The sequence below is a fragment of the Neodiprion virginianus genome, chromosome 5 (assembly GCF_021901495.1).
Source record: "Neodiprion virginianus isolate iyNeoVirg1 chromosome 5, iyNeoVirg1.1, whole genome shotgun sequence".
NCBI lineage: Eukaryota > Metazoa > Arthropoda > Insecta > Hymenoptera > Diprionidae > Neodiprion > Neodiprion virginianus.
This window is the reverse complement of record NC_060881.1, coordinates 14,205,291-14,277,379: the sequence shown is the minus strand read 5'-3', so window position 1 is coordinate 14,277,379 and position 72,089 is coordinate 14,205,291. Positions and strand designations below refer to the sequence as shown.

The window sequence follows — 72,089 nt, the reverse complement described above, 5'->3', positions numbered from 1 at the left end:
ATTACTTGAGAGGTGTTAGCATATGCGCTCTTGCCTGAAATAAAATATATATTGCCTGAAAAGGGGGTCAAATAGAATATTAAATAAAAAGCACAAGTTTATTAATGATGATTTAAAAAATTAGTATTAAGAAATTTGTATCCCAACCAGAATAATGCAGGTCGTTGAATAGACGTAAAATAAACCAATTTTCCCACGAGGTACCGTATAATACGCGTCTATTCGACGATTACTGTACGAGCGAACGAATTCCCGCAAACAAGATAACAAAATGTCTCTTCTTAAAATTTCGATAGAAATTCCTATTTTCAGCATTGAGACGATGTATTTTTTATTCACCGATTGTTTTTTTCAACAATAATTTTGCAAATAAGGGTCGAGTATTTCGAACGCGCCAGGCACTACGCACACGCTAGAAAAAAAAGAAAAAAAATCTGTTCCAAACATGGTTTTCAACCAACTGTAATTCTAATCATTTCGGAAAACATACTATTTGTTTCCTGTTATTCCAAAAAAATTCATCGTCCATGTTAATATATCGCGGAATCGACATCAAGGCCGTTGAATAGACGTGAAATAAACCAATTTTCCCACGAGGTACCGTATAATACGCGTCTATTCGACGATTACTGTACGAGCGAACGAATTCCCGCAAACATGATAACAAAATGTCTCTTCTTAAAACTTCGATAGAAATTCCTATTTTCAGCATTGAGACGATGTATTTTTTATTCGCCGATTGTTTTTTTCAACAATAATTTTGCAAATAAGGGTCGAGTATTTCGAACGCGCCAGGCACTACGGACACGCTAGAAAAAAAAGAAAAAAAACTGTTCCAAACATGGTTTTCAACCAACTGTAATTCTAATCATTTCGGAAAACATACTATTTATTTCCTGTTATTCCAAAAAAATTCATCGTCCATGTTGATATATCGCGGAATCGACATCAAGGCCGTTGGATAGACGTGAAATAAACCAATTTTCCCACGAGGTACCGTATAATACGCGTCTATTCGACGATTACTGTACGAGCGAACGAATTCCCGCAAACAAGATAACAAAATGTCTCTTCTTAAAATTTCGATAGAAATTCCTATTTTCAGCATTCAGACGATGTATTTTTTATTTGCCGATTGTTTTTTTCAACAATAATTTTGCAAATAAGGGTCGAGTATTTCGAACGCGCCAGGCACTACGCACACGCTAGAAAAAAAAGAAAAAAAATCTGTTCTAAACATGGTTTTCAACCAACTGTAATTCTAATCATTTCGAAAAACATACTATTTGTTTCCTGTTATTCCAAAAAAATTCATCGTCCATGTTAATATATCGCGGAATCGACATCAAGGCCGTTGAATAGACGTGAAATAAACCATTTTTTCCACGAGGTACCGTTTAATACGCGTCTATTCGACGCATTACTGTAGAAACTAACGAATTCCCGTAAAAAAGAGAAAGCAAATGTCCCTTCTTGAAAGTTTGATAGAACTGCTCATTCTCTACGTCTCTATACTATGCGTCTTTTTTATTCGAGAGAATAAACTTTTGCTTCTCTCATTCAAGATAAAGCAATGCAACAGCAAGTTATATTTCCATAATTATCCTGAATAGAAAGAGCGTGATAAGAATAATAATAATTATAATGAAGCCACGTACTTACGGAGAAAAGGTTGGCAGAAATTGCTTTACAGAAATTGCTTTACCGCGACGCTCCAACGATGTGATACACTTCACAGGCGGAACTACACTGAGAGCACGTGGGGCAATCGCGTGCAGCGCCCCCCCTCCATCACGCCATGCACACTGGTGCGGCCCACCGTCAACGGCCTGTTGAGCCCAAAAGCGTTGCCGAATCTTCACGGACGTTCACGATCCGGATAGATTTTACTTATTTGATCATTATTCGCCCGTTCAACGACAGCAGCGCCATAGTCGGGAGCAGAATCGAAACCTAATACTCTAATCTGTGCAGTATCATCACGATTGTCGAAATTATTTGTACTGAAAACGGTTTTAAAATTTCTAATAATCAAGGGGATGACGTGTAGGATCAAATCATAAGATTTTGTAGCGAAAAAAATACACATCATTGTATAACAACTCAATGGACTGTTTGGTCCCAGGCCAGTGTCATAGCACTGTCTGGATTTTCAAACTGGAAGAGAATGTCGGCTCGGAAAACATCGTTCGATTCAATACACATAAGTATAATACATCGGTTTCCAACATTCTTCAATTTATTATCAGTGTACTATTGTAAGTCAAAAAAACAACTTTCGACGTATGTTTGTTCTTTTTTCTGAGATACGATAGCTCATATATTATGAAATTTTGAATGAAACTTATGTGATTCCTTTCTTTACATTACCCAGACAGCTCAAAGTTGTCTGAAAGATGTCTGAAAGATAACAAATTTCTCGACAAGTCGTCTTTTAGCGAAAGCGTTAAGTCACCTAAAAGATGACGAGGAGATGTCTTATGACCCACTTTTTAACGTCTTTCAGCCACCTAGAAGACATCTTGTAGCCAAATCTATAAAATGTTTTTTAGGCATGGCTAAAAGACGTTGTTTCATCGCCTTTTATGCAATTATGTGTTTTCGGTAAATGTGAAATAAGATGTCGTCAACCAAAATTAGTCAGATACAGATTTTACTATCCAGCATAGAACTTGGACGCATTCTATAATATTATTTAAAAGATTAAATTTGAGATATAAACTCAAAATGAACCTTATATCTAAATATGTATCACATCAAAACATCTCACCTTATAAACTCTAAATTAATTAACCTATCCAATTAATACATATCGCAGTAGAGATCGAAACAAAATATAAAATTATGTTGCACGTTCAGATTTCAGGTGATACCGATATCTGTTCCCTAGTCGGCAATATTCAATTCATTTCGGGTAATTGTATCTGAAAACTTTTTTCAACCGACATAATAGAAATGAGAAGAGGTTATGTGGATTTGATAGATCATACCCATGCATCAATTGATTATATGTAGCACTCGATAATCACATATCGGATATTGAATAATGATCAAAAGTTATTTAATCATATGTTTAACTAGTTTTGTAATAATCTAACCTACTTTTTCTCCAGCTCACGAAACCACGTGCACATCAATCACGCGCACTTCGTATAACGCGTTATCAAGCAGCCATCCTGCAATCTTTGTTTAATCACACACTGCAGTTGGCGCTAGCTGACTTATCTTCTGAAAGACGTCTTTCAGACAGCTTCTCGTCAAGTTGACAAAAGTCATCCCCGAATAGACATCTTTCAGTCGACTGTAATTATTATGTCAATTAGACATTTTGAAATAGACGTTGTTGAGTCAACTACGATTAGTCGTCTCTTGAAAGACATCTATTAAACATCATTTCGCTTTGCCGAAAAGACGACTTCGTCAGGATACCTTTTCGTCATCTTTAGGACCTATGTCCTATAAAAAAAGTGCCTAGATACAATGACGAAAAACGCAATCAAAATTTTTTCGCAAGTTTTTGACCAGAACGTATCTGAAGTATATAAATTAAAAACTTGAAAAAAAACCTCAACCTTTTAATATCCAAAAAAAAATAAGAAAAATCTTATAAAATATAAGAAAATTTAAAACACCTATTATAAGAGGATGGAGATTTCATAACTTTGAAAGATGAATAAGAAGAATGAAAAAAAATTATGAAAAAACCAGCTAGCATATAACTATGAATTTAATATAATACATTCACTCCTTTACATTCTCTGGAGTAGTTGGTTCTAAAAAAAAAAATATATAAAATGTAATAAAAAATTCAAAAAATTCGTGAAATAAACGGGTTTCGGGGAAAATTGGTAACTAAAAGTTGTTTGGCTAGCTGATAACGAACGTCAGGCTAGATTTGCAAAAAATGTAGTGGCAGATTCAGTATGGCGGAGGTCTAAAATCCAAAACTCCTCAGATTCTCATGGGATATGGTACCAAAGGGTTTTTAAGTTGCACTGATCACGGATTCGACGTTGGACTTCCCAAATTCAATTTGAATAATATGGAATATCCTCAGCGTGAGAGTGTGTGAAAGTCTGAAGTTCGAAGAACGTACTTATACGGTACAACAAGTAGTCCGCGAATTTCAGGCTTGTCTTTCAACGCTTACTCACCGTCTCAGGAACCACGGATTACAATCCGTTCAAGAGAACGCATTTTATACGTTTACCCGATACTCTAGAAAACCGTTTCTCATTCACGTTTCTATTCTCATGTTTAATTGGCATTCATCACGTTTCCTCTACCATCTATTAAACGCATCGAGTAAACGTATGCGACCGGTATAAAGTTTACTTTGTTTCAACGTGTACCAATTGTCACAGGAACCACGGATTACAATCCCAACAAGACAACGCATTTTATACGTTTACCCGATACTCTAGAAAACCGTTTCTCATTAACGTTTCTATTCTCATGTTTAATTGGCATTCATCACGTTTCCTCTACCATCTATTAAACGCATCGAGTAAACGTATGCGACCGGTATAGAGTTTACTTTCTTTCAACGTGTACCAATTGTCACAGGAACCACGGATTACAATCCCGACAAGACAACGCATTTTATACGTTTACCCGATACTCTAGAAAACCGTTTCTCATTAACGTTTCTATTCTCATGTTTAATTGGCTTTCATCACGTTTCCTCTACCATCTATTAAACGCATCGAATAAACGTTTGTGACCGGTATAAAGTTTACTTTCCTTCAACGTTTATCGATTGTCTCAGAAACCACGATTTATATTCCTCACACGGAAACGTAGTTTATTTGTTAACTTGATACAAGTAAAAGACGTTTGTCGACTTACGCTGACTATTTGTTTAAATCGGGTATTATCTACGTTGATAAGACGGAATTTAATTGTGATAAAATAAACATTTATTATACGAGTAATATTTGTTGAGCAAAAATACACCTACAATATACGTAGTCCTGGAACGTACATTATACTTTTGTTTATGAACCGTATATAAGAAACGACTATTTTTTATACCTATACCAAATATATACTGTTGAAACGGATTTTTAACGTTTGATTAACGGTCCTGTTCTTATTGGGTAAGTTGAATAATTTAATAAAATAAAAATTGACGTATTCAAATAAATAATTCTTCCTAAATTAGAAAATAATTAATTTTCAGAAATTAAATATACAAAATTGAATAAATAATAATTTATCGATCTGTATGATTTCTTTTAATTTCATAATAAGTTCCAATGCATTGTATGAATGTTCCAAAATACAACTCATGAAGTAAATCAAATGGCATTCTTCTAATGAATAATATTTTTATTTTAATTAATATGTGAGCAGATAATTGAAAAATTCATAGGATTTTTCTAATAATTATATATAATTTTGAAAAATTTAAATAATGTGAAAAAAATTTTTTTCCTCGAAATTTCACTTTTTTTAAAAGTAAATTAAAAATTATGATATATATATATTCACACACACACATATATATATATTTATATATATTTATATTATACATTAATATAATAGAATATAAATGGAGGTAATTAGGTTGAATGATTTAATAAAATAAGAAATGATTTATTTAAATGAATTATTTTCCTCAAAGTAGAGAATAATTAATTTCTAAAAATCAAAAATATGAAATTGAATAAATAATAATTTATCTATGTGTATGTTTTCTCTTAATTTTATAATTAGTTCTAATGCATTGTATGAATGTTCCAAATTTTAATTCATAAAGTAAATCAAGAGGCATTTTTCTAATGAATAATTTTTTCATTTTAATTAATATGTGAGCAGATAGTTAAAAAATATATAGGATTTTTCTAATAATCATATATAATTTCAAAAAATTTGAATCATGTGGAAAAAAATTTTTTTTTTAAATTTCTTTTTTTTTAAAAGTAAATGAAAAATTATAATATATATATACACACACACGCATATATATATATATATATATATATATATATATATATATATATATATATATATATATATATATATATATATATATATATATATATATATATATATATATATACAGGGTGTCCCTAAATTGAGGGACACGGACCAGCCAGCGTGATACCTGACTGAAATGCAACCGAGAATTTCTTTACCGGAAGGTCGTCCGACGCATAGTTTTTGAATTATAAGCGATAGCGTTAAGCCAATCAGAGTGCACCATTTCATCTGGATTTGCCGCCACGGAAATTGCTGTTTTGTTCGTCTGGGTGAATTATTATTATTCGGTTACAAAGTAAATATCGGCACCTCCCCTCACTCGCTGTTGTACCCCTTCTCGAGCGCTGACCTCGGTATTGTTGCCGCGGCACACGCTGCCGGCCGCACACCCACGGACGCACACTCGTGTGTGTGAAAATAAGCGAATGCCCAGCTACACAATACTACGAAACACACATCTACGAGTGAAAATAAAAATAAATCTCCAAATAAATCAGCGGATTTAAGATTTAATGTTATAAAACACTTCCAATCATCGATGTATGCATAAAACTAGAGATTTTAGATGATTGATATGCCGTTAGGGTTCATAATTAGTCATTCAATCAATCCGAATTATACTTTCCGAACATTTTCTGTGTCTTTGCAGCATAACTTTTCCACTAGTTTGCAATTCATCATTGACATACGATTCTTCAATAATGCGAGGAAACAACAACTCGCTGAATTGACGTGTCAATAGGTTTGTGAATCAATTACAATTCACCTGAGTTAACACAAAATAACTGAACAAATGAGAATTCACTGAATCACTAAAAATGATAACTGAAATCATGAGAATTATTTGAGATATAACTGAATTATGAAGAGTTGTGATAAGTCAAGTTACTTTGAATAACTTTATATTCGTGCCAAAATATTATGTTTGGAGAGAAAAATAATTAAATTGAAATAAAAAAGTAATTTTAAATCAAGAAGAAGAAAATTTCCAAATACCTGAATTCAAATGAAGCAATTTGAATTTAATAAATCTATCTGAATTTGAGAAAAAATAATAATTATTATTTGGACCTGAAAAATGAAGTCGAATTACATGAATGAATTCAATTAATTCAACTCAAAAAAATATGGTGTCATTCAAATTCCCAGTTATTTCCTCGTTGATTCAATGTGGGTCTGGAGTGGCAAGTAACGTTGAAATTGTTGAGATCAATGCTAGTGATGGCCACTTATCTGAGAATAATCGATGTATCGATTAATCAATTTCAACAAAATAATCGGACACGGCTCGATTGAATTGGTAAAAATTAATCGATTTGGTAAATTTCTGCGTGTAGTCTCAATATCAGAAGGGATATTTTGATAATTCATAGTCTTATTCAAAATATTTTGGTCCAAATAATAATTATTATTTTTTCTCAAATTCGGATAGATTCATTAAATTCAAATTGCTTCATTTGAATTCAGGTATTTGGAAATTTTCTTCTTCTTGATTTAAAATTACTTTTTTATTTGAATTTAATTATTTTTCTCTCCAAACATAAAATTTTGGCACGAATCTAATGTTTTTCAAAGTAACTTGACTCATTACAACTCTTCCCAATTCAGTTATATCTCAAATAATTCTCAGGATTTCAGTTATCATTTTTAGTGATTCAGTGAATTCTCATTTATTCAGTTATTTTGTGTCAACTCAGGTGAATTGTAATTGATTCACAAACCTATTGACACGTCAATTCAGCGAGTTGTTGTTTCCTCGCATTATTGAAGAATCGTATGTCAATGATGAATTGCAAACTAGTGGAAAAGTTATGCTGCAAAGACACAGAAAATGTTCGGAAAGTATAATTCGGATTGATTGAATGACTAATTATGAACCCTAACGGCATATCAATCATCTAAAATCTCTAGTTTTATGCATACATCGATGATTGGAAGTGTTTTATAACATTAAATCTTAAATCCGCTGATTTATTTGGAGATTTATTTTTATTTTCACTCGTAGATGTGTGTTTCGTAGTATTGTGTAGCTGGGCATTCGCTTATTTTCACACACACGAGTGTGCGTCCGTGGGTGTGCGGCCGGCAGCGTGTGCCGCGGCAACAATACCGAGGTCAGCGCTCGAGAAGGGGTACAACAGCGAGTGAGGGGAGGTGCCGATATTTACTTTGTAACCGAATAATAATAATTCACCCAGACGAACAAAACAGCAATTTCCGTGGCGGCAAATCGAGATGAAATGGTGCACTCTGATTGGCTTAACGCTATCGCTTATAATTCAAAAACTATGCGTCGGACGACCTTCCGGTAAAGAAATTCTCGGTTGCATTTCAGTCAGGTATCACGCTGGCTGGTCCGTGTCCCTCAATTTAGGGACACCCTGTATATATTTATATTACACATTAATATAATCGAATATAAATGGAGGTAATCAAGTTGAATAATTTAATAAAATAAAAAATGATTTATTTAAATAAATTATTTTTCTTATCGTAAAGAATAATTAATTTTTAAAACTTAAAAATATGAAATTATATAAATAATAATTTATCTATCTGAATGTTTTCTTTCAATTTCATAATTAGTTTTAATTCATTGTATAAATGTTCCAAATTTCAATTCATGAAGTAAATTAAATGGCATTCTTCTAAAGAATAATGTTTTTGTTCTAATTAATATGCGAGCAGATAATTAACAAATATATAGGACTTTTCTAATAATTATATATGATTTTAAAAAATTTGAATAACGTGAAAATATTTCTCTATTTTTAAGAGTGAATGAAAAATTATAATGTATATATATATATATATATATATATAGGTCAATCCCTTATCTTTCGTAGTTAAGGGCTATCTTGTTTTCAATAAAGTACTGCGGTTGATGCTGGTAATAACTGAAATATATTTACACTATTTACACATGTTCAAACGATTCAGATAATTACAATATGGAATTATGCCCAGGATTACCTGAATCAACAACTAGTACTTATAATTATTAACTTTGTTTGATTATAAACCTTAGCGCCAAGCGCTACGAGCCTTTTGCGTGTTTCTGTTTGAATTACGCAGTTTCGACTAATCAGCATGACGACCGCTGTCTCTGGCTTGGTAGGTGTGCCGAGCGGACGACCTCTGATAGTCGCGCTGTAGTTTGGATTAGTCTCAAACTTACATCCCCCCCTCCCCCCCCCCCTCCCAGACTTATGTTTCAGGAGTCAGGAGTCTGGAAATAGGGGATCATTTTATTTGCATGATAAACGTTTGACTCTGGTGTTTTAAATCCCGAGTCAATAATATACAGTAAGTCAGAGATTTTTTTCTTTATTCTAAACGGGCCCACTCTGACCGGATCAAGTTTTTTCCTATTTAAACGACTTCCGTTCTGAATATAAACAAGATCACCGACTTCGTATGTTATTTTTCGTTTATTTTTATCATAGTAAACTTTATTTTGATTATGTATTTTTTCTGCATTTAAAAATGCTATTTTTCTGTTTTTCTCTAAATTTTCTAAGTTGTTTTCGTTAAGTTCCGACGGGAGATAGGATTTATCAATTCCATTTAAAAGGTAATTCGGTGTAAACTTTGTTGTGCTGTGTATTGTGTTATTGTAGTTTTCTACACACTGTTCAGCTATGACTGACCACGGCCGGTCTTTTTTTTCAAATATTTTACACCTAATCGCATTAACTAATGTTTGATTTGTCCGTTCATTTTGCCCGTTTGAAAAGGGGCAGTCTACCGCGGTGAAAATGTTTGTTATGTTTTCTGCTTTTAGATAATTTTTAAATTCTTTTGAGTTTATTCCCGCGTATTGATCAGTTAGAAGTACTTTTATTTTTCCCTTTTTCTGAACTTTTTTTACTAGATTTATGAAATCTTTTGCTGTCTGTGTTTTTGCGGTTAATACAAAGGCGTACTTCGTGAAGTGGTCTACGATTAAATGCAAGTATTTTTTTGGTGATTTGTTTCCGCTGAACCCTCCTATTGTATCCAAGGATATTATTTGAAACGGCTCCAACGCTGGACCTAATTGTGAAAGGGGTTGAATAAAATTTCCGAACCTTGATTTATTTCTTACGCAAGTGTCGCATGCTCGACAAATAAGTTTTATATGTTTGTGCATGTTTTTAAAATAGTATTTTGGGGTTAAAGTCAGAGTTAACTGCTTTACTCCAATATGACTTTCGTTGTGTATATTTTTTATCATTTGAATACCTAACTTTTCCGTCACCCATATTTTTTCTTTGTTATTTAAGATTTTATAACAAATGTTATTTTTTTTTACTGTTTTATCCTCTTTTTTTATATGTAATTGTTTTTGGTCGTTCCTCAGTTCTTCCATCGATAAAAAATTTACTATTTTTATAGCCGTTTCACTGCTTGTGTTTTCATCTAGTACTGGGTTTCGAGAAAAGCTGTCTGCTTCTGCATTATTTTTGCCTGGGTTATACTTGATTTCAAAATCAAAGTTTGAGATGTAGTTTAATAATGCTAATAGTTCAGGATCTTTACTCTTTTTTACATTAAAGTTTTCAAGCGGTTTGTGGTCTGTGAAGATCGTGAATTTATTTCCTATAAGTTTATATTGCCAATATAAAATACACTCTTTTATCGCCAGGACTTCCAAGAATATAGCGCGTTTGTTTTCTTGCGGTTTTGTTAGTTTTTTTGAAAAAAAAAAGACTGGTTTTATAGAATTGTCTTTTTGAGGTTGTTTTAAAATTGCTGCTACTCCTTTTTTGGATGCATCTGTAAAAATGTATATAGGAAGTTTCGGGTCAAAAATTGCCAATATCGGCTCAGAGCTGAGATAGTTTTTAATTTTTTTAAAACTGTCTTCACATTTTTGTGTCCATTCGAATTTTACATTTTTTCTAAGTAAATTATGTAGTGGTTCTAATTCTATCGAAGCTTTCGGTATGTATTTTAAGTAGAAATTTATTTTTCCCAAGAGTTGCCTCACATTTTTTTGATTCTGCGGTTTCGGAAATTTTTTTATTGCTATTAAGTTATCATTTAGAGGTTTTATCTTATTTTCTTTTATTTCATGTCCCAAATAGATAACTGACTTTTTTGCAAATGTGCATTTTTTTTTGTTTAACTTAAAACCCGCTTTTTCTATGGCGATGAGAGTTTCGTTAATGTGACGTGAATGATCTGAAGAATTTTTTGAAAATATCAAAATATCATCGATATAATTTATCGCGAATTTCTCGAGATTGTTTTTCGCTAATACGTCACTCAGAATTCTCTGAAAAATTGCCGGAGACGATTTTAAGCCGAAAGGCAAACATTTCCATTGCCAATGCCCGTTTTGGGTTATAAACGCGGTTTTATATCTATCTTTTTCTCTAATCGGGATTGACCAGAAGGCCGAATTTATATCTAATTTTGTAAAAATTTTGCAATCCCGGACTTGCATTAGCAGATCGTCAATGATTGGGAATGGGTGGCATTCTGGTATAATTATTTTATTTAGTTCGCTATAGTCTACGCATAACCGTGACTTTCTCCCTTCTTCTTTCTTCAAAACAAGAGTTACCGGGGAAGCGAACGGACTAGTCGAGCGTTCAATTAAACCTACTTTCAGTAATGATTTTATTTGTGAATTTATTTCTTCGCTATCCGCTATAGAGCATTTGTACGGTTTTCGCGCAATATATTTATTTTTGGTAAGCTTTACTGGCGCCTCGTAGCCTGTTACTTTGCCTACTTTGAACTTGTCCTCTGTAAACAGCTGTTTGTGTTTATTCCACACGCGTTCCAAATAGATCTCACTGTTTACCGCTATGTTTGTTGACATAGATTCTGTTTTCCTATTCTCATGTAACTGACATTTCTTTGTATCATTTTGAAAAATTTTCAAATTTTCATTCTGACACAGTTTAAATTCTTTGATTGCATCTAAACCTAACAAAATGTCATCCTGAAAAGAGACACTTTTTACAATATAAAAACATATTGTTTTTGAAATATTAAAAATTTTTGTTCTTAGATTTATTGAGCCTAACGTATTCGTAGTGCCTGCAAATGTATTGAGTTTGTTTACCCCACTTATTTTTTTGTTTAATTTTAATTTTACCACTGTATCATAATTTATTATCGATACGTTTGCTCCCGAGTCATATACCGCAACGACTGGAGTATCCTCGATACCTATTGTTAATCTGATAAGTGGGGTCGCCATCCGTTTTTTGATTCGTCAGAAGACGCTACGCTCTCTTCAATGTTCGTGTTATTTATTATACGTATTTTATCATTTCTTGTTTTCTCTTTATCATAGAGTTTTAACCTGCACACATCTTCTGAGTGATACCTGTTTGGAAATCCTTTTTTATTGCAGTAGGAGCATGGTTTTTTTTCTGATTTATTTCCCTCTTCATCTAAGTATTGCCCTTCAAGTTCATCTACTAGCGAAATCCACACCTTCCGGAACTTTCCCCGTGTTTTAACACTCTTGACTATATTTTTCACGATCTTCGTTTCGAAGAGTTTTGGATGATTCTCTTTCGTTGAAAAGTGTTCCGGAAATTCATAAGTCGTGTCCTCTCCTTCTAATTGAATTGTGCGAACTCTCAAAATGGTGGTTCTAGCGTCTAATGCCTCGGAGACAAAGCAGAATTTTGCTCGAACCACAGCCATAGTTGTTGATTTATAGGTCAATCCCTTATCTTTCGTAGTTAAGGGCTATCTTGTTTTCAATAAAGTACTGCGGTTGATGCTGGTAATAACTGAAATATATTTACACTATTTACACATGTTCAAACGATTCAGATAATTACAATATGGAATTATGCCCAGGATTACCTGAATCAACAACTAGTACTTATAATTATTAACTTTGTTTGATTATAAACCTTAGCGCCAAGCGCTACGAGCCTTTTGCGTGTTTCTGTTTGAATTACGCAGTTTCGACTAATCAGCATGACGACCGCTGTCTCTGGCTTGGTAGGTGTGCCGAGCGGACGACCTCTGATAGTCGCGCTGTAGTTTGGATTAGTCTCAAACTTACATATATATATATATATTGTAACGTTTTAGGCGTTACGTTAATAAAATATGGATCCGCGAGTTTACTTATTAAGTCGAAGAAATCAAGAGCGTGAATAACAAGCCAAAATCAAAGGCGAAATTAAAATGTTGTGAAAAGCTTTTAATGCGTAATACGTGTTTCTTGTTTAAAGTCTGAAACAAGACTGTTTTTACAATAATATCGGTTGGCACAGCAACCTTATTCTTTTTAAAGACATAAGAGGTTTATAAACGTCTTTTATCTATGCTGACTACTAGATCATTAAAGAGGGGGCAAAACGGGTGATTTCACCCTTTGTAACACTACTCCCCCCCGAGGAAAAGAGTCGTCCCGACTCGGGAAAGATAAAACAATTACAAAAGTATTCTAGTAGTCAGTGCTCAAAGGTGAGTTGGAGCTGTGGCTCTAAAAATTTAAGAACTCCCTTTTTTACTATCTGGCATTTGCCCACAGTCTCAAGGTAAACCACAAAAAACCTTGAGCAGATAGTTGAGCATTAAATAATCTCAAAAATTTATGTGCCATGTTTTATAAAGGTTAGTGTTATTGAGTGTTATGTGGCTTCAGGAATTCAAAGTTATCCGCAACGGCCCAGATTGATGTCGGGAAGAAATTCAATCTTCTTCATGAAGGATCCCCTTGAAACAGGTTCGGATGAAAACATCGAACCGGGAACCGACAATTCCAGGACCAAATAAGACGAAAACAGACTTCTCTTCATATGAAATAAGGAAATCGTGGGGTGACTTCTTTAGGAATAGTTCACCCTAGAGTTTTGGAAGGACAAATGTGAGTGATGGTATAACAATTCAAATTCACTAAGTGAATTTGGGAGAATACTTGAATAAAAAAAATAAATTGAATATGTATTCAAAAGAAAAGAAACGATCTTATCTGAATTATTTCTGCGTCCTTCTTCAAAATAAAACCACCAGTCATCCTCAGAAATCGGGGAAAAATTGGATGGGAAAAGGCTGTGTCAAGTAACCTGAAAAAGTACTCACAAAAACTGACACTTAAGGTTAATAAAATATGAAAATCAAGCAATCGCTCATCGACCTCGAAAAATAATCGTGGCTCTTTTCACATTATTAAACCAAAGCCTATCCGACACAAAACTCGATTCTGAAGAAGAAATTTCTAGAAGGAAACAAAACCCTCAGGAAAAAAAAAGATCTCTTGAAAACAAACAACCTCTCATTGAAAACATCAGATCGTTGTTGTTCTCCGGCCGGCACCGACGCCGGCCGGGGCGTTTCCCCCACATTTCCTCAAATATTCCCTCCAAACTCCAATTTCCTACAATATAAATTTGACTGGCACTTGGTCGACCAAATGCCAGCCAACTCCTGCACTCCTCCCCCCAGCACACTTTGTGCGAAGAGCGGCAGCCAACCGCAAGCTCGAAGAAGGTACTTGACCAGGACTCAACTCTAATCGACACGACAACGGTCCTTGAAGCTACGCTAAAATCCGGCTCGTTCTCAACGATAATAAATGGAAGCTCTTTGAAAAAAATTATTAATCAAAAATAATAATTCATTCTAACTTAAAAGATCCAAATAAAAAGAGCGAACCCATCTTAAAATCACTCTCTCTTATTTATAGAGCAACGCTTGAAGCAACATTGGATTCAACGTAGTAAAATCAAGCCGACCAAAACCCGATTTCGTCTAAGCGTCATCACGCCTTGAACCTACAAAATGGAGACCAGCTACGCAAAACATTGATTGCTAGAAAATGAATTTTAAAAACTTAACCTTTCGCAATCTTTATATTTTTCATTAAAGAAAATCTATTTTATCATTTTTTTATATCTTTTACTTAATTAAGTGTATTCCTCAATAAAGCAAGTATAAATTAACTATATACTATCCGCTTGTTGAAGAAGTACAAAAATCTTTAAAAACTTGATCGGCCGTAGCTTCTGCATTAATAACTAAAACAGGAGCCGATAAAGAAGAAAAGGTTTGTTTTACTAGCCAATCTTCATGAACCTCATGAATAGTTCTGAGTAGCTCTAAAGAAATACTCGATTCTTCCTCACGAGAACGGGAACTAACACGCGCAAAAGAAGTTTCTGGGGAAACTCGCAAATAAACAATCAAATCCACTCTGAGCTCAGACGAGCGAATGAGAAGATCAAAATTTTTCGTCAATAAATGAGATTCGAAGTCGCGATAATTACCTAACCTTCGACGAGCTTCTACAAAACAATTGCTACTGAATATCGATCTTTCCATCACCTTTACAGGCAATGAAGTCGTCTGCAGATGTCTGTCTAACATAACCATTTGAGCGAAATGCTGAAAATAATAGCAATAACGATCTGGGTTCTGATACATCAAATCTAAAAGATTAATTCCAGCTACATTTCGATATTCTTCAAGAGGTTCTGAAAGTGTACAGACCTGGCGATCTGCTAAAAACCTCTTGGTGAAAGTTGTTTTTCCGCATCCGATATTTCCTTCTATAATAATCGTAAGCGGTCGAGTTTTACTCAAATGAATTCCGAAAGGTAAATTCTTCTCCCAATCGATGACCGACTGTAAAGAAGGCCAAATCGATCACAGTCGTCAAGGGTGTTCGTTTGAAGATGTAACCTCGAAGGATGTTCCTGGTCTTGCTGAGATTGTTCCAGGTTGATCTTTTTCAAATGGAGCAAGACGATCCAAGTGAACCACTTTCTGACGCGAATGAGGAGATCTTCGGATTCTATAAACAACATCATTTATCCAGTTAACCACTAAGTAAGGGCCTTCCCAATTTCTTTGTAGCTTTGGACATCGTCCCTTCTGTCTTCGAGGTTAAAAAAGCCAAACAGAATCTCCAGGATTAAATTTTAAATCTCTGGCTCGAATATCATAACGAGTTTTCAATTTATCTGAAGCCATAGAAATTCTATTCCTAGCAAAGTGATGAATTTCTTCTAAACGTTGTTGTAATAAAAAGGCATAATCTGTTTGATGTTGTCTTTGCACAGGAACAGGGCCTTTCTCTAAATCTGACGGAAGTCGAAGATTTCTTCCAGTAAGCATGAGGGCTGGCGTCTGTTTCGTCGTCTCATGAATCGCAGATCTGTAAGATAGGAGGAAGAAAGGGATCCAGGAGTCCCAGTCTCTTTAATTCTGTTCTACGAAGGACGACAAATATTGTAGCAAAGTCCGATTCAGACGCTCTATCATGCCGTCAGATTGTGGATGCAAAGGAGTTGTACGAGTTTTTCTAACCCCTAAAATCTGAGTAACCTCTTTCATTGAGGTTGACTCAAAATTTCGGCCTTGATCAGTATGAACTTCTAGAGGAACTCCGTGTCTACAAATGAATTCTTTAACGAATGCCTGTGCTACAGTAGAGGCTTCTTGATCAGCGAGAGGAACCACTTCAGGCCACTTAGTAAAATAATCAGCAATAACCAAAGCATATTTATTTCCAGAATGAGTTATCGGAAGAGGTCCAAGAATATCCATTGCTATCCTTTCAAATGGAGCTCCCACGTTGTAAATTTGAAGAGAGCTTTGTCCCTTCGCTCGAGGTCCTTTCTTTGCCGTGCAGATTCGACATCTTCGACACCAATCTTCAACGTCCATCCGGCAACGGGGCCAAAAGTAGAAGTTGCAAATTCTGCGCAGAGTTTTATTTGACGCGAAGTGTCCGCCTGCAGGAGAATCATGATAAAGAGCAAGAATCTCTGGAACTCGTGACCTGGGAACCAAAAGTTGCGACCTGATTTCTTTCAAGTCTGCAGATTCCCATTTTCGGTATAAAATTCCATCAATTAAGAGAATAGAGTCCCATTGAGCCCAATAAATTTTCAAATCTGGCTCGGCTAAGGATATATCCTGCCAGTCTGGGCGAGTTTCTGCTTCTTTCCAAGACTTCACTTGATTCAAAGTGTCGTCTTCTTGTTGCGATTTTCTCCATTCCTCCTGGGTATTTTCGAAAGAAATCTTCCGTATTATAAGAGAGGGGTCACGATTTTTCTCTAATCGTGCACACTGTTTACACTCTGGCATTTACTCGCAGGGTCTTCGAGAGAGAGCATCGGCGTTTCCATGATGAATTCCTGCTCGATGACGAATATCAAAATCGTACTGACCGAGCCTTTCTAACCATCTAGCTACCTGACCTTCGGGAGATTTAAACGAAAGTAGCCACCTGAGAGAAGCATGATCTGTGCGTATCAAAAATCTCCTGCCGTACAAATAATGGTGAAAATGTACTACGGTCTTAACAACAGCTAAAAGCTCTCTACGAGTGACACAATAATTCCTCTCGGTTTTACTCAAAACTCTGCTGAAATAGCTTATCACTTTCTCTTGACCTTCCTGAATTTGTGACAGAACCCCGCCTATTCCTGAAAGAAATGCATTCGTATCTAAAATAAAAGGAATTTCGACCTCAGGATAAGCTAAAATCGGCGAAGAAATAAGATTTTCTTTTAATTTCTTGAAAGCCTCTTCGCATTCCGGGGTCCAGTCAAAAGGAATCTTGATTCCGGTAAAATGATGGAGAGGTTTAGCTATACTAGCGAAACCTTTTACAAATCTTCTGTAATACGTACAAAGGCCTAAAAAGCTTCGAACTTGTTCTTTATTCTTAGGTGTCGGCCAAGAAGGAACCTTCTCTATTTTGGATGGGTCGGTCTTCACACCTTGTGCTGAAACGATATGTCCAAGGAAGCCTACTTCTTTCTGGAACAGATGGCATTTTTTCGGGCTCATTTTCAGACCTGCTTGCTTCAGCCTAGCGAAAACTTGTCTGAGATTTTGAACTTCTTCTTCAAAGTTCTTGCTAAAAATGATTATATCGTCTGAATAAACGAGGCATATTTTGCCAGTGAGCCCATGGAGAACAGCCTCCACCATTCGTTCAAAGGTAGCCGGGGCATTACTTAAACCAAACGGCATAACCTTGAACTGCCATAATCCTCCTAAACCCGTAAAAAAAGCTGTTTTTTCTTCATCTAGAGGATCCATTTCGACCTGCCAGTATCCGCTCTGAAGATCTATGGTGCTGAACCAAGTTGCTCCAGCTATCAGGTCGAGTAGTTTGTCGATTCTGGGTAGAGGGTAAGAATCTTTCTTCGTTATATCGTTCAGCTTCCTGTAATCGATACAAAATCGTTTGGATCCATCCTTTTTGTTAACAAGGACGATTGGTGAGGCCCAGGGACTAGACGATGGTTCAATCACATCGTTCTTTAGCATGTCTTCCACAAGCTTCTTCACCTCTTCTCGGGCGTTAAGAGCGAGTCTTCGAGGAGCTTGTTTGATTGGTGAACTCTCTCCGACGTCGATCTTGTGCTTGACAGAAGTACATCGGGCCTTATCACCACTATCTTTGGCGAAAGAATCTATAAATTCTAGCAAAAGAGATTTAAACGATTCTACCTGAGCTGAATTTAACGAAATCGAAGATTTCTCAACAAGGCTCTGTAAATGTAAAGGAAAATGTTGTTGCAAATCTTCCTCCGAAAGTTCTATTTCTCGAATTCTAGGAGGGGTCCAATAAATTACATTTCTATTTGTACAGAGAGTTATTTCGCGATTGTTTGAAGCTAGTGAATTTCTCTTAGTCGAGATAACACAGTTATGAGCTGTAAGAAAGTCTATTCCCAAAATACCTTCATCCTCTATATCTGCTATAAAAACCTTATGTGGAGAGTCGATACACCCAAAAAGGTTAGTAAATCGTTTGAATCCATCCTTTTTGTTAACAAGGACGATTGGTGAGGCCCAGGGACTAGACGATGGTTCAATCACATCGTTCTTTAGCATGTCTTCAACAAGCTTCTTCACCTCTTCTCGGGCGTTAAGAGCGAGTCTTCGAGGAGCTTGTTTAATTGGTGAACTCTCTCCGACGTCGATCTTGTGCTTGACAGAAGTACATCGGCCCTTATCACCACTATCTTTGGCGAAAGAATCTATAAATTCTAGCAAAAGAGATTTAAACGATTCTACCTGAGCTGAATTTAACGAAATCGAAGATTTCTCAACAAGGCTCTGTAAATGTAAAGGAAAATGTTGTTGCAAATCTTCCTCCGAAAGTTCTATTTCTCGAATTCTAGGAGGGGTCCAATAAATTACATTTCTATTTGTACAGAGAGTTATTTCGCGATTGTTTGAAGCTAGTGAATTTCTTTTAGTCGAGATAACACAGTTATGAGCTGTAAGAAAGTCTATTCCCAAAATACCTTCATCCTCTATATCTGCTATAAAAACCTTATGTGGAGAGTCGATACACCCAAAAAGGTTAATTTGGACAGTAACCTGTCTCAAAACCGGGGTCGTCTCTCCAGTGGCTGTTCGCAGAGAAAAAGAGTGAACAATCTGGTCATCGGATTTAAAGAGATCCGATCGAACTACGGTTACTTCCGCGCCCGTGTCTATTACCCATAGACAATCGATGCCATTTACAGTACCGCGTGCATAAAGACCAGACTGTCGTAGACTTCTAATTAAAAACTGTTCTCTAAGAGGGCTTTCACTTCTAACAATCTGCGATGATTTTCGCCCTGACAAATCATCCGAAACTAGTTTTTTGGGTAAGTTCCTGTTGAAGAACTCGATTGAGGATTTGCTTCCCCTATTTCTATGTTTTTCTTACGCCAGTTATAAGAGTTTGAATTCGAGCTTTGCATCGGTTTTCCACTAATTTTTTTAATTAGGAAACAATGATTGGCGTCGTGGCCTGTTTTTTCACAAAATATACAAGTCAAGCCGGTTTGATTCGTCATGACCGCGTTCTTATTTATACGCTTGTTTTACTGGTTTTGAAAAGAACCTCGATTTCTTTGTTTAGAATTACTATTATTATTTTTATTTTCATAATTTTGAGGTTTTGACTCCTCCGAGTGATCAAAACTTCGTCTTTCTGAGGTGTTGTCGTGCACCTCAATCCGACGAAGCTTGTTCAGCCCAAAATACTGTTTCCTCATTGCCTCCACCTCAAGGGCTTCGGCCGTTGCCTCCCGCAGAGAAGTGAGGCCCGATGTTCCAACGGCCATTCCAATTTCTGGATCACTAATTGCGTTTAGAAAGGCTTGAGTCGCTAATAAATTACGAAACGGCTCGTGATCTGGCAATGCTACACGTGAAAGCCATTCTATATCCTGGCTAAGAGATGCGAGGTCTTCGTCTCGTCCTTGTCTCCTAGTCTGTTATTGAGCCGTGTACAGTTTCGTCAAGTGGTCATTTCCGTATCTTAACTTTAGTGCAGAACTAAGTTTTTCGTAATCGGAAATTTCTTCTTCAGACAATGCCGTTAAAACATTCAGAGCCGGCGTCCGAAGACAAGAAGCAAGGCTGTGGGCCCTCATGGCGGAGTCCCACTGATTGTGTTTGGCAATTGTATTAAATTGACGTTCATACTCCGCCCATGGAATCTTTCCATCAAAAATTGGCGGTTTCAAAGGACAAAAAGGTTTCTCAATAATCTGAGAAGTAACCCCAGGAAGTCTCGAATTATTTAATTGACCCAAATTAGAGTATTGAGGCCGAACCTGAGACAGAGGCTCGGAAAAATCAACCTCATTGTTTACTCTATTTCTACAAACTGGGGATTCAACTACTCCCCTAGTAAAAGGCACAGACCTTGAATCTCGAACATCCTGGATTCGTCCTGGATGTCGGATCTCTTGAACAACGGGAACAGGAACAGGCAAGGGAACAGGAGAGGAAACAGGAGTAGCGACTCTAGAACCTTGTGGTGTAACAGCCGGTCCTCCAGCGCCACTCATTTGCTGAACGGATTGAAGGGCCGCCACAGTCGTCCGAAGAAGGTCTCGGAGATTAGTTTCTGAACACTCTCGAGCCTCCCCAGTCGTCCGAAGAAGGTCCTGAAGATTAGCTTCTGAACGCTCTCGAGCCTCCTCTTCTCGCCTCCGTTGTTCCTGTTGCTCTTGAAGCAGCTGGATTAGTTGTTGCTGTTGTTGTCTTGCCGCTTCTTGTTGTTGTGTTAAGATCTTTAATAGATCAAGTTGCGAAACCGTCGAAGGAGTTAAAAGAAGGTCCATTGAAGGTGATGAAATTTCTTCTGGAACCCTCGGATTTTCTATGAGAGAAGATTCTTCTCCACTTTCTCTTCGACGTGAGCGCGTCATACGACCGCTACTCATTGTTTATTACACGCACTGAATCGACTTAATTAACAAGAACTCAAGATCCCGCTTCTGACACCAAATGTAAAGTTTTAGGCGTTACGTTAATAAAATATGGATCCGCGAGTTTACTTATTAAGTCGAAGAAATCAAGAGCGTGAATAACAAGCCAAAATCAAAGGCGAAATTAAAATGTTGTGAAAAGCTTTTAATGCGTAATACGTGTTTCTTGTTTAAGGTCTGAAACAAGACTGTTTTTACATTAATATCGGTTGGCGCAGCAACCTTATTCTTTTTAAAGACATAAGAGGTTTATAAACGTCTCTTATCTATGCTGACTACTAGATTATTAAAGAGGGGGCAAAACGGGTGATTTCACCCTTTGTAACAATATATATACATATACACACACATGTATGTATATATATTTCTATATATTTATATTATACATCAATATAATAGAATATAAATGGAGGTAATTAAGTTGAATAATTTATTCAAATAAAAAATTGTTTATTTGAATAAATTATTTTTCTTGAATTGAAGAATAATTAATTTTTAAAAATTAAAAATACGAAATTGAATAAATAATAATTTATCTATTTGTATGTTTTCTTGAAATTTCATAATAAGTTCTAATCCATTGTATAAATGTTCAAATCACAATTCATAAAGTAAATTAAATGGCATTTTTCTAATGAATAATATTTTTATTTTAATCAATATGTGAGCAGATAATTAAAAAATATCTAGGATTTTTGTAATGATTATATATAATTTTAAAAAATTTAAATCATGTGAAAAAAATTTTTTTCTTTAAATTTCTATTCTTTTAAAAGTTAATTAAAAATTATAATATATACACACACACACACACACACACACACACACACGCACGCACGCACGCACGCACGCACGCACGCACGCACGCACGCACGCACGCACGCGCACACACACACACACACACACACACACACACACACACACACACACACACACACACACACACACATATATATATATAATTTTCCTTTTTTTAACTTTGTTGCAGCTGCGATGAGTTTCTCTGTAAATGGAGTTCATTGTTTCGTATACTATTACATTACATCACTTTTCTTTACATTACGTACTTATATTCTACGTTGAATAAAAATAATATTACCTGTAACTGAAGAAACGACATTTACAGCTTATTTTCCTCTCGTTCTGACGTTTCCACGTGCGATTTCGCCGATAATAGCTTATGTACTAATCTGTCATAATGCCCTCGGCATTCTATTGTCTCTATTCGCTCATATACACACGTATGTACTATCGACCGTGAAACTGCCAAAGGCGCTTATTGTTGTGCGGTGAAATTTGAAATTTGAGAGTGAGGAAGAAATATGATGAGGTGAATATAGGCCTCGTCATATATGTTTACATCTCCCCCCCCCCCCGAAGAAAAGAAACCAGTGAGGAGACACTGGTCTTCTTGAATAACCTTTGGGACCGGTACAAGCTTTGTAATGTGAAATAATGACTCTGACTTATTTCGATCTGTATGTATTTATAAATTGAGTTTGAAATTTTTTCTATAATTCTGTATGGTCCGATTTTTATTTCATCTAATTTTTTCCTATTTAGTCTATGGCTATTTTCAACGTAAACTAGGTCTCCAATATCAAATTCATGATATTTTCTATTTTTGTGGAATTGCTTTTTATTATATTCGTGTGATTTCTTTGTATTCTCTAGAGCACGTTTTCTATCTTCATGCAAATCGTTTTCTTTTTTTTTTTTGTTTTAGCTCTTCTGGTAAGATTGTACTGCTTTTTCCTTCCAATAAGTATCTAGGAGAGAATCCTGTTACAGTATGTTCTGTATCATTGTACTTTTCTATGCACTTATGTGTTACAGTTGTCCACGCAGTTTTTGATTTTTTTTGGTTTATCTTACATCTAATTTTATTAACTAGCATTTGGTTTAGTCTTTCATTGAGTCTGTTTGAAAACGGTACGTTTACTGCTGTAAAAGTCAAGGTTATATCTTCCTTATTCAAAAATTCTTTGAACTCTTTGGAATTTATCCCTGGATATTGATCGGATAGGATCATGTTTATTTTATTATTTGGCAAGACTGTCTGTATCAATTTTATAAAATCAGTTGCATTCTGAGTTTTTGAAGTCAAAATAGTAGCATATCTTGTGAAATGATCAACGAGCAAGTGTAAATACTTTTTTGTTGACCGTGAACCTCCGAATCCGCCAATTGTATCTATAGACACTATTTCATAGGGTTAAGTCGCAGGACCTAATTGGGACATTAATCCAATTTTGTGCTTTCCTCTTGATTTATTTTTAATGCAAACTTCACAGTTTTCGCAAATTGTTTTAATATTTTGATTCAGATTTTTTGCTATGTAAAATGGTTTTATCTTATTTTGTATTTGCTTCATTCCCAAATGACAATAGAAGAGGTGTACTTTTTGTATAAGTTCTTTACTGAAATCTTCTGAGAGTAGAATTTTTTCACTTGTTCCTATTCTTTTATAATACGTGTTATTCTTGTATAGTAACTTGTCTTTACCGTTTTGGATGTCTTCATTGTTTTCTTGATCGTTCTGAATGTCTTCTATTTTCATGAAATTAACGGTTTTTAAAATTTCTTCTTCATTATCATTAGGTTCTAGTACTGGGTTTCTGCTGAGGCAGTCTGCTTCTAAATTGTCCTTTCCTGGAGTGTATTTTATTTCGAAATCGTATTGAGATAGATAATGCATTAAGTCACCTAATTCCTCATCTGTCCTAGACCTCATATTCATATTTTCTAAAGGTTTATGATCCGAGAAAACCGTAAATGATTTTCCTATAAGCCAGTGCTGCCAGAATTTTATTGCCTCTTTTATTGCTAAACATTCTATATAGATAGCTTTCTTTCTTTTTTGGGACACATTTAATTTTTTTGAAAAATATGCGACTGGTTTATCTTCTTTGTTTAATTGTGTTTGTTTTAGTACAGCCCCAATGTTTTGTAAGCTTGCGTCCGTGTGGATATATGTATATTGGCAGATGTGGATCGAAAATTGTTAAAATCGGTTGAGAGCAAAGTAGAGATTTCATGCTCTCGAAAGCTTTTTGGCATTGTTCGGACCAAATAAAGTTTTTGCCTTTATCTTAGTAAGTTATGTAGCGGATCTAAGGTAACCGAAACGTTTGGTATATATTTTCCGTAAAAATTCACTTTTCCTAGAAATTGTCGAACATTTTTTTTTGTTTTTGGCGTTGGAAATTTTTTTATTGAGATTAGATTGTCATTGAGTGGACTAATCGAGTTGTATCTTATTTCGTGGCCTAAATATTTAACTGAGTCAGATTTAACTTTTCTCTATCTATTCTATCGGATACAAAATTTGGTAACCCTACAGCAATAAGATCAATTAAGGTAGGCGTATCTATTGACTTGTTTGTTTCTAATAGAAGTCTTTCTTTCTTTAAAGCATATTCTAATGGCGAACCCTTTATGTATTTGTAAGATATTGCATATCTAATCCCAGTCCACCCTTTATTGGCGTAAGTTTCACAGAAATTTTGTTTTCATGTTCTCCACTCTGAATCTAATCTATATTTTATCAGCATTGACCCATACCAGTCAATGCATGAATCTTCTAGAAAAAGTCTAAGGATCTCGATTTTTTCAATATCTCTTTTTACACCTAATCGAGAACATTCATTTTTAAAAATATCCATCCACTGGGGCACATTTGAATTTCTGCCTGTCAATTTCTCTATTACAAATTTTTCTGATACCTTTCTTAAGTTACGGATTCCATAATCTTGGGGCTTATCTTCAGTTTTCTTTTCGGTAAATTTCTCCAAAATTCTTGATAATGCGTCTTCTGTGATGTTTGCTGTGGGTGTAGTGTCTTGCGCTGTTGACATTTCTTTAAGTAAGTAGTCGTTGCACATTATGTTCCCATCTTCATCCTTATACTGTTGTAGTATATCTCCGGCCAAACTAATCTATACTTTAATTTTCTGATAACCCGCCGTAGTTGTAAGTTTCGCATGATGTCTCATCGGTGGAAGCTGGTCCGGGAGTGTAGAACAGCGATCGTCGGGTGTGGTTATTGAGGTTATGGCGATTATGTTTGTTTTCGGATCTTCCGTCGAAGACTTGACCGTAAATTCAAATTTCAGTTTTTCCATTCTGTATTTCTTTTTTTTTTTTTTTTTTTTAAGCAAAAATGTCGTTTTATAATGTTCCTTTTTTTAACTTTGTTGAAGCTGCGATGAGTTTCTCTGTAAATGGAGTTTATTGTTTCGTATACTATTACATTACGTTACTTTTCTTTACATTACGTACTTATATTCTACGTTGAATAAAAATAATATTACCTGTAAATGGAGAAACGACATTTACAGCTTATTTTCCTCTCGTTCTGACGTTTCCACGTGCGATTCCGCTGATGATAGCTTATGTACTCATCTGTCATAATGCCCTCGGCATTCTATTGTCTCTATTCGCTCATATTTACACGTATGTACTATTGACCGTGAAACTGCCAAAGGCGCTTATTGTTGTGCGGTGAAATTTCAAATTTGGGAGTGAGGAAGAAATATGATGAGGTGAATATAGGCCTCGTCATATTTGTTTACATATATACATATATTTATATACATTTATATTATACAATAATATAATAGAATATAAATGGAGGTAATTAAGGTAAATAATTTAATAGAATAAAAAATGATTTACATAAACGAATTATTTCTTTCAAATTGAAGAATAATTAATTTATGAAAATTAAAAATATGAAATTAAATGAAGAATAATTCATCTATCTGTATTTTTTCTTTAAATTTCATAATTATTTCTGATTCATTGTATAAATGTTCCAAATTACAATTCATAGAGTAAATTAAATGGCATTTTTCTAAAGAATAATATTTTTATTCTAATTAATATGTGAGCAGATAATTAAAAAATATATAGGATTTTTCTAATAATTATATATAATTTCAAAAAATTCAAATAATGTAAAAAATATTTTTTTTTTCAAATTTCTCTTTTTTTAAAAGTAATTTAAAAATTATAATATATATATGTATATACACACACGCATATATATATATATATATATATATATATATATATATATGTCGGCGCAAGAAGCCGGCAGCCTCACCGCTTGACGCTCGTAACTGTCGTACCGTTTTTGTTTTGATTTAGACCACACGAGTATTGTTATTAAGTTCCGATCTTCGTAATGTAGCAGGGGTGGGTAAGGTACCTAACTCGAATCCTAAAGTTTACCTTAGGGAAGTCGAGAGACGAGAGAGCAGTGATAGTCAGAGGCTCGAGCGTGAGGGACCGAGAGCGTCTCGAAATCCCCACACACCTACCCGCTGCTACATTAGTGTTAGTGTTTGAAGAAGAATAAAAGCAGAGAGAAAAATTAGAAATTATGAGTGACTCTCCCGATCACCTCTATCCCCCATGAATAACTCCGACATATATATTTAGATATATTTATATTATACATTAATATAATAGAATATAAATGGAGGTAATTGCGTTAAATAATTTGATCAAATAAAAGATGATTTATTTAAATGAATTATTTTTCTTAAATTGAAGAATAATCAATTTTTAAAAATTAAAAATATGAAATTAAATAAATAATAATTTATGTATCTGAATGTTTTCTTTCAATTTCATAATTAGTTGTAATCCATTGTATAAATGTTTCAAATCACAAAGAATAAAGTAAATTGTATGGCATTCGTCTAATGAATAATATTTTTATTTTAATTAATATGTGAGCAGATAATTGAAAAATATAAAGGATTTTTCTAATAATCATATATAATTTTAAAAAATTGAAATATTGTGAAAAAATTTTTTTTTCGAAAATTACTCTTTTTTTAAAAGTAAATTAAAAATTATAATGTATTGTTACAAAGGGTGAAGTCACTCGTTTTGCCCCCTCTCTAATGATCTAGTAGTCAGCATAGATAAAAGACGTTTATGAACCTCTTATGTCTTTCAAAAGAATAAGGTTGCTGCGTCAACCAACATTATTGCAAAAACAGTCTTGTTTCAGACTTTAAACGAGAAACACATATCTTGCATTAAAGCATTTTCACAATATTATATTCACGCTCTTGATTTCTTTTGATTTGATAATTAAACTCGCGGATCCATATTTATTTTCCGTAACGTCTAAGTACGTTACATTGGTGTCTGAAGCGGGATCTTGAGTTTCTTTCCAAATAAGTCAATTCAGTGCGTGAAATAAACTATGAGCAACAGTCGTTTGACGCGCTCACGTCAAAGGGAAAGTAGCGGAGAAGAACCTTTCATCATGGAGAATCCGCGGGTCCCTGAAACGATTCCATCACCTTCCGTGGACCGTCATCCAATTCCTTCGAAAATCTCTCAAATTGATCTGCTGAAGATCATGTCTCAACAGCAAGAGGCTGCTGAACGCCAACAACAGCAACTTCTTCAGCTGCTCCTTGATCAACGAGAACAACGAGAGAGAGAACTTGCCTCTCAGTTGGAACAGCGAAGAAGAGAACAAGAACAACGAGAAAGGGAAATTGCCTCTCAGCTGGAGCAGCGCAGGCTAGATAGAGAAGCTCAAGAGCGTTCCGAGACTAGTCTACATGAACTACTCCGGACAACTGTGGCAGCTCTTCAGGCTGTTCATCAGGTGAATGGCTCAGGAGAACCGGCTGGCACCCCACGAGGTTCCGGAGTCGTTACTCCGCTTCCCTCTCCTGTTCCCTCTCCTGTTCCCGTTCCCGCTGTTCGACAGATCCAACATCAAGGACAGTTCCAGGATGTACGAGACTCAAGGTCTGTGCCTTTTATTAGGGGAATAGATGAATCCTCAATTGGTAGAGTAACAGTTAATAATGAGGTTGACTTTTCCGAGTCTTTGCCTCACGTTCAGCCTCGTTATTCCCATTTGAGCCAATTAAATAATACAAGATCTCCTGGGGTTGCTTCTCAAATTAACGAGAAACCTTTCTATCCTCTGAAACCGCCAATTTTTGATGGAAAGATTCCATCGGCAGATTATGAACGCCAGTTTAATACAATTGCAAAACATAATCACTGGGACTCCGCCATGAGGGCCCACAGTCTTGCCTCTTGTCTTCGAACGCCGGCTTTGAATGTTTTAACGGCATTGTCTGCGGAAGGAATTTCCGACTATGAAAAACTTAGCTCTGCACTCAAATTGAGATACGGAAATGACCACTTGACGAAACTGTACACGGCTCAATTACAGACTAGAAGACAAGGACGAGACGAAGACCTCGCGTCTCTTAGTCAGGATATTGAACGGCTTTCTCGTATAGCTTTGCCAGATCACGAGCCGTCTCGTAATTTATTAGCAACACAAGCTTTCTTAAATGCAATCAATGATCCAGAAATTAAAATGGCCGTTGGGACATCGGGTCTCACTTCTCTGCGGGAGGCAACGGCCAAGGCCCTCGCGGTGGAGGCAATGAGGAAACAATATTTTGGGTTGAACAAGTTTCGTCGGATTGAGGTGTCCGAAAGCACCTCAGAAAGACGAAGTTTTGAACACTCGGAGGAGCCAAAACCTCGAAATTATAGAAATAAAAATAACAATAGTAATTTTAAACCAAAAAATCAAGGTTCTTTTCAAAACCAGCAAAACAAGCGTGTAAATAAGAACGTGGTCATGACAAGTCAAACCGGCTTGACTTGTATATTTTGTAAAAAAACAGGCCACGACGCCAATCATTGTTTTCTAATTAAAAAAATTAGTAGAGAACCGATGCAAGGCTCGAATCCAAACTCTTATAACTGGCGTAAGAAAAATATAGAAATAGGGGAAGCAAATCCTCAGTCGAGTTCTTCAACAGGAATTCGGCCAAAAAACTAATTACAGATGATTTGTCGGGGCGAAAATCATCGCAGATTGTTAGGAGTGAAAGCCCTCTTAGAGAACAGTTTTTAATTAGAAGTCTACGACAGTCTGGTCTTTACGCGCGCGGTACTGTAAATGGCGTCGATTGTCTATGGGTAATAGACACGGGCGCGGAAGTAACCGTAGTTCGATCGGATCTCTTTAAATCCGATGACCAGATTGTTCACTCTTTTTCTCTGCGAACAGCCACTCGAGAGACGACCCCGGTTTTGAGACAGGTTACTGTCCAAATTAACCTTTTTGGGTGTGTTACGTGGGGGTGAGGGTGTACTGAGCGGTGGTAGTTAATGATTAATTGAATAATCTAGCTCCCACGTAACGACAATGAATAATAATTAAAACTAAGAGAAAGACTTACCTTTCGATATGCCGGTAATTTGTAGGACCGTGTTGCTATAGACCTGTACAGGTCTGTGAGGTTTGTTTAAATGGTTGAGGCAATTACAATAATAAAAATAGGAAGAAGGTCGTTCAAAATAAATGATTAAAAAGATTTAACTGGTAAAAGATGAAGTATATTCTGGTTTAACTTAGTTATTGAAATATCTGGTAACAATCGATGGTGATAATTATATATACGAGCCAAAAATAACAATTTATAAAGTTTTCAAATTTAATAAAAAATCGCGTGTTATACTATTCTAGAAGATAATATTATTTGGTACCAGGAACATCTACTCTGAACGATGGTTATAACTAGCTGGTCGTGATAATTGTATTGTATCTCTCTTTTTAGATTATCTTAAATCGTTTAATATAATATATATATATATTTAATATATATATTTAATCGTTTAGTCTTATTTGTTAATTCCTGGAAACAATAAGTGGAATTTAATTGGGGGTAGTGAAGCTAGCCACCAATTCTATGCTTGGTTTTTGTGAATTTACTGAAGTAGTTTTGATTATCAAGGTGAACAAGAATTCGTCTAATTTTTTGAGGGTTAACACTCGGATTGACTTAGCTTTTGGGTGAATCGGTCGACGAGATTGAGAGCCGTCGGATCGTGTCGGTCTGCGTCGGTAGAATGCTGGACCAGGGGGCCTCACCTCAAATTTGGAAGAGTTGATAAATCGAATGATGAACGTTGGTCACTTAGTCTTTGTGAATTTAGAATGATATCTTGTTACCGAGAGTTATAATTGACAGTGTCTGTTTTCTGATTTTAATGTATGATGAAAAAATTGATTGGAAAGATTATTTATTAAAAATGATAGTGTAATTATTATTATTTTTACTTAAGATTACCTGATTCGTTTGAATCAGGGCCGAACTCAATTTTAACTAAGGAAAATGGAATATCATAAAAATGTCTATTCGCGAAATGACGAGATTTAGTAAAGAACAGAAAAGATGGAAATGTAGAAGGTAGTGAGTCTTTTGCAATTAACAGATTAACTGAAGCTCGAATTTAACGAATTAACGCGAGACTTTAGGCCGGTCACAATTAAGATTTTCCAAACGCTACTCTTGCTCGAGAGGGCTAATCCGGGTTTACGTCCACGCACTTCGCGACTTGAGAGACGAAAGACGCGGCTTCTTGGGCCCGAGGTTCCAAGGAGCTGCAGTTGTAATTAGTTACAACGGTAATTAGCCAATGAGGTGCGAGGGCGACCTCCTGGTGCGCAAATCCACATGGTCAGCGTTACTTCTCGCTCTTCGACGGTGTTCCGACGATTCTCAATCTCGTCGGTGACACATTGAAAATATGAACAAAAGATATTTGCATGCAATGTTCACACATTCATTTATACATTCCAATGAGTAATCTATTTTAATTTGATGGTTCTGAAGGTAGTGGTTTATCCTAGTTATTGATTATAATTTTAATTTAAAAAGAGGAATATTTCCAGGCTGAGCGCTACTGATACTAACTCAGCAGTCTCTCATCTCAGTTCTTGGTACCAGATAAATAGAATAAAGTTGAACCTTATACTAGGGATCATCGTTGGTCTCTACGTGACTTTTGCCAGGAGGGGTGAAACTCGCCGTTATTAGAATATGAGATTTTGATGAAATGATATCTGTGCATTGAAGAAATTAAAGCAATGAAATGAAATGGAATTTTGAAAAAGTTACGCCAAGGCGGTACGTCGGGGCGTAACAGGTGTATCGACTCTCCACATAAAGTTTTAATAGCAGATATAGAGCATAAAGGTATTTTGGGAATAGACTTGCTTATAGCTCATAACTGTGTTATTTCGACTAAGAAAAATTCACTAGCTTCAAACAATCGCGAAATAACTCTTTGTACAAATGGAAATGGAATTTACTGGACTCCTCCTAGAATTCGAGAAATAGAACTTTCAGAGGATGATTTGCAACAACATTTCCCTTCACATTTAGGGAGCCTTGTTAAGAAATCTTCGATTTCGTTAAATTCAGCTTAGGTAGAATCGTTTAAATCTCTTTTGCTAGAATTTATAGATTCTTTCGCCAAAGATAGTGGTGATAAGGGCCGATGTACTTCTGTCGAACACAAGATCGACGTCGGAGAGAGTTCGCCAATAAAACAAGCTACTCGAAGACTCGCTTTCAACGCCCGAGAAGAGGTGACGAAGCTTGTCGAAGACATGCTAAAGAACGATATTATTGAACCATCGTCTAGTCCCTGGGCCTCACCAATCGTCCTTGTTAACAAAAAGGACGGATCCAAACGATTTTGTATCGATTACAGGAAGCTGAACGATATAACGAAGAAAGATTCTTACCCTCTACCCAGAATCGACAAACTACTCGACCTGATAGCTGGAGCAACTTGGTTCAGCACCATAGATCTTCAGAGCGGATACTGGCAGGTCGAAATGGATCCTCTAGATGAAGAAAAACAGCTTTTTTTTACGGGTTTAGGAGGATTATGGCAGTTCAAGGTTATGCCGTTTGGTTTGAGTAATGCCCCGGCTACCTTTAAACGAATGATGGAGGCTGTTCTCCATGGGCTCACTGGCAAAATATGTCTCGTTTATTTAGACGATGTAATCGTTTTTGGCAAGAACCTTGAAGAAGAAGTTCAAAATCTCAGACAAGTTTTCGCTAGGCTGAAGCAAGCAGGTCTGAAAATGATCCCGAAAAAATGCCTTCTGTTCCTGAAAGAAGTAGGCTTCCTCGGACATATCGTTTCAGCACAAGGTGTAAAGACCGACCCATCCAAAATAGAGAAGGTTTCTTCTTGGCCGACACCTAAGAATAGAGAACAAATTCAAAGCTTTTTAGGCCTTTGTACGTATTACAGAAGATTTGTAAAAGGTTTCGCTAGTATAGCTAAACCTCTCCATCACTTGACCGGAATCAAGATTCCTTTTGACTGGACCCCGGAATGCGAAGAGGCTTTCAAGAAATTACAAGAAAATCTTATTTCTTCGCCGATTTTAGCTTATCCAGAGGCCGAACTTCCTTTTATTTTAGATACGGATGCCTCTCTTTCAGGAATAGGCGGAGTTCTGTCACAAATTTAGGGGGGTCAAGAAAGGGTGATAAACTATTTCAGCAGAGTTTTGAGTGAAACCGAGAGAAATTATTGTGTCACTCGTAGAGAACTTTTAGCTGTTGTTAGGACCGTAGTACATTTTCATCATTATTTGTACGGTAGGAGATTTTTGATACGTACAGATCATGCTTCTCTCAGGTGGCTACTTTCGTTGAAATCTCCCGAAGGTCAGGTAGCTAGATGGTTAGAAAGGCTCGGTCAGTACGATTTTGACATTCGTCACCGAGCAGGTATTGATCATGGAAACGCCGATGCCCTCTCTCGGAGACCCTGCGAGGAAATACCAGAGTGTAAACAGTGTGCACGATCAGAGAAAAATCGTGACCCCTCTCTTATAATACGGAAGATTTCTTTTAAAAATAACCAAGAGGAATGGAGAAAATCGCAACAAGAGGACGACACTTTGAATCAAGTGAATTCTTGGAAAGAAGCAGAAACTCGCCCGGACTGGCAGGATATATCTTTAGCCGAGCCAGATTTGAAAATTTATTGTGCCCAATGGGACTCTATCCTTTTGATTGATGGAATTTTATACCGAAAATGGAAATCTGCAGACTTGAAAGAAATCAGGTGGCAACTTTTGGTTCCCAGGTCACGAGTTCCGGAGATTCCTGCTCTTCATCATGATTGTCCTGCAGGCGGACACTTCGCTTCAAATAAAACTCTGGGCAGAATTCGCAACTTCTACTTTTGGCCCCGTTGCCGGATGGACGTTGAAAATTGGTGTCGAAGATGTCGAATCTGCACGGCAAAGAAAGGACCTTGAGCGAAGGGACAAAGCTCTCCTCAAATTTACAACGTGGGAGTTCCATTTCAAAGGATAGCAATGGATATTCTTGGACCTTTCCCGATAACCCATTCTGGAAAATCAATATGCTTTGGTTATTGCTGATTATTTTACTAAGTGGCCTGAAGTGGTTCCTCTCGCTGATCAAGAAGCCTCCACTGTAGCACAGGCATTCGTTAAAGAGTTTATTTGTAGACACGGAGTTCCTCTAGAACTTCATACTGATCAAGGCCGAAATTTTGAGTCAACCTTAATGAAAGAGGTTACTCAGATTTTAGGGGTTAGAAAAACTCGTACAACTCCTTTGCATCCGCAATCTGACGGCATGATAGAGCGTCTGAATCGAACCTTGCTACAGTATTTGTCGTCCTTCGTAGAGCAGAATCAGAGAGACTAGGACTCCTGGATCCCTTTCTTCCTTTTATCTTACAGATCTGCGATTCATAAGACGACAAAGCAGACGCCAGCCCTCAGGCTTACTGGAAGGAATCTTCGACTTCCGTCAGATTTAGAGAAAGGCGCTGTTCCTGTGCAAAGACAGTATCAAACAGATTATGCCTTTTTATTACAACAACGTTTAGAAGAAATTCATCACTTTGCTAGGAATAGAATTTCTATGGCTTCAGATAAATTAAAAACTCTTTATGATATTCGAGCCAGAGATTTAAAATTTAATCCTGGAGATTCTGTCTGGCTCTTTCAACCTCGAAGACAGGAAGGACGATGTCCAAAGCTACAAAGAAATTGGGAAGGCCCTTACTTAGTGATTAACCGGATAAATGATGTTGTTTATAGAATCCGAAGATCTCCTCATTTGCGTCAGAAAGTGGTTCACTTGGATCGTCGTGCTCCTTTTGAAGAAGATCAACCTGGAACAGTCTCACCAAGACCAGGAACATCCTTCGAGGTTAGATCTTCAAACGAACACCCTTGACGACTGTGATTGACTTGACCTTCTTTACAGTCGGTCATCGATTGGGAGAAGAATTTACCTTTCGGAATTCAATTGAGTAAAACTCGACCCCTTACGATTATTATTGAAGGAAATATCGGATGCGGAAAAACAACTTTCACCAAGAGGTTTTTAGCAGACCGCCAGGTCTGCACACTTTTAGAACCTCTTGAAGAATATCGAGATGTAGCTGGAATTAATCTTCTAGATTTGATGTATCAAGACCCAAATCGTTATTGCTATTATTTTCAGCATTTTGCTCAAATGGTTATGTTAGATAGACATCTGCAGACGACTTTATCACCTGTAAAGGTGATGGAAAGAACGATTTTCAGTAGCAATTGTTTTGTGGAAGCTCGCCGAAGGTTAGGTAATTTTCGCGACTTTGAATCTCATTCATTGTGAAAAATTTCGATCTTCTCATTCGCTCGTCTGAGCTCAGAGTAGATTTGATTGTTTATTTGCGAGTTTCGCCAGAAACTTCTTTTGCTCGAGTAAATTCCCGTTCCCGTGAGGAGAAATCGAATATTTCTTCAGAGCTACTCAGAACTATTCATGAGGTTCATGAAGATTGGCTAGTAAAACAAACCTCTCCTTCTTTGTCGGCTCCTGTCTTGGTTATAAATGCAGAAGCTACAGCCGATCAAGTTTTTAAAGATTTTTGTACTTCTATGATGTGCGGGGGTTAATTCAGACTTGAATAATGAAGAAGTATTCTCAATTAAAAGAAAGACAAAAAATAAAGTTTAATTTTCTTTATTAGAACAAGATAAAAAAAAAGGAACGAATGGTGAAAACGGGAGGTTACATATAAAAAAGAAAATTAAGTTTCACAAATTTGTTCTGCTATAATCTTTAGAGCAGATTTAACTTCTGCGCAATCGTTGCAACCTTCGGTGGATCTTGTTACAAATAATTTCTTCCTGCATTCGCGGCAAGCTTTGCTTTCTCCCGCGAAGGTCAAATGCGTTTCTTAGTGTTCATGGAAGTTCTTCATGTCCGCGCTGAAATAAATCAGACACGGGGAATTTATATATTTTTAACTAAAAATTCGCGTGAGAACTTACCGAGTAACCCAACAGTTTAAGCACACTAGCCCCATTTTGTGTTTCTCTCTGATGGTCTCACCTCGACCACATTTTAGAGTCCTCCATTGGTTTTCGAAATAAATTTAAAATTCTTGCTGCGTCATATTTTTGACGTTCTCCCACGAATAATTTGAAGTGATTACACCCGCATTGATGGAAGCAGAAACGGGGGGAGTCTTTATGATTGACATTTTGTTCAACTGACTAAGACTGTCTTCGATGAGGACTTTTCTTATAATGATTTGTTATTTCTGCGTTGCTAATCAATTTGAAATTTGTTTTCTTCGGTTGTTTTTTTCTAGAAACTTCTTCTCTGGAATCGAGTTTTGTGTCGGACAAGCTTTGGTTTCTTTTGAAATGTGAATAGAGCCACGATTATTTTTGAAGGTCGATAAGCGATTGCTTGATTTTCACATTTTATTAACCTTAAGTGTCAGTTTTTGTGAGTACTTTTTCAGGTTACTTGACACAGCCTTTTCTCATCCAATCTTTCCCCGATTCCTGAAGATGACTGGTGGTCTTATTTTAAAGAAGGACGCAGAAATGATTCAGATAAGATCGTTTCTTTTCTTTTGAATACATATTTATTTTATTGAATTCGTGTATTCTCCCAAATTCGCTTAGTGAATTTGAATTGCTATACCTCCACTCACAGTTGTCCTCCAAACTCTAGGGTGTGCTGTCTCTGAAGAAGTCTTGGATTCAGTCACCCATTCCTTTTCCCTGTTTCCTGTGCCGGTTCTCAGAGGGAATTAGCCTTTACGTTGCCTAGGACTCAGAGTCCTTCCAGTTATGGTTCCCGCCTTGTCGTACTCTTCTGTGTTTGATTCACCGGACTATTTTCCCTGAGGAGGAATGAATTTTCTTTTCGATGACGATCCGGATGATTTTGATGACTTCAAATTCATGAAGATACACAACACTAGATAACACTTACCTTTGTAAAAACAAGGCACATAAATTTTTGAAATTATTTAACGCTCAACTATCTGCTCAAGGTTTTCTGTGGTTTACCTTGAGACTGTGGGCAAATGCCGGATAGTAAAAAAAGGTAGTCCTTGAATTTTGGAGCCACAGCTCCAACTCACCTTTGTGCACTGACTGCTAGATCGCTTTTATAATTGTTTTATCTTTCCCGAGTCGGGACGACTCTTTTCCTCGGGGGGGAGTAGTGTTACAAAGGGTGAAATCACCCGTTTTGCCCCCTCTTCAATGATCTAGTAGTCAGCATAGATGAAAGACGTTTATAAACCTCTTATGTCTTCCAAAAGAATAAGGTTGCTGCGTCAACCAACATTATTGCAAAAACAGTCTTGTTTCAGACTTCAAACGAGAAACACATATCTTGCAATAAAGCATTTTCACAATATTTTATTCACGCTCTTGATTTCTTTTGACTTGATAATTAAACTCGCGGATCCACATTTATTTTTCGTAACGTCAAAGTACGTTACAATAGATATATATACACACACACATATATGTATATATATTTATATATATTTATATTATACATTAATATAATAGAATATAAATGGAGGTAATTGAGTTCAAAGATTCAATAAAATAAAAAATGATTCATTTGAATGAATTATTTTTCTCAAATTGAGGAATAATTAGTTTTTAGAAATTAAAAATATGAAATTAAATAAATAATAATTTATCTATCTGTATGTTTTCTTTAAATTTCATAATAAGTTCTAATCCCGTGTATAAATGTTCCAAATTACAATTCATAGAGTAAATTAAACGGCATTTTTCTAATGAATAATATTTTTATTCTAATTAATATGTGAGCAGATAATTGAAAAATATATAGGATTTTTTGAATGGATATATATAATTCTAAAAAATTCAATTATGTAAAAAAAATTTTTTTTTTTTTAAAATTCCTTTTTTTTAAAAAGTAAATTGAAAATTATAATATATATATATACTTATTAGTATTATGCATTAATATTATACATTAATATTATTCATTAATATAATTGAATATAAATGGAGGCAATTAAGTTATATAATTGATTAAAATAAAAAAAATGATGAATTAAAATAATCTTTTTTTCCTCAATCAAAAAATAATTAATTTTTAAAAATCAAAAATATGAAATTATATGAATAATCATTTATCTATCTGTATGTCTGCTTTACATTTCATAATAAGTTCTAATCCATTGTATAAATGTTCCAAATAACAATTGTTGAAGTAGATTGAATGGCATTTTTCTAACGAATAATATTTTTATTTTCATTAATGTGTGAGCAGACAATTAAAAAATATATAAGATTTTTTTAATAAATGTACATAATCTTAAAAAATTCAAATAATGTGAAAAAATTTTAATTTTCAATAATTTCTCTTTTTTTAAAAGTAAATTAAGAATTATAACATACAAATATTCATATATACACACATTAATATTATACATTGATATTATACATCAATTTAATAGAATATAAATGGAGGTAATTAAGTTGAATAATTTAATGAAATAAAAAATGATTGATTCAAATGAATTGTTTTTCTTGAATCGAAGAATAATTGATTTTTGAAAAGTAAAAGTATTAAATTTGATAAATAATCATTTATCTATCTGTATGTTTTCTTTGAATTTCATAATAAGTTCTGAGCCATTGTATAAATGTTTCAAATTACAATTCATAAAGTAGATTAAACGGCATTTTTCTAATGAATAATATTTTTATTTTTATTTATATGTGAGCAGATAATCAAAAAATATATAGGATTTTTTTAATAATTATATATAATAAATACTAAATTTTTTTGGGAACTTGGACAGAATTGATCAGATTCAACTTATCAAAATTTGCAACGTTTCGTTGGTTTCATTTATTTTCCAACTTCATCAGGCAAGCTATAACAGATGTACATAAACTTTAAAATTAAGTTGCATAAAACAATAGACATGATACATGTAAGTTACAAATTCAGAAATAATAAACTAAACAAAATTACAAAAAATTTACTTTTGAGGTTAAATCATCGTTAAAATCCTCTGGTCCATAACATCAAGTCAAAAATATGTTTAAATAAGACTAGACAGATATATACATTTTTTTTTTAATAAAATTATAAATTCATTGTGCCCATAAATAAATACAGTAAATAAATGAATACAAAAAATACAGTCTGTGATTTAAGAGTCACTACGTTTGACATGTGTATTTGTCCATCATTATATTTGTCCATTTCATTTTATTTAAATTGATTTATTGGCACAATGAATTTATAATTTTATTAAAAAAAATGTATATATCTGTCTAGTCTTATTCTTATCTCCCTGACCAGGTTGGTTTGTCAGTTGATATTGGTTGAAAATATTGGTTATTAACCAAAATGACACTATAATTTTAGATTGGCATCACAAACCAACCTGGTCAGGGAGATACATTAACTTTAATTCATATCATCCTATTGAACATAAAAAAATCTGTCGCCATATCCTTATTCGATCGCTGCCTTAGAATCTCAAACCCTCAATTTCTTTAAAAAAATTTAAAACTTGTCGAAAAAACTCTCATAGCTAATGGCTACCCTTTAAAATTCATTAATGATATCAAAAAGTATAGAGTGGATAAAATGTATAACTCGGTTGATTGGAATTTAGACTCCAACAATCAAACTAATGTTAAGGACAAATATAAAAACTCTATCTCTATACCGTACATTGAAAATCTGTCTAGCCAAATCAAAAGAATTCTGAATGACGAGGGTATTGAAATTACTTTTAGAATATCTAATACTACCAAACTTTCTCTGTTTTCTCATCTTAAGTCTGTAACTCCTAATTTAGAGAAAATTAACTGTGTATACAAAATACCATGTCAAGACTGTAGCAAGAGTTATATTGGACAAACGTCACAACATCTAAAAAATAGAATTTCTTGCCATCGCTCTAATATTAAATGCCATGTCACTGATAGATGCGCTTTAGCTGAACACTCCCTAAGTCTGGGGCATAATTTCGATTTCAACAACTCTATAACCCTAGCTACAGAACCGAATTGGTATAAACGTATCATTAAGGAAATGATTCATATCTTTAAGAACAAAAGGAACACTGTTAACAAACGTACTGATATTGAACATCTGAGCCACTTATACTCTAACATTCTCTAGTTTTCATAATCTTGTTTTCAAAATTTTGGCGCCCGTTGCCCCGATTGGTCACCTGCCTTTGAAATCCATGACATTCGAACATAGATCAATAACACACGTGATCAACATAGATTTACGGATCGATTCCCGCTAACCTTCACTTCCGTCCGAAATCCTGAACTATTAGCAACACCTAAGCATGTACTGGTCGTCAATTTTTGTGAGTAATCTTTTTCAAATTTAACTGATCTCTTTCTCATGTCTAACTCCACATTCTTATTAAGCACTCTTTCCACCATAATTCATTCTTATTAACGTATTTTTTCCTGTCTTTAACCATCCGTCAAAAACTTGACGCTTATCCTAAAACTGTCACTCAGACATGTGCGTGTAACTGCTTAATTTTTCACCTATTTTGGCAACAACATGTATTCGTATGAACGTATCTCCATGCTTTCAAAACAGATTTGTGTTTTGAAGCATCCTTTTTGTTAATTATTATAGAAATTCATCCTGAGGATGGTCGGCAAGGCCCGGCCGAAACGTCGATTATTTTACTCACGTTTTACAAATTATTAAACGTCTTCTCCTGACCGGAATTTCGACTAATTTCATCATCGTTAAATAATTTAATGAAATAAAAAATGATTAATTCAAATAAATTGTTTTTCTTGAATCAAAGAATGATTTCTTTTTCAAAATTGAAAATATGAAATAAAATAAATAATCATTTATCTATCTGTATGTTTTCTTCAAATTTCATAATAATTTCTAATCTAATGTATAAATGTTCCAAATTACAATTCATAAAGTGAATTACATGGCATTTTTCTAATGAATGATGTTTCATTTTAATTAATATGTCAGCAGGTAATCAAAAAATATACAGGATTTTTTTAATAATTATTCATAATTTTAAAAAATTCAACCAATGTGAAAAAAATTTTTTTTTTTAAATTTATCTTTTTTTAAAAGAAAATTAAAAATTATATTATATATATATATGTGTGTGTGCGTGAGTGTGTGTGTGTGTGTGTGTGTGTGTGTGTGTGTGTGTTTTTTTTTTTTTTTTTTTTTTTAAGGGGGGGGAATGCTTTTACGCATTCCAGGCATAGATGTTTTCTTAGATGTTTTGCATAGGTGGACTGCATATATTATTCGCCTGGATATGTGAGACTCAACTAGCGCCATACAAAAAAAAAACTTGACACTAGCTACTACTCACTAAACCCTAAACCCCTTTTTCTTCTCTCCTCTGATCCCCTGCGGTACGACTGTGAAGTATTACTTCGCAGGGGGAGGTTTAGCTGCTGCTCTTCCTTCTGGTAGCTAAGGTGTTATTTCTTCCTTCCTTCCTTCTAGATCTTGTTTTCTGTTCTTCTTCCTTCAATGGAACGCAACTCTGTAAGCACTTCGGTAGCAAACGTGAATGTGGCGTTCCAGGCAGCTTCGGTTGACAGCATTTCTTCTACTATTGACTCTGGTGTGATTCTCTTGTTCAGGATCTTCTCTAACTCATCCCGCTGAGGGATAAAACGAGGGCACTCAAGAAAAACGTGCTCTGCATTTTCAGCAACTCTTGGGCAGGCCGGGCACTCTGGAGAATCATCATGCTTAAAGCGATGGAGATATGCCCGGAAACAGCCGTGTCCTGACAGCATCTGTGTCAAATAGTAGTTGACCTCGCCGTGATTCCGGCCCAGCCAAACGTCAATCCTTGGTATAAGTCGATATGTCCATCTTCCCTTTTCTGCAGCATCCCATAGTTGTTGCCATCTTGCAATACTATATCGTCGCTCTTCAGTTCTCAGATCTTCAGCGCTCAGTGTAGATGACCTCTTTCGGTGGTATAGGTTCCGTCTTTCCTCAGCTAGAACTCTAAGAGGCAGAGTTCCAGAAATGACGCACACTGCTTCCTCGGATATTGTGCGAAAGGCGCTTGCAACTCTTAGTGCACTTAATCGGTAAACCGGTCCGGCTTTCCTCCATGATTCTTGGGTCTCCAGCGCGTCTGCCCAAACGGATATTCCATATGTGAGCAATGATGTGACTACTGAAGACAACAATTGTCTCCTGCTCTGCTTCGGGCCTCCAACATTCGGCATCAGTCTTGATAGACTGGTTACCACCGCTGATGCTTTAGCACTTACGTGTTCGACCTGTTGCTTAAAGTTCAGTCGGGCATCAAGCATCACTCCCAGATATCGGATAAATGGTTGCGATGTGATCTCATGCTCGCCGACATTCAGCTTGATGTTTTCGACAATCTTTCTGCTGGTGATGAGCACCGCTTCAGTTTTGTGCTTGGCTAGCTCCAAGTTCATCATATCCATCCAACGGTTGATCCGGCTAAATGTGATATCAAAGGCCAGATTTATTTCTTCCAGATGTTTCGCGACAATCACCACGGCTACATCATCGGCATATGCTACCAGTTTGACTTCTTTTGGCACTGCTATTTTCAGGAGACCATCGTACATGACGTTCCATAGTAGCGGGCCTAGGACTGAGCCTTGTGGCACACCACCGGTAATATTATACTCCTTAGGACCACTCTGTGTGACATATCTAAGGACCCTGCTCGTGAAGTAGCTTGCTACCATCCTACACAGGTATCCCGGAACTTGTTTCTCTTCGAGGGCCCGCATGATGCAGTCCCAATTGGCGGAGTTGAAAGCATTCTTGATGTCCAATGCTGCTACCAAACAGTACTTTTTTGTACCACGTCTCCATCTCTTTCCGGCTATCGCTTCCTTGGCTGTATTGACAACCAGGTCGATAGCATCCAGGGTTGATCGTCCTTTCCGGAAACCATACTGATTTTCTGATAGGAGTGGATCCACTACAGCGTCTATTCTCTGGTGGATGATTCGTTCTAATATCTTACCCGCCGTGTCTAGCATGCAGAGTGGGCGGTAAGATGATGGCTCGTCTGGTGGCTTTTTTCCTTTGGGAAGCAGTACTAGTCTCTGTTGCTTCCATCTTCGAGGAAAGATCCCTTCTTTGAGACATGAGTCGTAGGTCTCTAAGAATAATTTTGGCGCTGCTTTAATAGATGTTTTTAGTGCAATATTTGGGATCCCATCCAATCCCGGCACCTTATTATTCCCTACGCGATTGCATGCCTCCATCAGTTCTTCTTCTGTGACAGGTGGAATGTCTTCAGAATTAATCTGCAGTGATGAATATATAAACTCACGTTGCCGCGGAAACAGCGTTGAGACGATCCTCTCTAGGAGCTGTGGACACGTAGGTGACGGTATTGGCTGGTATTTCAGGTGGGTCATGACCACCTTATACGGTCTGCCCCATGGGTCCCTTTCTACTTCTTCGACAAGTTCCTTCCAGCAGCGTTTTTTGCTATCTTTGATGGCCTTGTTCAGTTCTCGGCGGGCTTTTTTGTACTCCGCGACCAGCTCCACCGAGTTAGGTCTTCGATAGCCACGTTGCGATGTTCTTCTTTTCTTGAGACAAGCTGTTCTGAGGGCGCTAATCTGATCATTCCACCAATGCACCGAAGGTCTTTGATTTATACCACGCTTACGAGGCATGCAGGTGTCACACGCCTGGGTGATTTTCGTCATTAGGTTCTTCGTCTTCTCCTCAGCATCTCCTGTGATGGTCGAGTCCTTGTCTAATGCTACTACCAAAGCTTCCGAGTCAAAGTCTTTTACTTTCCATCCAACTGCATTAGTTTGTCTAGTTGCTCTTCGAGGGTTCCGACCAGCCGATATTTCCCAAAGTATTGCATTGTGGTCGCTGGCGGTGTAGGTGTTCACAACTGTCCAAGAATAGCTTCCTCTCAATAGACTGCTGCTGACGAATGTGAGGTCTATTATCGAACTAGCCTCTCCCTTGGTGTATGTTGGTGTTTCGCCAATGTTAAGAAGAACTACGTCCAGCGTGGCCATTGCTTCAAGTAATGCTTTACCTCGCGCATTGGTCTGCTTGCTGCCCCAGTCTACCGCCCAGGAGTTGAAGTCTCCGGCTATTGCTACTGGGTAGTACTGCTTTGCATCCTCAGTAAGTCGATCCAGGAATTCTGTGAAATCAGCAATAGAGAGGCTAGGTGGTGCATAGCAGCTATAAAAGCGGATACCGTTAACAGATGCTGCTACAAAGCCGTTGCTATTATTGCTCACTACGCTCTGGAAAGGAAATTTGCCACAGGACCAGATGACAGCTTTGGTGGTGCTGTCAGATTCCCAAGGTTGGTTATTCAGGTGTCTGTACGGCTCTGCTATTAGTACTAAGTCTAGCTGTAGTTGACGCACGGTCTGCATAAGCAGGTCATGCGCAGTCTCACAATGATTGAGGTTGAGCTGTAATATCTTCATTATTTCTTGCTTGTCTTCTTCTGAAGCGCCTCTTGGAATACCGGGCATCAATATGTGCCGGCATGGTGAGCAGCAACTTCTTCGCTATTCTTCTCAGCGCATAATACACATTTGGCTGGATTTTTACAGTCCGCAATTTTGTGTCCTTCTTCTCCGCATCTTATGCAGTGCTTAGACCGGTCAACTTTGCCCTTACACTGGGATCCAATGTGCCCGAAGTGCCAACATTTATAACATTGAACCGGTCTCATCGTCGCTCTTATTCGGCAGTTAACCCAACCGATTCGGATCTTGCCGTTTCCATCCAGTAGTTTTCGTGCTGTTGTCGCTGGTAGCGTCACTGTAGTCATCTGCGTACCTCTGAAGGCATTACGGATCTTTATTGCCTCTAGTGGTATCTCGCCAGCTTCCGGTTTCAGGGCGGCCTGGATATCTTCCTTCGTCGTGGTGTCATCGATGTCTCGAATCTCGATTGTCTCCTGTGGCCCTTTGCAGACTACTTTGGCGTCTTCTTGGAGGATGCCCGCAATGGCCTTCTGTAAGGCTTGGCCTTTGTCGGTGCTCTTCCTCGAGAGCGTAATCAACATGTCTCCGGCGTTGGTCTTGTGTACTTTGTCGACCGTATCACGGACCTGGTCTTCAGGAACGTCCTGTTTAATACGCCGCAATATCTCGGCATACTTCGCCTTGTCTGCTGGGCGGATGATCAGCGCGTCAGGCCTGATCCATTTGTGCGGTTTTTTCCGCTTAGGCTCCGGCCTGGTCTTCTTTAGAGACTCTTTTAGGAGCTGCTCTTTGGCTAGCCTCCTATTCTCTTTCTTCGTTTGGACATCTGTCCAAACATTCGCGTCTTTTTTCTCAGCATTCTGCTTCGTCAGGTTTTTGAGAGGACTTGGTTTCAAGTCCTTCTTCTTTGTCATTCTGTTATCTGTTAAGCCCGGGGAGTTTCGGTTTTTTCTCTTGATAGACTTGAAGACACTTCCACTTGTTTCTTCAGCAACAGATTCACCGTCACCATCGCCTCCGGTGTCCATTGATTCTCCTTCAATCTCCACAGCAGGTGGACTGTTTTTCTCCGGAGTAAGACGAGGAGTGAGTCGTCGAGACGACTGCCACTCTTCGTCCAGTGTTTTAAATCTGCGAAGGGCGGTGACTACACTGGTCGTCTTGCTCTTTATCTCCTTGTGGATGTTGACCTTTGATTTGACAAACTCATGCAATTCGCTGGTCAGCGTTTCGAGGCGTTCCAGTGCTTGCGTCCTCTTCATCTCAGCGCCTGCTTCAATCGCTGCTTGTTGGGCGTGTAACCCGTTCTCACTCATGTTTGTTTCCTTTATATTACTCATATCCTTTTAATATTACCAGCGCATCGTACGGAGAGGAGCGGGTTGTCATAACTAGGAACGGGTATACCCTCGGAGATAGTAGTACTCCTACCCCAGTTCCCTGAGGTCTAGTCGACACTTAGCCAGTCCCGGAATACACGGACGGACTAGACTCGCTCGAGGCGGTGAAGATTCCGATCTCTATCACTCACTGCGTACTTCTTGATCAAGGCCCGAAGTGGCTGGCTCCTGAACTACTGCTATAACTTATACCTCGGCAGAGCAAGCTCACATCAGCCTTAGCCGGTATCGTCGGAAACTACGATACAGGTTCCGGACACTCCCGGTGGGTCACAGCAGAGAACGATCTTCTTGTTGCAGCGTCAGATGGGATGACCTGCCCTCTTGAGGTCAGGTGGTATGACCAACCCTTTTTAAGGGGAGTTGGTTTCACGGGGGTGTATTTTATTTAGCCCCTACCCTCTGTACCCTGTTAACTAAGAGACTCAGCCTCCTAGTATCATCCAAGGACAGCGAGCGTTCTCCAATTCCCATGGAGACGCGCCTGGTAGCAGTTCCTCTTCTGCCGCACGTGGAAACGTCAGAACGAGAGGAAAATAAGCTGTAAATGTCGTTTCTTCAGTTACAGGTAATATTATTTTTATTCAACGTAGAATATAAGTACGTAATGTAAAGAAAAGTAATGTAATGTAATAGTATACGAAACAATGAACTCCATTTACAGAGAAACTCATCGCAGCTTCAACAAAGTTAAAAAAAGGAAAATTATATATATATATGTGTGTGTGTGTGTGTGTGTGTGTGTGTGTGTGTGTGTGTGTGTGTGTGTGTGTGTGTGTGTGTGCGTGTGTGCGTGTGTATATATATATTATATATATATGTATATATATACACACACACATATATTTATTTATATTATACATTAATAAGATAGGATATAAATGGAGGTAATTGAGTTGAATAATTTGATAAAATGAAAAATCATTTATTTGAATAAATTGTTTTTCTTAAATTACAGAACAATTAATTTTTAAAAATCAAAAATATGAAATTAAATGAATAATAATTTGTCTATCTGTATGTTTTCTTTAAATTTCATAATACGTTTCAATCCATTGTATAAATGTTCCAAATTACAATTCATAAGGTAAATTAAATGGCATTTTTCTAACGAATAATATTTTTATTTTAATCAATATGTGAGCAGATAATTAAAAAATATATAGGATTTTTCTAATAATTATAAACGATTTTAAAAAATTCCAATAATGTGGAAAAAAATTTTTTCTTTCAAATTTCTCTTTTATCAAAAGTAGACTAAAAATATAATATACATATATATATACACAAACACATATATATATACATATATTTATATGTATTTATATTATACATTAATATGATAGAATATAAATGGAGGTAATCAAGTTGAATAATTTAATAGAATAGGAAATCATTCATTCAAATTAATTTTTTCCCTAAATTACAGAATAATTAATTTTTAAGAATTAAAAATATGAAATTGTATCAGTAATAATTTATCTATCTGTATGTTTTCTTTAAATTTCATAATAAGTTCTAATCCATTGTATAAATGTTCCAAATTACAATTCATAAAGTAAATCAAACGGCATTTTTCTAATGAATAATATTTTTTTTCTAATTAATATGTGAGCAGATAAATGAAAAATATATAGGATTTTTCTGGTAATTATATATAATTTGAGAAAAATTAAATAATGTGAAAAAAATTTTTTTATTTTAAATTTCTCTTTTTTTAGATGTTGTTGAGGGACAAGGCTCATAGTGCTAGTAGATTCCCGAATGTTCCCGAATGTATTAGCATAGACCATCGTCCACTTAGCTATAGTCAGTTCCTATCAGTACACCGCCCTGGATGGACGTGTGTATTGTACTTGCTTATATTGTGATATACTTAACAGTTATAACCACGAATATATTATTTGCTTATTAATAACTCCTTTAATCCACTATCCCTTTATCATCAGCTTATGGGCCCAGATAAGGTAACCCAATAATAAAGGTGGTTGTTAATAAATAAAGTGAAAATTCTGAAAAGTGCGTGAAAAACGTGCGAGTAGCATCGAGAAGTTTCGATAGCGTGCAGTGGCGTGGATTTCGTCATTGTGAGACACTAGGCGTCGGAGCTCGGACAATTTGGCGGGAAAAACCGTTGTGCTGTGACTAGCGAAAAAGTTGATAGTGTCGATTTTTGGTGGTTGTTAAGTAGTTTTGTAGAAATGGCTCTCTCCATAAAAATAGATCCTCTCACTGCAGAAAATTATAGATCATGGAGGGCTCAGATCAAAGGACTTTTGATGAGTCACGATTTATGGGAGTATGTCACCGGAGAAAATCCAAAATGAGAGACTGGACAAGAACAAATAACAGCGTGGATCAAAAAGGATCGGAAGGCTATGGTAAAGCTTCTGATAGCGCTGGGAATGGATGAGGCAGCCAGCTACGATGACCTGAAGACATCGAAGGAGATGTGGGATAAAATTCAGGCGACGTATGAATCAAAAGGACCGGCGCGAAAAGCGTATTTACTGAAAAAATTGGCTTTGTCGAAGATGGCAGAGGGAGATGACGTCAGAAAACATGTAGCAGAATTTTATGAAGCAGTGAAAAAATTGCGAGAGGTGAACCTGGGTGTAACCAGTGAGATGCTGGTGATTTTGTTGTTGAATAGTTTACCGGAAAGCTACGAGATGTTCAAAACGTCGATCGAGACACAGGATGAGTTACCAACACTTGACGGGCTGAAAGTTAAAATCATGGAGTATCATGAGGGACATGCGAACAAACATGTCGAGCCAGCACAAAGAGCGATGTACTCAAAGTATAACCAGAGGAAACAGCGTGGACAACATGGCGGAAAGCCAAAGGCGTCAAGTTCTCGGGATGAGAATTTTCGGCGGGAAGTCGAATGTTTTAGGTGTCACAAGAGGGGACACATTGCAAAGAACTGCCCGGAGAGAAATAAACGGGAGTACAACAGTGTGAGAAATACTCATGAGTCATCGTTGAGCACCTGTGAGCAGGCGATGTACAGTGGTAGTGGTAACATGTGTTGGTGTATAGACAGTGGTGCGACTAGTCATCTGTGTAATAATAGAGACAAGTTTAGTAATTTTAAGCCTAAGCAGGCGGAGTTGAGCCTGGCAACGGACAAAAATACAAAAATATTGGGAATAGGAAATGTTTCAGTGAATGTGTCAACAGGTAAAAGTCAGTGGGACATCGATTTTAAGAACGTGTCATACGTACCAGACTCGAGAACGAATTTATTCTCGGTGGCGCGAGCCACAGATTTCGGGCATACAGTGACCTTCAAGAAAACTGAAGCGGTAGTGGTAAATAAAAACAATGATGTGATTATGCGCGCGCAAAGACGCGGGAATTTATATTTTGTAAATGACATTAAAGACAGTGTAAACAGTGCCGTATCTAGTGAAAAGCCAGAAATAAATAAATGGCATGAAAAGTTGGGGCATGTCAATGAGCGAGACCTGAGGCTCATGGCTAAAACTGAATTGGTGTACGGTTTAGACATCAGCGACAGTGAAAAATTGTCAGAGTGCGAAGTGTGTATCCAGGAAAAACAGACTAGACTACCTTTTCCAAAAACCAGTGAACAACGAACCCAAAAATTACTCGAAATAGTTCATTCAGATGTGTGTGGACCAATGCGGCATGCATCGACATCAGGAAAAAGATATTTCGTCACCTTCATCGACGATAAGTCAAGATGGTGTCAAATATATTTGATGAAAAATAAATCTGAAGTTCTGGAAAAATTCAAGGAGTATAAAAGCGAGGTGGAAAACCAAACTGGGGAAAAGATAAAGGCGTTACAATCAGACAATGGAAAAGAGTATTGTAACGGAGCGTTTAATGAATTTCTACTGAAAAATGGGATTCAAAGAAGATTGACAGCACCGCATACACCCCAACAGAACGGTATAGCAGAGAGAAAGAACCGAACACTGATAGAGATGGTACGATGTATGATGCGGCAGGCGGGGGCACCTCCCCACCTGTGGGCCGAGGCGTTAAGTAACGCAAACTATACAAGGAATAGATGTCCGACCAGTGCGTTAAACGGCGAGATACCGTATTGTGTATGGAAGGGAAGACCTCTCACAGTTAAACACATGCAAGCTTTTGGGACAAAGGCTTTCGTCTTGGATAAGACGCAAAAGCGCGGGAAATTAGATTCCAGGTCGACACCAGGGATATTTGTAGGATACGCATTTAATTCCAAGGCATATCGTATCTACTTCCCGCGGGATAGATCAGTTGTAACTACACGAGATGTGAAGTTTGTTGATCAGATTGGATTCAAGGGTGAATATCAGGAGATATTCGAGACCGAGAGAAACACTGAGGTAATAGAGGAGCAGTGTGAAGAACTCGAGGTGCCGAGCGAAGAGCCGGAGATACCCAAACCAGCAAAGATACCAGAGAGACCCAATAGAAAGAAAGGGCCAAGGCAGTCTTGGGAAGGCGTAGGGTTACCCAGCAAGAGAGGCCGGGGACGTCCGATGTACCTTCGGACAGGATTGGTAGGCAGACCGAAGAAAGTATACGTCACACTCCCAGAAAAACAGAGTGGGGAAGACCACGGAGCTGCTAGCGAAGAAGAGAATGAAGGAATAGAAGATAATGCGATGGACGAAGAGGTATTCGCATATCTAACAGTGACAGAAAATCCGACTACATGGCAACAAGCGAGCAAGACAGAAAATGCGGACTCGTGGAAGGTAGCATTGGAGGAAGAGATGCTAGCCCGGATAAAAAATAAAACATGGGAAATCGAAAAGAGACCCAAGGGCCGAAAAGTCATCGGAAGCCGCTACGTATTTTGCACTAAGTCTGATGGTAAAAGAAAGATCAGATTAGTCGCAAAAGGGTGTTCTCAGAGGCCAGGAGAAGATTTCACCGAGACATTTTCACCAGTTGTAAGATCAACATCAGTGAGGGTCATGGCAGCGGTAGCAGCGGAATACAACTTGAAGATTCACCAGATGGATATAGTGACCGCGTTTTCAAATGGTGATTTGCGGGAAAGTGTATACATGGAAGTGCCTGAGTGTATGCGCGAGATTATCGAAAAAATAATTGCGGGTGAGCCCATCGGTTTAGGCGGGAAGGTAATACGCGATGAGAAAATTATAGAAACCGCGAAGCGCTGGAGAGAGGGCTTGAAAGCGGGGAGTGACAGTGTTTGTGCTCTGAAAAAATCGCTGTATGGTTTGCGTCAAGCCGGGGCTGAGTGGCATAGAAAATTGGTAGATAGATTAAATGTATTAGGTTTTAATGCAGTGCCACAGGATAAATGTTTATTTGTAAACCGAAAAGGTGACAGTGTAATGTATATAGCAATATACGTGGATGATATCTTATTAGCTAGTGACGACGAGGCCTGGATAGGCAAAATAAAGAAAGCGTTGTCAAAGTCGTTTGAGACAAAAGATCTCGGGTTAGTTAAAAGTTGTATAGGTATCGAATTTGAGCGGGACGAAGAGTCACGTGTGTTCTTACGACAAAGAGAGTATACCAGGGCCGTACTCAAGCGTTTTGGGATGGATGAGTGTAAACCGATAGACACACCCATTGAGGCTAAATGTAATTTAGTAAAACCAGAATGCATGAATGAGTCAGAAATGAATAAAAATCCGTACCAGAGTTTAATTGGAGCGTTGTTGTATCTTGCGATAACTACTAGACCAGATATAGCATACGCGGTAAATTTCTTAAGTCAGTTCAATACCAATTACAATGTAGATCATTGGAAAGCCGCGAAAAGGGTTTTAAGGTATTTGAAGGGTACAATAGACTACGGGTTAAAATTTGAGCAAACCGGATTAGCTTTATTTGCAGTTGTAGATGCTAACTGGGGAGGGGACTCAATGGATCGTAAGTCGTATACGGGATATGGATTTATTCTGGCGGGATCTGTTATTAGTTGGGAGGCGCGAAAACAGAAAACAGTGGCGCTCTCAAGTACAGAGGCAGAGTACATGGCCGTAGCGAAGGCTACGAAAGAAGCATTATATTTGAAAGGCTTATTAGTTAGTTTAGGTATACAGGAAGACTCAGAAATTGTCACAATACTGAATGATAACCAGAGTGCAATCAGTATGATTAAGAATGACGTATATCACCAGCGTACAAAGCATATAGATGTTAGACATCACTTTGTAAGGAATAAGTATGCGTGTGGAGCAGTGCTGGGCAAAATTGTAATAAAAAATTAACAATTACAAATCACTAAGGATAATTTTTAATGACATCGAATTCCATTGAAATTATTTTCAGTAATAATAATTGAATCGAAGTTCAGTGAAATTACTTTTGATAATTGTAATTGACTCAGAGTCCATCGAAATTATTTCCAGTAATTGTAATTGAATTGGATTTCATTAAAATTACATGGAGTAATTTGAATTTAATCAAAGTTTATCAAAATTACTTTCAGTGATTGGAATTTAATCAGAAATCATTTCAATTATCCTCAGTGATTGTAATTAAATCAGATATCATTAAAATTCGTTTGAGTGATTGTAAACCACACGATGTGGTCCAATTGAATTTTTTTCTCTAACATTATTCCTGTGAAATAATAACAAATAAATAATAAATTTTCTTGGAAACTTGGACAGAATTGATCAGATTCAACTTATCAAAATTTGCAACGTTTCGTTGGTTTCATTTATTTTCCAACTTCATCAGGCAAGCTGTAACAGATGTACATAAACTTTAAAATTAAGTTGCATAAGACAATAGACATGATACATGTAAGTTACAAATTCAGAAATAATAAACTAAACAAAATTACAAAATATTTACTTTTGAGGTTAAATCATCGTTAAAATCCTCTGGTCCATAACATCAAGTCAAAAATATGTTTAAATAAGACTAGAAAGATATATACATTTTTTTTAATAAAATTATAAATTCATTGTGCCAATAAATCAATTTGAATAAAATAAAATGGACAAATATAATGATGGACAAATACACATGTCAAACGTAGTGACTCTTAAATCACAGACTGTACTACTCTCACACAGTGTGATAGTACGTGTGGAGGTCGCATTATCTGTATTGTCAACATGACTCTGTTGTCCATGACTAGTACTATTCATATTGTGCGCGAAAGTTCAACCTCTGAGTAAAATAAAAATAATTACTATGACTTCACTAAATCCTTAACATCATTTAATAGGTCACTGTAAATTGTACTGAGGTTTTGCGTGTCGGATCTAAAATTGACACAATTCATCGCCTTAATAAAAATCATTTCACTTAGGTTTCTCTTCATGTAATTTTTCTCCAGATCTAAAATCTCAACATCTTCGAACTGAAAGTTATGACCATCCTCAACAAAGTGATGTTCCGCTAATGCTGTTTTGTTGTTTTTTATGGACTTCTCAGGTCTGCAGTCAAGTTTGTGTTGTTTCACTCTGGCTTTTAATTTTTGCCTGGTCTGTCCAACGTACCATTTCCCACACGAGCACGGAATCCTGTATACCAGGCCAGATCTATCTTCTTTCTTCACTTTGTCTTTTAGCCGGGAAAATAGATCCTTAACCTTTAATACATTATAGAATACCAACTTGCAGTTGGTGTGCCTAAATAAAGATCCCAGTCTTGGTGACAAGCCTTTTATGTAGGGAAATCTGCTAAACGACCAATTCCTGTTGACATTGTTGCTGCTGATGTTGTTTCTAATCCTCTCGGATACAATTTTCTCACACTTGCTGATGACCTTGTTTGGATAATTGTTAGATGACAGTAATCTTCTAACCATGCGAATACTTTCCTTGGTCTTGTTCACATGACTCAAGCGCATGGCTCTGTTCAAAAACCCTTTTACAACCCCCAATTTTTGGCTCAATGGATGATTGGAATTAAAATTCAAAATTCTTCCTGAGCTGTACGGTTTCTTGAACCAAGAAGTTATAACATCACCATCTTCTGATCTTTCTATTAGTATGTCCAAAAAAGGCAACTTCCCGTTATTCTCAACTTCCAAGGTAAACTGGATGTCCTTGTCAACACTATTAAACACATCTGAGATGCTGTCTACTTTGTCCTTTGGAACCACTGCGAAGAGATCATCAACATACGACTTAATAATCGGAATTTCAAAGTCAAGGTGAGTCAACGCCATTGAAACAACATAATCTACTGCAATGATGGCAATTGAAGGACTTGCTGGACTCCCCATAGCACATCCTTCCTTCTGAAGGTAAAAATTGCCATCAAACACGAAATATCCCGAGTCGTAACAAAAGTCAATAAGCTCTAGTAGAGTAGTTTGGTCCAATTGCACAAATTTCTGGATTTCACCCCACCGCTCAATGATGATTTTCCTTATTAAACTGTTATGAACATTAGTAAAAAGAGATACTACGTCCAGTGATATTAAAACATGGTCTTCGTTTACCTTTTTCAGTTTAAATTGGTCTAAAAAATGAAATTAATAATGAAAAAATTCGACATCACGTTTCCAAAGGTAATTCGTTTAAATAAATTATGAAAAACAATTGAAATTTGAAAAAAAAAACATAATCATTTCCATTAATTGTAATGGATAACAGAAAAATTACAATTGTTCCAAGTAATTGTAATTAGTAGCAAAAGAATTACAATTTTTTCAAGTAATTTTAATTGACAACAAAAAAATTACAATTATTTCGAGTAATTGTAGTTGATAATCATAAAATTACAATTGTTTATACTAACTGTAATTGGTAAATCAAAATTTATAATTATTTCCCGCAATTGTAATTAGTTACTAAATATTACAGTTATTCACAGTAATTGTAATTTACGGGTAATGAAATGACGAAAGTAATTTCTGCTGCCCAATTCTGGTGTGGAGTGATAGACGTGAAATATTTAAGCACAGAGAGAATGCCAGCAGATATGTTTACGAAAGGTCTGAGTGGTAGTAAACTCAGGAAATGTGTGAGTAATATAAATATTGTAAATAGTGTGTGTGAGAGCTTGGATTAGTATGCACGCACTATGTACCTTGAGAGAGGGCGTTGAGGGACAAGGCTTACAGTGCTAGTAGATTTCCGAATGTTCCCGAATGTATTAGCATAGACCATTGTCCACTTAGCTATAGTCAGTTCCTATCAGTACACCGCCCTGGACGGACGTGTGTCTTGTACTTGCTTATATTGTGATATACTTAACAGTTATAACCACGAATATATTATTTGCTTATTAATAACTCCTTTAATCCACTATCCCGTTATCATCAGAATCTATTCTTATAACCGGCTTTCTCGCAAATACGACATGGATCGAACTTTCGATTTTGCTTATTTACTTCTATACGTGAGCTGTTATTGTTTGATATTGGTTGAAGTTGACTCAGACAAGACATTCAATTTTCTATTGTTTTCAATTCACGTTTATGAAGGTGTGATCGAACAAATTTTGGCAGGGCAATAACGATAAAATTTATTTGTGAACTGACGCCTAATTCTGGATCTGCATCTATTAATAGGTTTCTCTTTTTTAATGCAAAATCTAAATATGGTCCACATATCCAACGAAAAGAGTGAGCGTATTCGACCTCTGACCACGATTTTTCCCCGAATGTTTCGAAAAAGGAACTTTCTCAAAAGCTCCAAGGTTTCGTCATACCATAAGTTTTAAAAATTGATGTAAACCAGTCTATGGCTGGTCCTTCTAAAACTAGTTTCAGAACCTCGAGGAATTGATTTTCTTTCACTTTAAATCCTTCACATTCAAGCAAAAATAAAGTGAGCCATGATTTTGCGTTCTGATTTCTGTTTGAAAATTTTTCTAATAAAATGCCCTTCGAGATCAATTGGATCGAGGTTTCACGTGCCGGAACTGTTAAACTGGATGAGTTTGGAATGGGTTGGGGGGTTTCTATTTCCTCCAGGTAATAATCGTTGAACACTACATTACCCTCCTCATCGAAGTATAACCTTTGCAGATGCGCGTCCAGTAAGACGATAGCTTTTCTCTGCTTCCCTCTTTTATCCAGACTTTTGATAATTCCTTTGACTACTGGTAATTTGGCCAGCTCAGCATGGTTCGGAATTGGTTGATCTTTTTGTTCGAAAGAAAATATTTGTTCCTGTTCCAATACTTGGATGGATTTAACCTTGATGACGGTCGTCTTGGCATCCCAGGCTTCTGCGGCGAACTGGAATTTGACCTTGACCTTCTCCATTTTGTTGTTGATTTTTAAGTTATAAGCGTGACTCTTATAACTTAAAAGGGTTGCGGAAATAATAATTCCTAAGTCTCAACGACTTGGGTTGATGTAGAAATGATACTAAAACATTATATTGACACCAATCACAAATAATTACATAAATAATAAAAAAAATAATTATAACACTTATAGCCACCTAAATCAACAAAAATGTCGGTTTTGGCGATCGGGAATGTAGGCTTAGTTAACAGTGATGAAAAAGAATAATTTACAATATATTTTACAGAGCATTCACTGTGACGCTAGTGGATGTCTCGAGCGCCTGTCAATCAGTCCCCTCTCTCCCGAGGCGATGACTCCGCGATGGTCACTCGTGGTTATCCTTTCCGTAATCCGTTCAGCGTGTTTGTTGTTTTTCATGGATGAGTTTGGGTAAACAGGCCACAAACTTACATATATATATCAGACTGGGCCAAAAAAATTGACTATTTTTTTTTTCCAAAAATATATTGAGAATATCATTCAGTATGGCAAAAAAAAAAAATGGGTGCGTGTACTTAGGTACGCGCGTGAGAAGTTATACTTCTTTGGCATCATTAAAAAATACACAACATGTCAAAATCTTCTGTCACACAATGATAAAGAAAAGAAGTATGTAATAAAAAACAATAAAACAAATAACGGATGTCTTACATTATATTTAAATACTCTATTACATTTTTGTCACGAACTTTTTATTGAATGTTCTATTAAATTCATTTCTTTATTTTGTAAATATTAAAAAACCAATGATAAATATTCAACATTGATAATTTAATAATATTTAGTATTAATTATATTAAATAATGATATTTTAATTTATATCAATAAATAATACATACGGATAACTAACCTCAATTATATTGGAGCACTTGAAAAAGTATTTTAGCACAATTTTTTCACTAATATTCACAAATAGTAAATAATATTAATCCAAATATTCAATTTAAATCACTACTGAATATATTTTATTGCCACATATATAATTCGCACTTGTATGAAAATAAAACACGTGTTGTCACTGTAAAAACTAATACCATGAGGACAAATATTATAAATAAATATGAAAACAGTGATCAGAGGCGACAAGCGTACCAACATCACCTTTTTTTCGAGACTTAATGAATTCGGTTGAGTGGGCAACTTCATCCTGTTAATTTTGTGTTACAGTTTTGTGTTACAGTGATGCGCGCGCATCCTGAAATTTCACTCTCATCAGTTTTTCATAACGCGCCCAAAGAAGTATAACTTCAAAAATTTCATAAAATTTTAAGCCCTTAATATTAACTTTAAGAGGTCTATCATCGCTATTTTTGATTTTTAGTAATAATTTGATGTTTTACGTCAGAACTGTCGAAATATTGAAGAGAAAAAATTTATGTTCACTTATCCCTTTATAAAATTAAATTTCCTACAAAAAAGGTCTGATTATAGATTTTTGTCAGACAAGCCGTTTCCGAGTAATTAAGCTTAATAACTTGATATAATTTCTCGATCAATTCTCGATTAATTCTCGAGAAATTCTCAAACCCTCAATTTCTCATAAAAAATCTAAAACTTGTCGAAACAACTCTCATTTCAAACGGCTACCCTTTAAAATTCATTAATGATATCAAAAAGTATAGAGTGGATAAAATGTACAACTCGATTGATTGAAATTTAGACTCCAACAATCAAACTAATGTTAAGGACAAATTTAAAAACTCCATCTCTATACCCTATATTGAAAATCTTTCTAGCCAAATCAAAAAAGTGTTGATTGGCGAGGGCATTGAAATTACTTTTAGAATCTCTAACACTACCAAATATCCTCTCTTTTCTCATCTCAAATCTGTAACTCCTAATTTAGATGAAATCAACTGTGTGTACAAAATACCATGTCGAGACTGTAGCAAGAGTTATATTGGACAAACGTCACAACATTTAAAAAATAGAATTTCTGGCCATCGCTCTAATATTAAATGCCATGATACTGATAGATGCGCTTTAGCAGAACACTCCTTAAGTCTTGGACATAATTTTGACTTCAACAACTCTATAACACTAACTACAGAACCGAACTGGTATAAACGTATTATTGAGGAAATGATTCATATCTTCAAGAACAAAAGTAACTCTGTCAACAAACGTGCTGATATCCAACATCTCAGCCATCTATACTCAAACATTCTCTAGTTTTCAAATATTGGCGCCCTTTGCTCTGATTGGTCATCAGTTTTGAAATCTATGATATATATATATACATGTATATGTATATATATCTTAATATATATAAATCTCGTGTCACGATGTTTGTCCTCAATGGACTCCTAAACCACTTAACCGATTATAATAAAATACGCACACCATGTGCAGTTCGATCCAACTTGAGAGATAGGATAGTTTAAATCTCAAATTATAGTCGCAATTTTAATTTATTGCTAATTATTTGTCTGTTATTATTTGACAGTCACAATTATCTGTTAACTCCAAATGATTCTAACAGATGTCGATACCTTTCGACTGGGTTGAGTAAGTAATCAATAGATGGCGCTGCTATGGTAAATCTACGAACGTGTCATATAAGCTACATTTTAACAGCATAATTACCACGTGTTGTTGACGCTATAAAATTAATTAAATTTATTTTGTAGTGAACGAAATACCGTACAATTCAATTATTTCCACTTTTTAAATTTTTGGTGTTAGCATAGAGGCCACGTGTTACTTAGACTGAAGTGTAAATTGCATTCATATTATAATGAAGATAATACAGTGAAATTAATCCTGTTTTTTACTTATTAATGTTTAAAAGTTTAAGACTGTATGCCTTGCCTACCTCGTTCATGAGTTTAAGCGTCACATGTTATTTACTGTATTATACTGTAATATACTTATATTTGTTGTAAAATTAAATGGAAATAATAAATCTGATAAATTTTTATTTCGTACCTACTGATTTATGCTTAATATCAAGTGTAAGAACATTTTAATTAATTGTGTTCAACTTACTTCCCCTTCAAATCTCAATCCAGTGAATTTGTATACCAACATCAACATTTTCGTCTTTGTTCGTAAATAATTTCATTGTACTAAAGGGTTATAGTAGTAGAAAGTCAAATAAGGAGATCACCATATTTTTTTACAAATACCATCTGTGTGAAAAAGCATAGTGGACTCCGTGACTGATGTTTTCTTATTGTTCCTCTTAGATTGTTTACTATAATGTGATATAACAAAAACTTTAGCCACAGCAACGCGTGGCCGGGTCAGTTAGTATATATATATATATATATATATATATATATATATATATATATATATATATATATATATGTATATGTATATGTAATTTTAAATTATAATCAAAATTATTTTTGATGAAAAGGAGGACGATGAATAAATTTATTGTTCATGTTTTATTTTCACATATATATATATATATATATATATATATATATATATATATATATATGTGAAAATAAAACATGAACAATAAATTTATTCATCGTCCTCCTTTTCATCAAAAATAATTTTGATTATAATTTAAAATATATATATATATATATATATATATATATATATATATATATATATATACATATATGTGTATATATATATATATATATATATATATATATATATACTAGCAGCCCATCCCGGCTTCGCACGGGCATATAATAATATTAAGTAATAATATAAATGTTATTTTTCTAGAAACTCACTGTAAACATTGTGTATTTTCTTTTATTATATTATTATATGCCCGTGCGAAGCCGGGATGGGTTGCTAGTTATGCTGTTAAAATGTAGCTTATATGACACGTTCGTAGATTTACCATAGCAGCGCCATCTATTGATTACTTACTCAACCCAGTCGAAAGGTATCGACATCTGTTAGAATCATTCGGAGTTAACAGATAATTGTGACTGTCAAATAATAACAGACAAATAATTAGCAATATATTATAATTGCGACTATAATTTGAGATTTAAACTATCCTATCTCTCAAGTTGGATCGAACTGCACATGGTGTGCGTATTTTATTATAATCGGTTAAGTGGTTTAGGAGTCCATTGAGGACAAACATCGTGACACGAGATTTATATATATATAGAAGATATATATTTATATATATATGTATATTGTTACAAAGAGTGAAATCACCCATTTTGCCCCCTCTTTATTGATCAAGTAGTCATCATAGATAAAAGACGTTTATAAACCTCTTGTGTCTTTCAAAAAAATAAGGTTGCTGCGTCAACTAACATTATTGCAAAAACAGTCTTGTTTCAGACTTAAAACGAGAAACACATATCTTGCATTAAAGCAGTTTCACAACATTTTATTCACGCTCTTGATTTTTGACTTAATTGAACTCGCGGATCCATATTTATTTTCCGTAAAGTCAAAGTACGTTACATTGGTGTCAGAAGCGGGATCTTGAGTTTTTTTTCAATTGAGTCAATTCAGTGCGTGAAATAAACTATGAGCAAAAGTCGTATGACACGTTCTCGTCGTCGGGAAAGTGGCGGAGATGAACATTCCATCACGGAAAATCCACGGGTTCCCGAGACAATTTGTGCACCTTCAGTCGACTCTTTACCTGTCCCTGCGATGGTCTCAGTCTCACAGATCGACCTACTAGAGGTTATGAGTCAACAACAAGAAGCCGCCGAACGACATAAACGGCAGCTTCTGGATGCGGCTAGTCAACAACAACAACAACTTGTCCAGTTGCTTCAAGAACAACGAGAACAGCGAGAAGGGGAGCTTGCCTCTCAGTTGGAGCAGCGGAGGCTAGATAAAGAAGCTCAAGAGCGTTCCGAGACTAGTCTTCATGAACTACTCCGGACGACTGTGGCAGCTCTTCAGGCTGTTCATCAGGTGAATGGCTCAGGAGAACCGGCCGTCACCCCTCGAGGTTCCAGAGTTGTTACTCCGCTTCCCTCTCCTGTTCCCTCTCCTGTTCCCGTTCCGGCTGTTCAGGAGGTCCAACATCCAGGACGATCCCAAGATGTTCCTGACTCAAGGTCTGTGCCTTTTATTAGGGGGGTAGATGAATCCCCAATTTGTAGAACAAGAGTAAATAATGAGGTTGGTTTTTCCGAGCCTCTGTCTGAGGTTCAGCCTCGATATTCTCATTCAAATCAATTAAATAATTCGAGATTTCCTGGGGTTGCTTCTCAGATTAACGAGATACCCTTTTGTTCTTTAAAACCGCCAATTTTTGATGGAAAAACTCCATGGGCAGAGTATGAGCGTCAATTCAGCACAATAGCAAAACATAACCAGTGGGACTCCGCCATGAGGGCCCACAGCCTTGCCTCTTGTCTTCGAACGCCGGCTTTGAATGTATTAACGGCATTATCTGAAGAAGAAATTTCCGACTATGAAAAACTGAACTCTGCGCTTGAGTTAGGATACGAAAATGACCATTTGACAAAATTGTACACAGCTCAATTACAGACTAGAAGACAAGGACGAGACGAAGACCTCGCGTCTCTAAGCCAAGATATTGAACGGCTTTCTCGTGTAGCTTTGCCAGATCACGAGCCGTCTCGTAATTCATGAGTGACACAAGCTTTCTTAAACGCAATCAATGATCAAGAAATTAAAATGGCCGTTGGGACATCGGGTCTCACTTCTCTGTGGGAGGCAGCGGCCAAAGCCCTTGAGGTGGAGGCAATGAGAAAACAATATTTTGGGTTGAGCAAGCTTCGGTGGATTGAGGTGTCCGAAAGCACCTCAGAAAGACGAAGTTTTGAACACTTGGAAGAGCCAAAGCCTCAAAATTATAGAAATGAAAATAACAATAGTAATTTTAAACCAAGAAATCGAGGTTCTCTTCAAAACCAAAAAAACAAGCGTGTAATTGAGAACGCGGTCATGACAAGTCAAACCGGCTTTATATTTTGTGAAAAAACAGGCCATGACGCCAATCATTGTTTTCTGATTAAAAAAATTAGTAGAGAACCGATGCAAGGATCGAATCCAAGCTTTTATAACTGGCGTAAAAAAATATAGAAATGGGGAAAGCAAATCCTCAGTCGAGTTCTTCAACAGGAACTCGCCGAAAAAACTAATTCCAGGTGATTTGTCGGGGCGAAAATCATCGCAGATTGTAAAGAGTGAAAGCCCTCTTAGAAAACAGTTTTTAATTAGAAGTCTACGACAGTCCGGTCTTTACGCGCGTGGTACTGTTAATGGCGTCGATTGTCTATGGGTAATAGATACGGGCGCGGAAGTAACCGTAGTTCGATCGGATCTCTTTAAATCCGATGACCAGATTGTTCCCTCTTTATCTCTGCGAACAGCCACTGGAGAGTCGACCCCGGTTTTGAGACAGGTTACTGTCCAAATTAACCTTTTTGGGTGTATCAACTCTCCACATAAGGTTTTTATAGCAGATATAGAGGATGAAGGTATTTTGGGAATAGACTATCTTACAGCTCATAACTGTGTTATCTCGACTAAGAGAAATTCACTAGCTTCGAACAATCGCGAAATAACTCTTTGTACAAATAGAAATGGAATTTATTGGACTCCTCCTGGAATTCGGGAAATAGAACTTTCAGAGGATGATTTGCAACAACATTTCCCTTTACATTTATAGAGCCTTGTGGAGAAATCTTCGATTTCGTTAAATTCAGCTCAGGAAGAATTGTTTCAATCTCTTTTGCTAGAATTTATAGATTCTTTTGCCAAAGATAGTGGTGATAAGGGCCGATGTACTTCTGTCAAGCACAAGATCGACGTCGGAGAGAGTTCACCAATAAAACAAGCTCCTCAAAGACTCGCTCTTAACGCCCGAGAAGAGGTGAAGAACCTTGTGGAAGACATGCTTAATAACGATGTGATTGAACCATCGTCTAGTCCATGGGCCTCAGCAATCGTCTTTGTTAACAAAAAGGACGGATCTAAACGACTTTGTATCGATTACAGGAAGCTGAACGATATAACGAAGAACGATTCTTACCCTCTACCCAGAATCGACGAAACATTTGACCTGATGGCTGGTGCAACTTGGTTCAGCACCATAAATCTTCAGAGCGGATACTGGCAGGTCGAAATGGATCCTCTAGATAAAGAAAAAACAGCTTTTGTTACGGGCTTAGGAGGATTATGGCAGTTCAAGGTTATGCCGTTTGGTTTGAGTAATGCCCCGGCTACCTTTGAACGAATGATGGAGGCTGTTCTCTGTGGGCTCACTGGCAAAATATGTCTCGTTTATTTAGACGATATAATCGTTTTTGGCAAGAACTTTGAAGAAGAAGTTCAAAATCTCAGACAAGTGTTCGCTAGGCTGAAGCAAGCAGGCCTGAAAATAAGCCCGAAAAAATGCCATCTGTTCCAGAAAGAAGTAGGCTTCCTCGGACATATCGTTTCAGCACAAGGTGTGAAGACCGACCTAACCAAAATAGAGAAGGTTTCTTCTTGGCCGACACCTAAGAATAAAGAACAAATCCAAAGCTTTTTAGGCCGTTGTACGTATTACAGAAGATTTGTAAAAGGTTTCGATAGTATAGCTAAACCTCTCCATTACTTGACCGGAATCAAGATTCCTTTTGACTGGACCCCAGAATGCGAAGAGGCTTTCAAGAAATTAAAAGAAAATCTTATTTCTTCGCCGATTTTAGCTTATCCAGAGGGTGAACTTTCTTCTATTTTACATACGGATGCCTCTCTCTCAGGAATAGGCGGGGTTCTGTCACAAATTCAGGGAGGTCAGGAGAGAGTGATAAGCTATTTCAGCAGAGTTTTAAGTAAAACGGAGAGGAATTACTGTGTCACTCGTAGAGAACTTTTAGCTGTTGTTAAGACCGTAGTACATTTTCACCATTATCTGTACGATAGGAGGTTTTTGATACGTACAGATTATGCTTCTCTCAGGTGGCTACTTTCATTCAAATCTCCCGAAGGTCAGGTAGCTAGATGGATAGAAAGGCTCGGTCAGTACGATTTTGACATTCGTCATCGAGCAGGAATTCATCATGGAAACGCCGATGCTCTCTCTCGAAGACCCTGTGAGGAAATGCCAGAGTGTAAACAGTGTGCACGATTAGAGGAAAACCGTGACCCCTCTCTTATAATACGGAAAATTTCTTTCGAAAATAACCAGGAGGAATGGAGAAAATCGCAACAAGAGGACGACACTTTGAATCAAGTGCAGTCTTGGAAAGAAGCAGAAACTCGCCCGGACTGGCAGGATATATCTTTAGCCGAGCCAGATTTGAAAATTTTTCGGGCCCAATGGGACTCTATCCTTTCAATTGATGGAATTTCATACCGAGAATGGGAATCTGCAGACTTGAAAGAAATCAGGTGGCAACTTTTGGTTCCCAGGTCACGAGTTCCGGAGATTCTTGCTCTCTATCATGATTCTCCTGCAGGCGAACACTTCGCTTCAAATAAAACTCTGTGCAGAATTCGCCACTCCTACTTTTGGCCCCGTTGCTGAATGGACGTTGAAGATTGGTGTCGAAGATGTCGAATCTGCACGGCAAAGAAAGGACCTCGAGCGAAAGGACAAAGCTCTCTTTAAATTTACAACGTGGGAGCTCCATTTGAAAGGATAGCAATGGACATTCTCGGATCTCTCCCGATAACCCATTCTGAAAATGAATATGCTCTGGTTATTGCCGATGATTTTACTAAGTGGCCTGAAGTGGTTCCTCTCACTGATCAAGAAGCCTTCACTGTAGCACAGGCATTCGTTAAAGAGTTTATTTGTAGACACGGAGTTCCTCTAGAACTTCATACTGATCAAGGCCGAAATTTTGAGTCAACTTTAATGAAAGAGGTTACTTATATTTTAGGGGTTAGAAAAACTCGTACGACTCCTTTGCATCCGCAATCTGACGGCATGATAGAGCGTCTGAATCGAACTTTGCTACAGTATTTGTCGTCCTTCGTAGAGCAGAATCAGAGAGACTGGGACTCCTGGATCCCTTTCTTCCTCTTATCTTACAGATCTGCGATTCATGAGACGACGAAGCAGACGCCAGCCCTCATGCTTACTGGACGAAATCTACGACTTCCGTCAGATTTAGAGAAAGGCCCTGTTCCTGTGTAAAGACAGCATCAAACAGATGCCGCCTTTTTATTACAACAACGTTCAGAAGAAATTCATCACTTTGCTAGGAATAGAATTTCTATGGCTTCAGATAAATTAAAAACTCTTTATGATATTCGAGCCAGAGATTTAAAATTTAATCCTGGAGATTCTGTCTGGCTCTTTTAACCTCGAAGACAGGAAGGACGATGTCCAAAGCTACAAAGAAATTGGGAAGGCCCTTACTTAGTGGTTAACCGGATAAATGATGTTGTTTATAGAATCCGAAGATCTCCTCATTCGCGTCAGAAAGTGGTTCACTTGGATCGTCTTGCTCCATTTGAAAAAGATCAACCTGGAACAGTCTCACCAAGACCAGGAACATCCTTCGAGGTTACATCTTCAAACGAACACCCTTGACGACTGTGATCGACTTGGCCTTCTTTACAGTCGGTCATCGATTGGGAGAAGAATTTACCTTTCGGAATTCATTTGAGTAAAACTCGACCGCTTACGATTATTATAGAAGGAAATATCGGATGCGGAAAAACAACTTTCACCAAGAGGTTTTTAGCAGACCGCCAGGTCTGTACACTTTTGGAACCTCTTGAGGAATATCGCAATGTAGCCGGAATTGATCTTCTAGATTTGATGTATCAGGACCCAGATCGTTATTGCTATTATTTTCAGCATTTCGCTCAAATGGTTATGTTAGATAGACATCTGCAGACGACTTCATTGCCTGTAAAGGTGATGGAAAGATCGATATTCAGTAGCAATTGTTTTGTAGAAGCTCGTCGAAGGCTAGGTAATTTTCGCGACTTCGAATCTCATTTATTGATGAAAAATTTCGATCTTCTCATTTGCTCGTCTGAGCTCAGAGTAGATTTGATTGTTTATCTGCGAGTTTCCCCAGAAACTTCTTTTGCTCGAGTGAGTTCCCGTTCTCGTGAGGAGGAATCGAGTATTTCGTTAGAGCTACTCAGAACTATTTATGAGGTTCATGAAGATTGGCTAGTAAAACAAACCTTTTCTTCTTTATCGGCTCCTGTCTTGGTTATAAATGCAGAAGCTACAGCCGATCAAGTTTTTAAAGATTTTTGTAGTTCCTTAACATGTGGATAGCATATAGTTAACCTATACTTGCTTTATTAAGGGATACACTTGATTAAGTAAAAGACATAAAAAATAATAAAATAGATTGTCTTTATCGGAAAAAACATAAAGATTGTGAAAAGTTATGTTTAAAAAAAAAAAAATTCATTTTCTCGCAATCGATATTTTGCGTAGCTGGTCTCCATTTTGTAGGTTCAAGGCGAGATGGCGCTTAGACGAAGTCGGGTTTTGGTCGGCTCGATTACACTACGTCGAACCTGATGTTGCTTCAAGCGTTGCTCTATAAATAAGAGAGAGTGATTATAAGATGGATTTGCTCTTTTTATTTGGATTTTTCAAATTAGAATTAAATTATTTCTTTTGATTAATAAACTTTTCAAAGAGCTTACATTTATTATCATTGAGAAGGAGCTGGATTTCAGCGCAGCTCCAAGGACCGTTGTCGTGTCGATCAGTGTCGAGTCCTGGTCAAGTACCTTCTTCGGGCTCGCGGTTGGTTGCCGCTCTTCGCACGAAGCGCGTGGGTTGGAGGAGTTGTCTGGCACTTTGTCGACGGAGTGCCAGTCGAATTTGTTTTTAGGAAATTGGGAGTTTGGGGGAGTTTTTGGGAGGGAATATTTCGGGGAATATGGAAAAACGCCTCGGCCGGCGTCCGTGCCGGCCGGAGAACAACAACGATCTGGTGTTTTCAATATAAGAAGTTGTTTGTTTTCAAATGATCTTTTGTTTTCCTAAGAGTTTTCTTTCCTTCTAGAAACTTCTTCTTCGGAATCGAGTTTTGTGTCGGATAGGCTTTGGTTTATTAATGTGAAAAGCGCCACGATTATTTTTCGAGGTCAATGAGCGATTGCTTGATTTTCACATTTTATTAACCTTAAGTGTCAGTTTTTGTGAGTACTTTTCAGGTTACTTGACACAGCCTTTTCCCATCCAATCTTTCCCCGATTCCTGAAGATGACTGGTGGACTTATTTCGAAGAAGGACGCAGAAATGATTCAGATAAGATCGTTTCTTTTCTTTTGAATACATATTTAATTTATTTTATTCGTGTATTCTCCCAAATTCACTTAGTGAATTTGAATTGTTATACCATCACTCACATTTGTCCTCCAAACTCTAGGGTGTGCTGTTTCTGAAGAAGTCTTGGATCCAGTCACCCATTCCTTTTTCCTGTTTCCTGTGCCGGTTCTCAGAGGGAATCAGCCTTTACGTTTCCTAGGACCCAGAGTTTTCCCAGTTATGGTTTCCCGCCTCGTCGTACTCATCTGTGTTTGATTCACCGGACTACTTTCCCTGAAGAGGAATGAATTTTCTTTTCGACGACGAACCGGATGATTTTGATGTCTTCAAATTCATGAAGATACATAAAACTAGACAACACTTACCATTATAAAACAAGGCACATAAATTTTCGAAATTATTTAACGCTCAACTATCTGCTCAAGGTTTTCTGTGATTTACCTTGAGACTGTGGGCAAATGCCAGATAGTAAAAAGGGAGTCTTTAAATTTTTAGAGCCACAGCTCCAACTCACCTTTGAGCACTGACTGCTAGATCACTTTTATAATTGTTTTACCTTTCCTGAGTCCGGATGACTTTTTTCCTCGGGGGGGAGTGGTGTTACAAAGGGTGAAATCACCCGTTTTGCCCCCTCTTTAATGATCTAGTAGTCATCATATATAAAAGACGTTTATAAACCTCTTATGTCTTTCAAAAGAATAAGGTTGCTGCGTCAACCAACATTATTGCAAAAACAGTCTTGTTTCAGAGTTAAAACGAGAAACACATATCTTGCATTAAAGCATTTTCACAACATTCTATTCACGCTCTTGATTTTTGACCTAATTAAACTTGCGGATCCATATTTATTTTCCGTAACGTCAAAGTACGTTACAATATATATATATATATATATATACGTTGTAACGTGGCAGTTTTACTGCGCGTTCCACACGGCTCCCCGAACTCTAGACGGACCACAGACTTAGGGAGCACGCGGAGTAGACCGCGGCTCATTTCGGAAAAGAGCGCCAGGACAACAGTCACGCATCCGAGACTCTAAGAGGGGACCATCGCCGGTTTAGCGAATAAGACTTTTCAGGATTTTTGTTTATTTTTTTTTGGGTGGCGAGTAAATGCGGCTTCGGACAGGGGATCGGCAGCAAGTCAGAACGACGTTACTGGATGGCAATCGCGGCGGATCGCGACGAAAATAGGGCCTCGCACGAGGCTACGGAGAGAGCGTCAACGGAGAGCTCTGCCGCGAGGGAATCCAAGGCGGACGAGATTCCCGTTGGTGGCCGGCGAGCCGTAGCCCCCCCCCCTCCGTCGCCCAACTGACGACAGGTGCCCTCGCGAAGTCATCACCACGCCACTGCCAAGCTACGGGGTACCCAAGACTGGCCAGCCAATCAACACCCCGCGACAGCGGAATTCACCGATAGTGATACGCTAGATTGTAAGAATTGCGTAACGAGAACCCCAATGCGATCGGGAAAATTTTGACTATGGATGGCGCCTATGTTCGGGGCATGTTCGAATTGCGGCTCCGATTTACAGGACTCGTCACTTGAGTCCTGGCGACAGTTCGCGACGGTAGAGTTGCGTCAAATTCAAAAAAAAGAAAAAGAGATTTGTGTGTGCGAAATGGCAGAGACGGGAGTAGGAGAATTCCTCGTGTGGCTGCGGAGCGGTAAGCGCTTATAATTCTTTGCGGGCATATTTCGAGCGCAAATTAAATTGGCACACTGAAAAAAAAAACGGTCGGCCCAAGTAATCTTAGAGTTAGAGTAGCGCTCGAAATCTGTTTGCCGATCTCCTTGAGGATGACCGTAGCCTGAGTTTTCGCGATAACGCGTAGAGTCAAGGGGATCCCTGTAAAGTCTCGCGTCGAGTCACGGTTTCGCGTGGGGAACAATTTCGGAGTGAAATTGAGTGCGGCCAAATTCCGCTGCACAGGGTCTCGTCGAGTCTGCGTACGTAAAAAGGGTGGTGAACTTTGGGGAAATAGGGACTACGACTGGAGCTCGGATGCGTCAGAATACGCTATGCACTCGCGCGATTAGAAAAGCTTCCTAGAGTGATTAATTTGGTCGCGATTAGCGCGTCGAGTCACGTCTTTTTGGTTTAGTTTACGGATGTTTGTGCATCAGTAAGGTGGCGAGTAGCGCCCGTAGAAATAAGATATTAGCTAGATTCAATCACGATTGCGATTAGCGCGTCGAGTATGATCTAGATCACGTTTTTGTTCAGAGGTGTATAATTAAGTGACGAGTAGCGTCGTAGTCGAGGACGATCGCGGACAGCGCATCGAGTCCGATTTTGTTTTTGGTTTTTGCAAGTTAGGGTATTATTAAGACGGCGAATAGCGCACGTAGGCCGTGGAGGTCTCCCAGATTTATTCATTTTTTTTTTGTTCTTATTATTTGGTCTGTTTCTCCCTTTCCTTTTTCTTTTGGATTAAATTTAAACCTGTGTATTTGGAATCGCGAAGGACAACTTGCGCAGTCGTATGATTATTTTTATTTTTAATTTTTTTTTTTTTGTAACATCGCTGACGAGAAATATATTATTGGAATTTTATAGTGATTTGGCCAAACCACGCGTTGGCTTACTTGTGTTACATCTCTCTCTACCCAAAATTTACCCCTCCCCTCTCCGCGGTACTGAGCTATCGAGTATATGGTCGCGGTATTTCGCATTACCGATTTCGAGGCGTGTTAATCACGCCAGACGCCCAACAAATCTCGCGGTATTGTTTTAGGTCCAGGGTACATCGTGGACGCCGATTTATTGTGTACGAGGTAAGTTCTCGGTCATTTTCTCCGAGTGATCGAGGTGCAGAAAAATGCACGTCACAACGTGTACATGAAAAAAAATTGTAAAAAAAAAAATTTTCAACATTGAATCAATTTCTTAGAACAAATGTGATTATTGACAAAATCCTATATATTTCTCGATTATTTGCTCACATATTATTCAAAAGAAGAAAAATATTCATCAAAAAAATGCCATTTGATGTGCTTCATGTATTGTAATTTGGAACATTTATACATTGGATTAAAACTTACTGGAAAGTTCAGAAGAAATATAGAGATGAATGAATAATTAACTATTTAATTCTATATTTTCAATTTTGAGGAATCAATTATTCATTATTTGAGAAATATAATTGATCTAAATGAATTATTTTTCTGATGACAAATGATATATTCAATTACCCCCATTGGTCATCAATTATAATAATGTATAATATATATATATATATTTATAAATTATAATTGAATTCATTTTCATTGAATAGAAGGATGATAAGTGAATTTATGAGTCATGTGTCATTTCGATGTATGTATAAATATATATTTATATGTATATATATTGTTACAAAGGGTGAAATCACCCGTTTTGCCCCCTCTTTGATGATCTAGTAGTCAGCATAGATAAAAGACGTTTATAAACCTCTTATGTCTTTAGGAAGAATAAGGTTGCTGCGCCAACCAACATTATTGTAAAAACAGTCTTGTTTCAGACTTTAAACGAGAAACACATATCTTGGATTAAAAGCATTTTTCACGATATTTTATTCACGCTCTTGATTTCTTTTGATTTGATAATAAGTAAACTCGCGGATCCATATTTTATTAACGTAACGTCAAAGTACGTTACATTTGGTGTCAGAAGCGGGATCTTGAGTTCTTATTAATCGAGTCGATTCAGTGCGTGAAATAAACTATGAGTAGCAGTCGTTTCACACGCTCTCGTCGTCGGGAAAGTGGCGGAGAAGAACATTCCATCATCGAAAATCCGCGGGTTCCCGAGACAATTTGTGCACCTTCAGTGGACTCTTTACCCGTCCCTACGATGGTCTCAGTGTCACAAATCGAGCTACTAAGGATTATGAGCCAACAACAAGGAGCCGCCGAAAGATATCAACGGCAGCTTCTGGATGCGGCTGGTCAACAACAACAACAACTTGTCCAGTTGCTTCAAGAGCAACGAGAACAACGAGAAAGGGAGCTTGTTTCTCAGTTGGAGCAGCGGAGGCTAGATAAAGAAGCTCAAGAGCGTTCCGAGACTAGTCTTCATGAACTACTCCGGACAACTGTGGCGGCTCTTTAGTCCGTTCATCAAATGAGTGGCACTGAAGGACTAGCTGTTACATCGCAGGGTTCCAGAGTTGTTACTCCGCTTCCCTCTCCTGTTCCCTCTCTTGTTCCCGTTCCTACTGTTCAGGAGGTCCAACATCCAGGACGATCCCAGGATGATCCTGAATTAAGGTCTGTGCCTTTTATTAAGGGGGTAGATGAATCTCCAATTAGTAGAACAAGAGTAAATAATGAGGTTGGTTTTTCCGAGCCTCTGTCTGAGGTTCAGCCTCGATATTCTCATTCAAATCAATTAAATAATTCGAGATTTCCTGGGGTTGCTTCTCAGATTAACAAGAAACCTCTTTATCCTTTAAAACCGCCAATTTCTGACGAAAAGATTCCATGGGCAGATTATGAACGTCAGTTTAATACGATTGCTAAACATAACCAGTGGGACTCCGCCATGAGGGCCCACAGTCTTGCCTCTTGTCTTCGAACGCCGGCTTTGAATGTTTTAACGGCATTGCCTGAGGAAAAAATTTCCGATTATGAGAAACTTAGTTCTGCACTCAAATTGAGATATGGAAATGACCACTTGACGAAACTGTACACGGCTCAATTACAGACAAGAAGACAAGGACGAGACGAAGACCTCGCGTCTCTTAGTCAAGATATTGAACGGCTTTCTCGTATAGCTTTGCCAGATCACGAGCCGTCTCGTAATTTATTAGCAACACAAGCTTTCTTAAATGCAATCAATGATCCGAAAATCAAAATGGCCGTTGGAACATCGGGCCTCACTTCTCTGAGGGAGGCAACGGCCAAAGCCCTTGAGGTGGAGGCAATGAGAAAACAATATTTTGGGCTGAACAAGCTTCGTCGGATTAAGGTGTCCGAAAACACCTCAGAAAGACGAAGTTTTGAACACTCGGAGGAATCAAAACCTCAAAATTGTAGAAATAAAAATAACAATAGTAATTTTGAACCAAGAAATCGGGGTTCTTTTCAAAACCAGCAAAACAAGCGTGTAAATAAGAACGCGGTCGTGACGAGTCAAACCGGCTTGACCTGTATATTTTGTAACAAAATAGGTCACGACGCCAATCATTGTTTCCTAATTAAAAAAATTAGTAGAGAACCGATGCAAGGCTCGAATTCAAACTCTTATAACTGGCGTAAGAAAAATATTGAAATAGGGGAAGCAAATTCTCAGTCGAGTTCTTCAACAGGAACTCACTCAAAAAACTAATTCCAGATGATTTATCGGGGCGAAAATCATCGCAGATTGTTAGGAGTGAAAGCCCTCTTAGAGAACAGTTTCTAATTAGAAGTCTACAACAGTCTGGTCTTTACGCGCGTGGTACTGTTAATGGCGTCGA

At 37.0% G+C, this 72,089-nt stretch overlaps 1 protein-coding gene across 1 annotated transcript; it reads right to left on the bottom strand.

Annotated features, from left to right (window-relative positions):
• Positions 1–52,416: 52,416 nt before the first annotated feature.
• Positions 52,417–53,457, bottom strand: LOC124305561 (uncharacterized). Its single transcript, XM_046765136.1, has one exon. It carries the CDS (start codon positions 53,455–53,457, stop codon positions 52,417–52,419), a length of 1,041 nt encoding a protein of 346 aa, XP_046621092.1.
• Positions 53,458–72,089: the final 18,632 nt, after the last annotated feature.

What these genes read in the sequence shown, in the direction of transcription:
- LOC124305561 (XM_046765136.1), bottom strand. Translation starts at nt 53,457, where the DNA reads ATGGGGAGTCCAGCAAGTCCTTCAATTGCCATCATTGCAGTAGATTAT.